At 44.8% G+C, this 71,917-nt stretch overlaps 2 protein-coding genes, 1 long non-coding RNA gene and 1 pseudogene across 5 annotated transcripts; 2 read left to right on the forward strand and 2 right to left on the reverse strand.

Moving 5' to 3' along the window:
• Positions 1-4,811: 4,811 nt before the first annotated feature.
• Positions 4,812-5,452, reverse strand: LOC135389236 (putative nuclease HARBI1). The gene is given in 3 exon segments (XM_064619301.1): positions 4,812-4,950; positions 5,017-5,137; positions 5,140-5,452. Coding segments are annotated over 3 exon segments (573 nt in total).
• Positions 5,453-16,781: 11,329 nt separating this feature from the next.
• On the reverse strand, positions 16,782-26,488 carry LOC135390102 (uncharacterized). 3 transcript variants are annotated; one of them, XM_064620106.1, is made up of 12 exons: positions 26,158-26,487; positions 25,666-25,787; positions 23,523-23,639; positions 23,260-23,449; positions 22,665-22,751; positions 20,896-20,925; positions 20,785-20,835; positions 20,641-20,727; positions 17,628-17,663; positions 17,461-17,528; positions 17,171-17,393; positions 16,782-17,049 (listed from the first exon to the last, which is right to left on the reverse strand). In XM_064620106.1, the coding sequence occupies exons 1-12, from the start codon at positions 26,339-26,341 to the stop codon at positions 16,901-16,903; spliced, it is 1,344 nt and encodes a 447-aa protein (XP_064476176.1). In that variant the 5' UTR covers positions 26,342-26,487; the 3' UTR covers positions 16,782-16,900. The 3 variants fall into 3 exon arrangements, with proteins under 3 accessions (XP_064476176.1, XP_064476177.1, XP_064476178.1); XM_064620107.1 differs by lacking the exon at positions 20,896-20,925 and having other exon boundaries at positions 26,158-26,488; XM_064620108.1 differs by lacking the exons at positions 25,666-25,787; positions 26,158-26,487 and adding an exon at positions 23,764-23,832.
• Positions 26,489-26,659: 171 nt separating this feature from the next.
• Positions 26,660-29,681, forward strand: LOC135390103 (uncharacterized; annotated as a pseudogene).
• A 12,211-nt stretch (positions 29,682-41,892) lies between these two features.
• Positions 41,893-42,627, forward strand: LOC135390104 (uncharacterized). Its single transcript, XR_010421708.1, has 3 exons — positions 41,893-41,946; positions 42,369-42,509; positions 42,594-42,627. It is a non-coding gene; the product is annotated as an uncharacterized LOC135390104 (long non-coding RNA).
• The last annotated feature ends 29,290 nt before the right edge of the window (positions 42,628-71,917 follow it).

The raw sequence follows: 71,917 nt of genomic DNA on the forward strand, positions 1-71,917 counted from the left end.
CGTCCCAAGTTCAGGAACGCCGGGGTGAAGCCTGTGGATCTGTTTACTGTTGTCCGTGTAGCGAACGCCAGTTCAGCAAGGCGAAGATCCCAATCACGGTGGTGCTGACTAGTAAAAGCAACCAACATCATTTTCAGGTTCCGATTAACACGTTCGGTAATGTTAGCCTGAGGGTGATATGGGGAAGTCTTCTTGTGCTGAATGCCTAAGACAGCGCAAGAATCTGAGAACACCTTACTTGTAAAGTAGGTAGCGTTATCTGTGATGAGCTGAGCAGGAAACCCGAACCGGCAAAAGGTGTCGAGTAGTCTTTCCCACACTCTCTGGGAAGTCAGCGTCCTGAGAGGAAACAGCTCAACCCATTTCGTGAAATGATCAGTAACCACAAACAAATACTGGTTACCTCTAGGACTACGTGGAAACGGTCCCATCACATCACAAGCAACTATCTGCCAGGGCCTATTACTCTGAATAGGCTGTAAGCGCCCAGGGGGTAAACCACCACGAGGTTTCGCTCTCTGGCATACGGGACAAGTACGGACATACTTTGTTACATCCTGTCTCATTCCTGGCCATGTCGCAACACGACATAACTTTTCATAAGTTTTCCTGCCACTGCTGTGACCTGCCAAGGCCGAATCATGAAAGTAACGTATGAAAGACTTACGCAACTTCCGTGGCACCACGACTCTGAATGGGGATGAGCCGTCATCGTCATCCGCCTGGGGTATGTATCTGAACAGGATGCCATCCTCGCCCAGCAGATAGGAGTCGTGCCGTCCGTCAGTCGTTCCGGTGCCTGCCGAGTCCTGCTCAGCTAACCATTGAGACACCCGCTGACAAAGGCCGTCCGCTCTCTGAGCGTCTAGGAGCTGCTCTCTGCTCACGACCGTGCCCCAAGACGAAGATACGTCTCGTGCCACTTGTGCTGCTGCCAGGAGCTGGGAAGGCGCCTCGGTGCCTTTCTCTCCCCCCTCCGGTAGAGGCGCACGGGAAAGCGCGTCTGCTACCACGTTCGTCGAGCCCCGCCTGTACTCCACGTTGAAGGAGTAGCCTTGTAGCGTCAGGGCCCACCTGGCAAGACGTCCAGATGGGTTGTGGAGCCGCTGCAGCCAAGAAAGTGCCTGGTGGTCAGTCTGGACAATGAAAGTGGTGCCGTCCAGGTACAGATCAAACTTCCTGAGAGCGAAGATGATCGCCAAGCATTCCTTTCCCGTGACGGAGTAATTCCGTTCTGCCGGATTCAGCGTGCGACTTGCAAAAGCCACTGGACAGAGAATAGCGTCATGCTCCTGCAAGAGAACTGCGCCAACCCCATAATCGCTAGCATCTGTTTGCACTACAAACAGTTTGTTCAGGTCAGGCAAATATAGCCTGGCCGTATTAGCGATCGCGTGAGAAAGAGCTCGAAATGATCGTTCGTGCTCCTCTCCCCACTGCCAGGGTGTATCGTTGCGCAACAACCGGTTAAGCGGCTGCGCTAACTCAGCGCAATTAGGAATGAATTGTCTGTAGAAACCAACCATACCCAAGAAACGCTGCAAGGCTTTTACGTTACCGGGAACCGGATACTCCATGATCGCCTTTAGCTTGTCATCGCTAGGACTGATGGTTCCTCCGTCCACCATGAAGCCGAGGAGGCTGATCCTAGGCGATGCTAGCTGCACCTTGCGGGGGTTTATGGTTAGCCCCGCCTGCTTCATCCTTGCAAGGACGATTGACAGGTGTTCCAAGTGTTCCTGAAAGTTTCTGGAAAACACTACGACATCATCCATGTACGCCATCGCGAAGTTATACTTCGCATCTCCCAATACGGTATCCATTAGCCGTTGGAAACTGGCGGGAGAGTTAGACAGACCGAAAGGCATCCGTACAAACTCAAACAAACCCCTATGACAGGTAAAGGCTGTTTTCGGGACATCCTCCGGGGCAACTTGCATTTGCAAAACCCCTCTACTACAATCAAGCGTTGAGAACACTGTAGCGTTGTCCAGGGAATATATAATAGACTCGATGGACGGAAAGGGGTAAGAGTCCCTCACAGTTACTGCGTTAAGTCGACGGTAGTCGACGCATAACCTAGCTGTACCATCACGTTTCGGAGCCAGGACGACAGGAAACGCCCAAGGGCTCTGGGACCTTCGAACTGCACCGGTTTGGAGCATTTCATCAAGAGCAGCGTCTAACAAAGCACGCTTATGCACACTCAATGGTCTCGGATTACAACGCCAGGGCCTAGCGTTACCCGTGTCTATGCTATGGTGTAACACAGACGACTTACCGGGTTTTTCCGTGAAGACACCGTCAAACTGCCGCAGTACTTGAAGCTGACGGCGCTCCTCCTCGGGACCATGAAATGACCCCAAGACAGTCGGGAGCGGGGACGGTTCAACGGACGTTGCTGCAGCTTGCTTAGCTGAACTGCTGTCCTGTGGCACGGCGAAAGGAAAAAATCCTGACGATCCGTGGTAGACGTATCCTCCATTGGGCAGGTCCAGCACAAATTTCTGCCGGATGATGAAGTCCCTGCCCAGGATAACGGGCACTGCCAGGCCAGGAAGGTGGACGAAGCGCTGCTTTCGTCGTCTCCCATCAAAGCGAAGCCAGAGCACAACTGCAGTTTGTGCTGGAATCACGTCGTTGGAAGCAAGACGTAGAGTGACATCTGTGGATTGCAATTCCACATTCCGTGATGCGCAGTGCTCGTAAACACAATCGCCGATAAGGGAGACTGTAGCTCCCGTGTCGATAAGGGCGATGTAATATCTCCCCAAAATTCGAACAGCGATGTTTGGTTCCTTGTCCTCGATGTTATCTCGGACAGAAAAAGCAAAAGGAGCTAAAGCGTCTCCTTTTATCTTGCTGCTTGCAAAGCCAGCTTCTGAATTATCAGGGTCACGGATTGTAACCGTTCGTTCGCTCTTTCGGCAGATAGCCGACGTCGCTGAGCGATTGTTTACAGGCGTCGGCTGCGACCGTTTCCCGTTGGCACATTACGGGGGTTTGGTCTTTGCTGCGGACAGTCCCGACGAAAGTGGTCCGGGCTGCCGCACGTCCAACAGCCGGCTGGCATTCTGCGTTGCTGCCGCGGAGCATGCCGTTGCTCCTGCGGCCTCCTTGGGGTTTCGCCAGCTAAATAGCCGGGTTGCCCATGATTATGGGACAGGACGGGTCTGCCAAGGCTCGTTCTTGCGGGGATCGCCCTCTGTTCATAACGGAAGGGATCGGGTGCTCGGCGTGATGGCTCCGCATAATAATTGCGGTTCTGCTCATCCAGTCCCACTGCAGGTGGGCGCTCAACCGAGGCTGCTCCCGCTGACCACGCACAGCGCGGCTCTAACCGCGAGGAAAAATGGACACTAGTTGTGTGTGGGAAGGCTGTTTAATGTACGCTTCAGCGCTGTGCATTGTAAGATGAAAAACATGCATTTATACGCACTTTTGTATTGAAACAATGAGCTGGTTAAGAAATGATGTACATTTGTCATAAAGGAAAACTATATATACACACATATGCTTACTAGTACATTATGCAAGCGTCAAAATTAATTTTCTATTAACAAAGGGTTCTTTCACAAACAGTGCTGCTGTGATTAAAGATATAATAGCCAGCTTGCCAGGACTCTCCACATCAGAGGATGACAGGAGCGACGCCCTGGTCCAGGATGTTGTTCCATTCGACGTGTTGGATCAGGGTGGCCAGGTCGTCGTGTCCTGCCAGGTGCAGGGTGCAGGAATCTCCCCTCTCCGGAGTTCACTGGCAGTGTGGAGGGCGACCAGCAACAGCCGGAACAACAACAGCAGCAGCAGGAACAGCGGCGGAGACGGCAAAGGCGGACAACAAGGGGTGGCACTGCAGAAAGTGTTACAGAAATTTACACTGGGCTCCTGCAAGCAGACACGGAAACCGCGAGGTGTGAACAGCAACTAATTGAAATCAAGCGGAAGATTGCTTTAAAGGAACTCGAGTTCCAGGAATGTGTTGCAAAATGAAATTGTACGAAAAAGGGGTCCTCTCTATGGAAGAGGAAATACAGAGGCTGCGACTAGCAAAGTTGCGCCTTGAGGTTGAAACACTCAAGATGCAACTTTAATTAATTGTGTGCCTCCTCTGTATCTCCTTTTCTCTGTTTTTAACTTTCTTTTCTTTTTACACTTGTATATATTGTATGTATTTCACAACATTTATTCAGGGTGTCTACAAAACTGCAGACTTTCAGTCCTTTGATTTTTCCATGTTTTCACTTTCTATTTCAAGCGAAGTCCCTGATTAAAGAAAAGGGAACTTGCCGCTTGCCGTAACGTTTTCATGCAGATCCCTCATAAAACATAAATGACTGAGTAATATTGAGGATGCCCTACTTTTCTACCTCTGAGGTTGTCGTATTGTCGAAGTGCCACTCGGGTTACACTGTGGCGGTGTGGCTGCTCAGCCACGTGGTCTCGAAATTTGCTGCACTTGTGTGCTATTTTCCCTGACTTCAGCTGCTTTGTAGCACATTCGCTCACCATCCCTTGATTTTTTCATCTAGCATCCAATTTCCCTTGTAATCACCAGCTTTTCCAAGTTTTTAGACACCCTGTATATTATACATACTTGTGATAAATCCCATGTAATTACTGGTGAATAATTTGTATATAATGTATATATTTGCATATAAATATTGTTTGGTTCGCATGTGTAGGAGTCAACTTACACTCATGTAAAGTGCTGCCGCACGATTGCATTCCTGTAAAGAAATCCATCTTGCTGCCCCTCGTAACGAGGCACCATTACAGGGTCGTCGTCGTCGGAATCGCTGGGGGACTCCCTAGCTCACTTCGCTGCCGAACTGCTTGGCGATGTTATGCAACATGCAGCACGCCGTGATGATGGGGCAGCAGTGCCGGGTTGCAACACGCAGTTCAGAGTGAAGGCAGTGAAACCGCCGCTTCAGCTGGCCAATCGTCCTGCAGTACATATCAACCATGTTGTACAATGACATGTTACAAAAGATACAGGGTCAGTGAGCTTACCGTTCAACGACAGCCCGCGTTGTCGAATGCGAAGTGTTGTAGTTCGCTTGCGGCCTGTCTCGTGGCTGGAGGAACGGAGTCATGAGCCAGCGTTTGCTTGGGCAGTCCCCCAGGAGAAGTCAGTGTGGACCCCACGTTCAAACTCCCTGCCTATGGTGCTTTCGCGCAGAATCCGGGAGTCATGGGTGCTTCCATGCCAGTTGGCGACCACATCCAAGATCCTACAGTCAGCCGCTACGAGCAGTTGAACATTGATCGAATGGTAGTTCCTGCGGTTGACGTAGGATTCCTCGTGTTCCGACGGTGCCTGGATGCGGATGTGTGTGCCGTCTACAGCTCCCACGACCCCAGGAAATCCAGCCAACGCGTAAAAGTCCTGCTGCGCTGCTCTTACTTCCTCAGCCGTTGGCCATCTGAATAAATTTGGAGATCGCATTGTTGATCGCAACAGAAAGGACCAGCGTAAGGGTCAAGAAGTAAGGGTCAAAGAACAGCATAGACGTATACTCACCGGATGAAGCTGTTCACAAGCCTGCAAAGTGCAGCGACGACCCTGTGCAGAACGCGGCACGCCGTCGACTCGTGCACACTCACTATGTCACCTGCCGTGATTAGATCGAAAGTTCCCGGTTGCGAGATACTGCAGCGTGAGGAGCACCTGTAGCGACGACGGAAGCGACTGACTTCGACGGGTCGAGGGCTCGATGTCGTGAGCGACGAGAGAGCCAGACAACACGAAACCTCACTGGGACGTCCGAAAAAGACCCCCACATCCCACGTCCCGCGTGGGTAATCCCTTAGACGTCCCAGGAACAGCCGCGGAGGGCAACCACCATGAAGTCCATCATGAGTACTTCGGCGGTCGTAATGGGGACTTCCCTCCCGCTCTCCCACTTTCCTTCTTCTACTCTCTCGCAAACACTCGCAAACTGCGAGGCCGAATTATGGCGTCCGTTAGCAACCAGATGGCGCTAATCATTTTTAATTTCTCACTAGCTTTGTAATGTTGCTCACAGCAACTTTTTGAGTAACGCAAAGCTGCTAACGTAGACAATAGAGAGTAACGTACCGCGGATAACTGCATGTCATGGTTTTGAAATTGGTAACAAGCAAGCGGTTATACGGTACTGCGGCTGAGTGAAACTGAACGCTAAAAGTGGCGGGCGGGAGCAGGACGGTTGTCCGTTCGGTCCGTTCTTTGTCTTTATGGCTTCCATGATGGCGGCGTGGGTCCGTGCGTATTGCTGCAGTTTGATGTACAAGTGAGAGACATGGACGGCAGTATAGGTATGTTTGCTCTTTTTTAGATAACGATAGTTTGTCACGGGTTCTGTTTTTCATAATGCAGTGAAGTTTTGCAGCGTACGGACATAATTTTCTGGCAGTTCAGAGCGAACACGTTTGACAACGTAAAGAGCGTTTAGTGTGTTTTTCCACAGTTTCAGGGTTCGTTATGAACATGTTTGACAAGTTGCTAAGTTGAGAAGTTGTTTGAGAAATCGCTACCAATGGCCGAGTCCAGAACAACACTGTAAGTTAGACTGACAGTGAGTTTTATTATCAAATACAAATAGTATGAAAACACTGGCTTGTAACAAACATGTATCGTGCACCGTAACACGTTGAATGTCATTACAGGGGATCAGTCAATGAAGGATTTGCCAAGTTACAGCAGCCTGTTATCCATCACAAGCTTTTGGCCTGAACGCAGACACGGTAAGCTGTAGTACTCTTTCTCTAATTTCAGGTAAACCAGAGCCAGTGCATTCATTGCGTGGGAATCAGCATGTACACATGGATAGCGTAAGCTAGCTTACGACAAAAAGGATGCTATGCCAGGGGTAACTGACTCTCCTCTGTCCTATGCACTTTAAGATTGCTCTCAGCAGAAGATTACTCACTTCCATCTTCTCAGTTCAGAGGAACAAGTCAGCGTCATCTACAAGGTGTCCCGCTTTTTCATTTCTATCCCAAGCAGAGCACCCAGTGAAGCAATTCTTAACATTTTCCTATCTATATAGGTAACCACAACAGTTCTTTCACAGCGGCCTGTCCTGCAGCATCCCAATGAACAACTACTCTACGACCCGTATGGGAATTTTTTTCATGAGCAGATCAACAATGCCAAGGTAATTAAATTTGTGATAGGATTCCAAATGTGTCCCTGCTTGCAGGAGCTCCATTTGGCATGCCACTGACCTGTATTACCACGTGAGGCTTGCAAACTGGGCATGTTTACCTCCTGTACTGTTTCAGAGCAATCTGTATAAGCTAAATAATGAAATATATTTATTTTCTGTGTGTATATGCATACTATGTGGACAGTATAAGTACAGCTTGGGACAAAAGTTTACCGAACACGGCACCTGCGCATATCTTCATCGGAGCGCTTTCCTGCTAGCTATCACGAAGCGGTCGAATAGGGAACAGGTGGCGAGCTATTCTATCCATCTCTCAGTATGTATGTCCACTCCTTTTTGCTGCTAGGTTGTCGCTCCATTGGAGAAACGCGACACCCTGGTGTTCCGTGAACTTTTGTTTTAAGCTGTACATACAGGGTTTCGCCCCAAGCGGTATCTAAGTAGCTCTTCTTTTTTTCTTTTTTTTAATTGTATTCTCAATAACAAAACATTTTGTATATCGCCCTGGAACGAAAAAAAAAAAGAAGTATATGATCTAAATATTTAATGACGTCTCGGTTTTGTTTGTTGTCAGGTTACCTCACGAAGATCCCGGTGCCTCTAGCGTCGCTACCTTCATGGGAGGGAAATGAAATAGACAACTATGTTGTGACTGCACCACGCATCGCGAACTCAGGAAAGTCACAAATCAGGAGCAGCACATGGAAGCAACAAAGATGACGTTTAAACTGTGTGTACTCAGATACATAGCTTTGTTTCGGTTACTTAGTTGAAAACTGCACCACTCGCTTATGAGACAAGCATATGTTGCCTTGCGCGTTAGAAAAATCTATTAAAATTGCCTTTGTAGTAAGCTGTGTATTTTTTATAGGGACACGCTATATCAGACTTCAGCTCTGGATTCATGGTGTAAAAATCTGATACTAACACGGCAAATTTTGAACTGTAATTTTGAAAATTTAATTTCTCAGCATGAAAAAAATATTAAATTGCTTGCAATTTGTGACAAAAGTTATGGATAAAACTTCACATTTCAAGCGAAAATGTGCTGTGGATGTGCAAGCTATCGTTCCTATCTTTTTTTAGTGTGGAAGCTGACAGGACTTGTGCGTACAAAAATTCTCCATGGATCTTTGTGGCAATCTCAGAAACGGCATTATATTAATTTGCTTGTATCTGTATGTCGATATATGCATAGTTTGCTACAAGTGCTCTTATTTGGGCATACCAGTGCCACACCTTACCTTTTTGGCTTCAACTTCTGAATTCAATTCGACTTGCCGTTTAACATAACCGGTGTCCCGTCTCTGTCTAGTGATTCACTGTGCCGTAATGAGGCTGACCGGGGAACGAATCACTGGCTGTGACAAGCCAAACTGTTCTCTTTACGCAGATGTGATGTCATGCTTACGGTGTTGCACATGTCATTTTCGTCTGTGCAATGTTCCAAGTAAATGTGATTTGTAGGATTTTGGATTGCTATAGGAACTGTGCAGTGTGATATTTTGTTCCTTTGAAGCTCAAATATATTTGAAACCAATAAACTGAAGTTTTTCCCTGTATAAAAGCGAATGTGGTTTCCTTATAGCGTTCACACTAACAGTGTGGAGTTCGCAAATACGCGCACCGGATACCGATGACCCTAGAGAACAATCAGCAGATGAGGCTAGCACCTCTGCAGAGCAAATATGCTATGCTGTGAAGCCTCCTACCAGCGTGGGCTTGAGGTACCGGAGAAGTCCCTCAGAAGTCCTTTAGAGATCTCGAGGGACGTCTATGGGACCGTCACTGTTACGTACTTTGGAGTTTCATTCAGATCTCCCAGTGACGTGTATGGAACCAACTGCGGTCCTCTCTGGGATGTCTGCAACATCCGCATGGAGGCATACCTGGGACGTCCCTGGTACGCATCTGTGTTGTCTGGGGTGATAAAGAATATCCCTTCTCGCGTAAATCGAAACCGTCTTTGCAGTTCACCGTCCTCCAGGTAGTCCAGTGGGTTCTCTCGGTCCCGGGACACTCTCTGTCATGACAGGGACAATGCGAGATACAGTTGGTGCCGACGACGAACCCTCGCTGCTCGGTTCATGGCAGCCGACATGTTAGTCCTAAGCTTTAGTGCGGTAGTTTAGGGTGCTCCTAGGACCTTTGGCCAGCGTCGTAAATTGCGCGGAGCGAGCGCCACCACTTTTAGTATTGTAAAAGTTTCGTGCAAGCCACTTACGGCTCCGGCACTACACTAAGTGGGGAACTCGTTAAGTATTACACTAAGTTCGTTTCGTGCAAGCGGGCCCTGGGTCATCGCGTTACGTGTCTGCAGCAAGGAGCCATTCTGTAGTAGTTACTCGTGAATAACAAGTGACGAATTTACTAAAACGAGCATATCGGGTTTTGAGAGGTGAAGCAGCCAACGAAAGGCAATGCCTTCCATGACCAACGGATGGCAGCTCCCTTGTAGTAACGCTTCTCAGTCAGACCCCCTTTGTTAAAGGCATGTGGCGCACTGCAGGAAAATTTATGCGGAGGATCCTGTCCACAGAACAGTGGGAGCATCGTGTTGAACTCTCTCGGGACCTTCATGAGGCAGGTTTTGAACGACCCAACATTCATGTCGAGGGTCATAACTGGGATCGAGATGTGGGTATACAGTTGTGATCCGGAGACCAAACAGCATTCTTCGCAGTGGAAGAGCTCGGCACCCGAAGATCAAAGAAGGCGAGGCAAGTCAGGAGCGCGACCAAGTGCATGCTGATAGTCTTCTTGGATATTTGCGGAGCTGTGTACCGTGAGTTTGTGTCCGGGGGCAGACCGTTAATGCGCAGTTTTACTGTGACTTCCTCAGGTGCGTGTGGGAGGACATTCAGCGCAAGAAGCTTGAACTGCGGCGCAGGGGCAATTGGATGCTTCATCATGACAATGCATCCACTCACAGAGCACTAGAAACTCTTTTTGGGTCACAGCAAAATAATCACTATTCGTCACCCGCCCTACTCACTGGATTTGGCCCCCTGCGACTTCTTTCCCTTCTTAAAGATGAAGCTTAGGCTGAGGGGTCACCGTTTCAAAACCGTGAACCAGGTCCAGCGTGAATCACAGAATGTGCAGGACGTGCTCTGAGAACAGGACTTCCAGGAGCCTTCCGAAAGTTAGAAAAACGCTAGGAGTCGTGTATCAGTGCACAAAGAGACTTCTTTGAGGGTGATAATAGCCAAACTTAAAGTAGATACTTCCCTTCATATGCGCCTGGTCTCGGAACTTTTTTGGTACATGCTCTTTTCGTAGAGATACTGAGAGCCGTGTTATCTGCCTTGCTTTCCTTTATGGAGGAGAAACGATAACGATCCGTGTTATTAGTAATTATGGGCCAGCAAGAAAGGGCGGAGCGAACAGTTTCTTTCGTGATCTAGATGTGTTCATGCTTGATTATTATTACGTATTGCCTATTATTCGGCAGGAGCTTTAATGCTTGACGCTCACAAAGACACACGTGGGACAGGCAGTAAGGTGAAAAAGGCGATTGAATCCACTTGTTGTTATGCTCGTCCACTAGCAAAGTTCTTCAAAGGTTTGGTTCGATGGGGGGGAAGCCCGTAAGTAGTACTATAGATTAACTCTGCAGCCAGGAAATGACGTCAAACAGGAAATGACGTCATCAAGGACGTATGACGTCACTCCAGGCCGCAGCCGCTCCGCCCTCATATCAGTGAGGTCAGTGGATAAGATAGTGTATCCACCGATTAACTATCAGTGACATCACATAGTTAATCTTAGTGATATGATATCAATGATAAGATTAAACAATAATAACGTCATCGTGAAACAAACTAGGAATCGATCATGGGTCCTTTAGGTTGTCAGACGAGCAGCTCAAGCCACTGGACCATGGGCTCTACATGTTTACTTGCGTCGCTAATCAGGATAGAATTGTGTGGGGTGGAGACGTCGTTTGATTTCTTTTACGCCAGGTGGCGTCATGGGGAGTTGAGTTCGTTCATCTAGAGATGGCAGCACTTCCAGCAAATTTACCGCCGTTCAACAGATGGCGCTACCTGCGCCCCCAAATTTTAAATTTCGCGCCCATTTGACTTCGCTCTTGGTTTAAAAGAACTCCTCACGATCATGTTGTTTTCATTTTAGAAAAAGAAAAACAATGGCGAGTCAGTTCTATGTCAACTTACTGTCAAACGCCTCGAGTGATGTATTTCCTAGTAACACAATGAGCAAGTTCAGAGTTAAACTAGCTCAGCCAGTGCAATTAGATGGAAAGTGGGAGGTTGCTCTGGCGGAGGTGAATATCCCATTTGCAATTAATAATGTCACAGATATCGTTAATGGTATATCGGAGACTAGCCTCTTTGGTGGCGTAACCACGACAGAGCAAGTTAAGTTTCTTGCGGGAGAAAACATTATTGTACCTTTTCGTCAACTTCTAACGAGACACTTCAAAAACCAAGCCAAAATAATACGAGTCAGTGGTCATTATGAAATACAACTTCCACTAAATACTGGTCTGGAATTAAGTTCAACTCTCTCTGCTAAGCTTGGCCTTCCTGAAAAGATTATCGGTTCTTCGGAATTGGATGAAGGGCAGCCAGTAAAAGTATTGAAATATCAGGTGGACACCGAAGAGAAAGTCACCCTAATCACGTATCGTTCATGTACAACCAAATACGAAGTTCCAGAAGGGCATTATGAGTCAGGGAAGGACCTCGCCGATGCGATAAATCACGCATATCGAGAAAACTTACACCTACCAGAAGATGCTAGTCTCATATTTTACAATCCCTATAATGGAGTTTGTCAACTGGAACGTCGCAATGAGGGTTACGTTACATTTCACCCATATTTAGCTCTGATGCTTGGATTTGGAAAACGAACAACCTTCTCCAGTTTCACAGTTGCTCAGCGTGATGTCTGCCTCTTCCCCCCAGCGCAAAATTACATTTTCGTTTACAGCGATATCATCGAAAGTGAAGCTGTAGGTGATATAACCGCACCCCTTCTTCGACTTCTCCCATTTAGACTGCAGAGTCGGAATGAGGTTATGTCCTACTCTTTCACAAATCTTTACTATAAATATGTGACTGTCAAGGAGCTGACTAGCATTCAAATCGAACTGGCAAACGAGATAGGTGATTTCATTCCCTTCATTGCTGGTTCTGGTCGTGTGGGAGTAACATTACATTTTCGAAAATGCATATAACTCAGACACCCTGTTGTATATCGCATTTCGGCAGCGGTAAACGAGATCAACCATTGCCACATTACTCAGCTCCTCTTTATCAAGTTGGATCTGGCTTTTTTTCTGAGTTGGTGCAGCAGTTTATACCTATACTGACTAAACAAGTAGCGCCCTATGTAGGTCGGAAACTTCTTGACACAGGACGTCACATAGCGGAGGAAGTGAAACAAGGAACAACGTTTGGAGAGGCACTAAGGAAAGGGGTTGGTCGCACCATCCATTCAACTCGTGACGAGTTGCTGCATAGACTCAGAGGGAAGGGTAGGAAACGTAATAAAAGCAAGGGCAACAGAATTGATCGATCAGTAAAACCAACGAAGAAACGAAGAAAGGTTGACTTTTTCACCTGAGGAAAAAAAAAGATGTCTACCATCGCCTTAGTACATAAAAATTCTTGCTTCTGCACAACGAATCAGTTGGACCTGTTTTCTGTTCCACCGACAAACTTTTCTCTGGAGAAGTCAGAATATGTGGAGTTTTTCCCCATTTCTGCACCTACCTCGAGCGGTGTGATTGAATATAATGTTCCAGGTCTCGGTGGCGGCTTCTTTGATCTCCAGTCGAGTTTCTTACACATTCAATATAGAGTTGTGCGTAAAAATGGAGACGCAGCATTGACTACAACTGGCAGTACAGTGACAACTGACAACGTTATTCCTGTACAAGCATTTGCATCTCCTCTCTTTCATCATGTCCACATTTATCTTAATTCGACTCTGGTATCTAATTTCGAACATTATGCCTATCGTTCTTACTTGGACATTGTTACAAATGCAAACAATGTTACTCAAACTCACACCCTGTCTGCAATGCTTTACGAACCAGATCCAATGGGAGAATCTGAAAATTTTGCTATCCCCAACGAAGCAAGAGGACTTTTCGCACGCTATAAACGCACCAAAGGATCAACTCTCTGTGATCTTTATTCTCCTATCTTTAGCGACATCTGTCAGCAAGAGAAATTTGTCCTTAATAACACCGACATACGAGTGGTGCTAAGACAAGCCACTGACGAATTTAGGCTCCTCTCTGGTCCCAGCGAGACTGAAAAGCATACAATAGAGTTTTCTCGAATTGTGCTCTACCTCCGACGTGTGCAGGTTTCTCCAAGCATACTCGTTGGCATTGAAAGAAGACTTCAAACGACACCCGCCACATACCTTCTTCAAGGTTTAGAGATTAAGTATAGGACAATCGCTCCAAACCAATCTCAGGTGATATTTGATGATCTCTATAGTGAACGAGTTCCTTCTAAGTTGACCGTATTGATGGTCAAGAGTGAAGCATATCAGGGTCATAGAGAACGGAACCCTTTTAAGCTTGAAAATTTTAAACTCAAAAGAGCAGCGCTCGACGTTGGCGGTCAACACTACACCGACGACTTCGACTTTCAACGAGACATCTATGCAAAGGGATACATGAATTTGCTTCACAAACTTAAGAGCAAGGATATACCTCTAGCTCCGGCTGCATATGCAAAAGAGACATTTATGCTTTATTATCACTTCACACCGGATGTGGAACTGCAGTCACTAAGTCCAGTGCTTCAAGCTAATGTTCGTCTCACATTGACATTTGCTGCTAACCTCACAGAAGCTGTCACGGTGCTCTTTGTTTCCGAGACACCTGTGTTCTGGAAATAAACAAAGGCAGACGCGTTAAATTCGTATAAACGAATCAAAATGGAAGCATGGGAATTTTATGCAGCTTTTGCTCGGAACCATTGCACAAGGACATGCTTTCGTGGAACTTTCGCTCGCGATAAAATTGCATTGCAAAAAGCTGGACCGGGTCTTTATGTGGTGAATACAGCTCCAAGATCTTCCCCGGGAGAACACTGGACTCTATTCCATACCTCTAACGATAGGAGCATTTCTTATTTCGATAGCTACGGAATGCGACCACTATACAAGGAGTTCTACAAATTCATACACCCAGCATCTTCATTTCACTACAACAGGAAACGACTTCAGGGATACGGCTCAGCCACATGTGGACTTTATTGTCTCTATGTAGGTAGTCTTCTCTGCTGTGGGTTTCTACTTGAAGAGTGTACTCGGAGGTTCTCACACACCAACTCAATGATAGGTTGATAGCAATACTTGTGCGTAAACAGATACCACGAAAAACAGATAACATGTCATGTTGTAGTGTACTCTAAAAGTGAATAAATTTGTTTTTAAAAAGAAAAGAGCCTTTATTTAGTCATCTTAGCAAGAAAGTAGGATACATTACATCAGACAGCTCACAAAAATGGCGAAAAGTATTATACAGTCACAATTTCATCATCACTTTGAAAACAAGAGAACTGAAACAAGCTGTTTTGCAAAGTACATACTCCACTTTTTTGCAAACACTTTGAAAAAGTTTCATTATTTAAGGAAGTGACAACTCTCTCATTCACATAAAAAAACTTAGGAAGAAAGGTGCACTGAATAAGTCAAATGAAGATATGTACAATCAACACTCCTTTAGTGTTAAACACTTGTTAGAAAAAAAAACACAAGAATAAAGAAAGGGTAACATCTATATTGATGGTAATTGGCTTTTCCATCATTTACCATCCTGATGCTTCCATCTTTGTTTACACTTGTCCGATGCATACATATGATTAGGTGTGAAAACCAAAAGGGGACGTTTCAATTCCATCTGCACAAATGTAACGCTTTGTATCCAAAGGGTTGAGAGCAATCTTTGTCACTGAGACACTTTTGTTTACATTGTCTTTGTGTACGATCAGGTTCTGTTTAATAGAGTGTATTCTGCCATACTCAAGAGCGTCGGTGTACAGGGAATAAAGAAGCTTCTGTGCTTCAGAATGTTTCACACCTTTCGCACGGTTGTACTGCTTTTTGCTACTCAGTTCGAGAGCGTACAGTTTTGGTTTTAGACAACAGAAACCGAGAATGTGATCACGAGGCATCTCGTTTTTAAACATTCCCAGTACCATCTTATTTTTCGCGGAATATAACGGATGATCGGGGTCATAGCTAGAGTTATCCAGATGCTTGCCAGCTAGTTCGAGAAGCGCTTTCTCTTCACTCAACTTTATGATGAAGGAATCTGTGTCCATATACAACAGTCTAGTATCTGGAGCTACACGAAGAAGGTGGTTGTGGTAAAAATCAAACATCTTCAGCTTGGACAGTTCCAGTATCGCGAATCCTAGGTACAGTGGCTGTCTCATGCGGAGCACAGATTGAGAGAATTGGAAGAGGATAACATGAGAGCTCAGCGGTCGGAACTCCTTTAGGTTTGGTTTGCGTAGGGGTCTGAGCACTTGTTCGTCGGTTACTGTGAGACGACAGTTTACAAACTTTCTAACCTGCATACACGAACGTCCGTACACGCTATTAATTGCAATCTTAGCTTGGGAGCTTTCGAAGGCATTCGTAGCTCGTTTTCGAAGATCGTGATTGAAGTCCACATAGGATCGGAGAAAGGGCTTTTGATTGAACTTTAGAACCCTGTGAACTTTGGTGAGACGCAAGCCCAAATGCATACCCAGTTGGAAATCTGTTGCAAGTGGATCCCCTTGGAAACCACTTGCAAGTGGTTTATGAAACAATTCCCACTTGAGAAACCACTTCAGCCAGACCCCTTTGAGATCCACTTTGAAAACCACTTGTAACCATATCCACTTTGAAAACCACTTGTAACCATGTCCACTTTGGAAACCACTTGTAAGTGGTTTATGAAACAATTCCCACTTGAGAAACCACTTGCAGTTGGATCCACCTTGAAATCCACTTGTAACCAGGTCCACTTTGGAATCCACTTGCAAGCAGATCCACACTGGAAACCAAGTGGTTTCCAGACTGGATGTCCTTGCAAGTGGTTTCCAGAGTGGACCGGGCTGAAAGTGGCCTTCTAGGTGGATCCAGCTGCAACTGGTTTCTGAGGCGGCAATCGTTGCATAAACCAAACTACTTGTAGATGGGGAAGGAAAACATTACTTGCTGCATAGTGTGTACATGAAGAAAGAAATGACACTGCACGTGGCAAAGCAGAGAACATTATAACAGCATTTGTTCAGTACATAATCATGCAACATTAGTGTGAACCTGAAGGCGTATGTCTTCAGGTTCATGCCCATGTCCCACGTGTATGTCCCATACTCAAGTTTTCCGGTGTATGAGGTGAGCAGATAGGGATAAGAATGGCCGCGAAGAAGCGACATAGGTTACGTCACACAAGAGCAGCGAGGGAAGACGCGAGTCGCCCAAGCCAAGTAGGGGAGAGCGGTCCTTGAGGTCACACTGTGGGTAGTCATTTTGTGGCAATGCCCATTTTCTGGACTAATCTAGCCAGAGGGAAAACTTTCTTCCATGGTGTTCTCATAATGAGTATGATGTGTATATATTATTCTTCAACACATCAGAGCAAGTGTCGCAACGCCTTTAATAAAGAATTTCACACACACGTGAGCACTATTTGCTCAGTAGACACTACACGGTGCTGTTTTTAGTTCCCCCGGGCACGTTTCAAAGTCACACTTTAGTCACACTTTAAGTTTACGCTTGGCTGTCTTCCTGACATCCTGAATCTTCATTGACAATATTGTCGACATCTGGTTCAAGGTCCCACGGATGTCCATTTCCTTCTCAGTTACCAGGTCTTTGTGGAGGCCTGCCCAGTACCTCACAGTTGCTAAGGGAAAGAGCAAAGTAGGATGGATGTTTACTCCTTCAGTACTTATTGTTCATTGCCTAGCAACACTGAACCTTCATTGTATACACACTTGCATGCCAAGATTATGACAGCCGCATACCAGCAATGGCGTCAACTTTCTGTGGTGTAAGGCCTCTGCGTGCCAACTTGTCGACGTTCTTCCTGTCTTTCGGGGCAAGCCTTCCGCCAACTGTTCTTTCCAGGAGATCTTCGTTTCCCCAGATTGCTTGTGCGGTCTCTCGGATTACCTTCCGTGGTTCTTTTAATTTGTGCAGCCTGTCGAGAAGGTTGGCCGACACCACTACACCATCTTTGAGGTGAAACTGAAACAAGAGGCGACCCATAAGGCGTGTCATAACTGTGTCTACAAATTGTGACAACCACACTTACACGATTACTGTCGAGCAATGAGAAAGGTTTGAGATCAGAGAGAGGTGGTGGTGGCTCCAGCTCTGTCTCTGGGAAACAAGATTAAGAATTACGGTTGAAATCATAAACATCAAAGGTTCAACATCACATGTTGAAATCTGCCCTTAGTGGATGCAGGCATGGCTTACCGGCACTATGCAGCTCATTGACCTCTGGTGTGCTTGCTGTGCAAAACATGAAGGAAGAAGACCAAATGATCAGAATGCAGCAAAAGAAGAAAAAAAAAAAAAGAAGGAGCAGCCAAGCTTCATTATTGTTTTTGGGAAAGCAAGGATTTTGAAGGAAATTAATCGATCACAATGACAGTGTGGTGCTAATCAGAATATTATGTACAGCAAGTCTCACTTACAGCAGCCCCGCTTACAACTGCTTTATGGTTACAATAATGATGCCACAAACAATTCCCAGTATTTGGATGGAGCTACTTATAACATACTTGTGATGTAGTGAACATATTTCAGTGATCGCCAAGTTTGTTATCTGAGATTCACTGCATTATACTAAAAGCTGTACAACGTAAACAAAAATAAATCAATATTTGCGTAAAAATAGCTTATGAAGGATGGAATTCTCCCATTTAGCATAAAACTTGGTGGATACTTTGAATACTGACACCAAGATTACGCATGCCACCTAATGGTGCTAGTGGAGTGAGCTTCTGGGACTCATTTCAGTAAAATTTTAGATCCCCTGCCCGTCTCAGCTATACTATGCAGAGGTGGGCATTAGCACGAAGGCAGATGGGGGGGAGGGGCCCCTCCTTGCGTTCGCCTCAGGGGGTTTGAGGTGAAGCAAGGCGTGGACCCTGGAAATATAATGGAGATGAGGTGAGGCCAGGAAAATTTTTTGAAGGATGTCTTAGGTTGAGGAAATTTGTGTCAGAAAAAAAGAGTAAAGTGAGGGGTAGACCACATGCGAGGATGACATGGGGAAACATCACACAAGAGATGTCACAAATGACGTCAGCACAGAAGTGAAAAGCAAAAGCATGTGACCTTGCAGAGCCACTAACCTTTCTCATAACAAAAGCAAAATTCCTTATTACATAAAACAAGAACCTGAAGTGTTAGAAAATGTAATACAACCCTTGGTCTCCCTTCACAAGATCAGAAATCTTTGCTAGGAGCGCCCTTGTGAACTCCCGCTTTGGGTAGTGGTAGCACACATCCCTTTCGAGCAACCAATATTTCCACTGGATTGTACAGTGAATTCCAGTTATAATAACCCCACTTATGACAAATTTTCCGTTGCAGCGAATGCATCACAAAAATTCATCACAATTTATATCCATTAAATTTAAATACCTATAGCAAACTTGGGATGGGACGAACAGACTGCGCACGAAAGCGTGATCCACTGTAGTATTGATAACATTGTAGTTTTGAATGTTGGATTAGGTTGTGTGGTAAAACAGCTTTTCGTATTTATATGGAAAAGCTTGAGACCAAGTGTCACAACACCTTTAAATAGGATGCACATGACGAGGACAGTGACCTAAAAAGAACAGCCTCAGTGCGAGATACATACTGAGGCTTTCTTTCACTTAGCACCACTTGCGTACATACATGACAGTGCATCCAAATACATCTGGAAATTATGCATCAGCATTATAATTAGAGCCAAACCTTTTTGCGTTATATTTTTTGCCTAAATTGGGTTGAGGGGGTTAATGTGTGTGTGTGGGGGGGATATTTTCAGTTCAAAATTCAGGTCGTATTCGTTGTAATTTAGCGCAGTGCGAGTGAAATTCGGGCATATTTGCGTTACATTCTTTGGAACAAGAAGTGGACCAGATAGAAACCCAGTAATACAACAGGTATTTTTTTAAAAGTTATCTTGGGTATAAAGTATAAACAAGAGCAAGTGAAAGAGAATCTGAGATAGGCATATGTTGCAGATACATTCAGCCTACATTCAAGCAAAATTGCGTTCGAAACGGACAAAATTAAGCTTTGGTCCCTTCAGGTAGGTGTATGCACAAAAGTCTGAGGAGCACATGTTTAATCTTGTCAATTTCAAACGTGATTCTGCTCACTCGCAGCCTGGAGGTGTCTAGAATGTATGCATATCTCAGACTTTCTTTTCACTTGCTCTTGTTTATACTTGGATTTAGGTCAGGTTATCGTGTCTTTTGGAAATCAGAACACACAATCAGGCAATCCTGCTCATGCCCTAAGGTGGGTTAAGGGTTAAATTCAGGCAAGACCCTAATTTTGCCAATTTCGTTCAGAGGCATATGTCGGGTGGATTTCGGATTAAACCACAAAACGTCAGAACTTCGTTATAGACAAGGAAGGGAAACAGACATATTTTTGTTAGTTTCCATTTTCGTTACTACTATATTTTCGTTTCCATTATCTGGTTTCTGATACCAGCCTTTCAATTTCGTTTCCGTTAATGTTTTCGGCAATGGAAAGGTTGTTACTGAGCCCCAGGAAGACAGCCGGACCAGCTCTGTCAGCACTCTGTTTTGCCCAAGTCCTGCTTCAGTATCACATGTACACACTACGCAAGTAATTTTATGTCGTTGGAATGCGCACATCTTGCAAGATTTAAAAAATGTAAGAACATGTCTTCATTCTTCGCTAGCTCTAAGTCTAGCAGCTCAACCTTCACCCAAATTCATTCAATACTACCATAACCATGCTAAAACAAAAAAGAAAAAGGGTAAAAATCGATTGTATAGACATGTGTTGATGTCATGAAGTTATGAAGACTGGGGATGAGGTAAGCAAGGGATGCACCCTTGAGATACAATATTGCGCTTTGTTTCCATGCTCTTGTGTAGTATTTAGAGCACTACAGGGAATGGAGTCAACAAAATATAAAAATAAAATGAAAAGTCACTCAAATGTCATCACATAACAGGAATAGCCATTACCCGAATTCAGCACCGGAAGATAATTTTCGTTTTCGTTTCTGCTTCCAGTACTGGAGGACAGTTGTGTTTCCATTATCGTTACCATCTCAAATTTCAATAATATACGGTTTCTGTTTCTGGTACCATTACCGTTCCTTGGTTATAGCATACTGATATCAGGCAAGTGCTTGTAGTATACTATTATATTTTGAGTAACATTTCCGCCACCTTATCACAATAATGCTCTACAATGATGTGACATATATGCATACTTGAAGTACCTGTGAATGGGACGTGGCTCTCCATGCGATGAGATACTCGTTCTTGTGGTGTTGAGAACAGAGTTGCCTGATCATCAAGAGACAGCCCTAGGGTGTTTAATGAGTGTTAACCTTGGCCAGCAGCTTTTTTTTAAATGTGTATACCTGACGCTGGACTCCAGCTGGGCTCCGGAGCTTTCTTCAGCACTGCCAAGTCTGCATAAAAAAACGCATGCCAGTGCTTACAATTTTTCCATGCACCGTGCCACATATTACCATGATCATCTGCTTTCCTGCCAAGGCATTCTGAAAAATATTAACAATTCCATAACAAACCAAAAAACATAATAGTAACTGGCTGAACAAAACAATTGAGGAATATGTAGTAGGCTACACACAGTGTTTGTTGGGGACACAGAACTAAAGGACAACAAGGAAAAAGAAAAAGAAAAAAATTATGCACTGTAGGAAGCGAACTCTTTAAGACATAATCAGGTTGCTGAAACTTGTGTTTAAATTCAGACATGCCATAATGCAACAGGGATATACAGGGTGTCCACCACAACTGAAACCAGTAGTTCACGACAAATCATATGTCGTGAGAAAAACCGACGCTGTTGCCTGAAGACTTGTAGTGCAAATGGATGATGCTTCGCAATATCCAAAGATTTCTGCCAGGGGGCCTCACACGAGACATGTCAATTTTCCTTGACAGTGTGTTTTACATTCAAACTCCTTTACAATAAAACTCAAGACCCTGCAGAAATATTTTGTTGTAAAGGTAAATTCGCTAAAGAGGATGTGGACCAACTCTGAAATATTTTTCGTTCAGAGTTAGAAGAATTCAAGGTTATTTTCATCGTGCAAGTTAGAACAAGGTGTTGTGCTTAATTTTTTTATCTCTTGCATAGCAAAAAAAAGAGACTGAGAAAACTTTTTACAGTGCACCATGTAGAGGAAGTTTATGAAGGTCTCGTACTTCACCTGTTGCGTAGAACTGTCACTAACGTTGGACCCACAGAAAAGCACTGTGCCCGGAATATTTGAGAGTAAAGTTTCTTACTTTCATTACGAACTGAGCCATACTCCCACTGCTACTACCCTGCAAGCTCAGAATATCGCCGATCTTTTGAATGTCTTGAAAGGATTTCGCGGGCACCATTAGTTTACAATGTCATGTCATGTGAGAACTAGTGGCGGCACAACCATATGCGGTGTAGTTTGTTTGCTTTTGCCACACGGTACTTTTGGAACACTGTAAATTGTAACTACTTTTATGAATAGGTACTTAACAATATTGCCTTTGCAACATGCCAACCGTGGTTCTTTCTGCCAGTCCTTCAAGTTAACACGAAACGAAGTCAAACTCTCATCGTTTTGTGGTAAGTTTGGTGCCATAATCCAACTCGGGGGGAATATTCTGCAGACAAGAAAGCACAATCTGCACACGTGTAAAGCATATTATCAAGTCTCTTATGTATGTAATGTCACGCACATACCCCTGAGGTCAAGTATCCTGCAAATCATAGTCAATGCTCACCGGAAGACTGCAAATGGCATTCACTGATCCGTATTAGTGGAGCACGTGCCTATTATTTCTATTTTGCCTAGGAAACTTTTTGTTATAATTGTCATAATTTCGTGAAACAGTCTCAAAAATCATTTCGCTAATTCGGTATGTCCAATCGAAAGGTAATCATTGTAAATATCCCACAAATGCGGTAGATCCTATGGGGGATCGGCAAGTCTGACAATTTGTTGTAGTGCTCTTTTTCGTTAAAAAGGCATTCGCTGTGAAGGAGTTTGACTGTATCAGAGATCCTGACTTCAGTAGACATGGACACCCTGTATACTTTCACGCTGTTGTTAAGTGCATTGCTGAATTCCAATTACTGCTTTGCTCAAATGAATGCTACTGGATGTCATTGAGAGTTCACTGTACACAACAGTGTTAGCACATAGTATGTTCATGCACTACCAGTGCGGACTATTGTAACCACTGGTAGCTGTGGTCCTCGACATGCACTGACCACCCATACACATACCATTTGTAAGTGCAAGATGTGCTGGAATATGATCAATCCTGCTCCAGCTGTGCAGTTCCTCAAGCACCTTGTCAAGTTTTTCCTCAACTGCATATAACCACATGAATGGGAATGAGTGCTTCATAGTGCTAGTTTATACTGCATTATGTCTGAGAAAACTGACTGGCCAATATTTGGGGCAATTGGGAACAGCAGAGTATGATCATGTTGTCAAATGACAGTCAATGGCACAGCCAGAAAAATATTTCAGGAGGAGTTCTATGGGAGGCTTATATTGTAGAGAAGGGTGTCCATTTCTCTTCGCCCTCTCCCAAATGCAGTATCAACAGGGTTCTTTTTTTTTCTTTGGGGGGAGGGGGTTGAATTCTTATCTACACCAATGAATAGGCTATCTGAGAAAGACCGGGCTGCAAAAGTTAAGTCCAGGCTAGGCTGAGCACGAAATACACAGGAGGACCTCCAAAAAAAGATAGGAGAAGCAATCTGTAGCAGAAGTAAATTACTTGTGGGGCTTCTGATGAGGGCATTAAGTAAATATTGGAAATCCAATTATATCAGTAGCCAACTGTACACAATTGTTCATTGGGTAACACACCTATAGCAAGCTTTCCTTGACAGTCTTCCACAGCCTTTGATATGGTCAGCAGAGAAGCAGCCTCCTCCCCAGTTTGAGCGCAACCCTTTGTGCGTGGTGAGCACTGCAAGACCGCTGTCTCAATGGCATTTGCATTTCCAAATGGTGTCTCATCCACCTCACATTCTGAGAGCTCCTGCTCTGTTGCAGCCTAAAAATGGTGGGAAATGTTACCCAAATTTGCTGTAAAGAGCCTGACGATTCTTGTGCCATTCTTTACATACATCATAGCTATCAGCTGCCTGGTTCTCACTCTTCATTTTTGCAATGTGTTTTTTCAGAATGCTCGAATACATTTTCTTCCTTGATTCACATTCGTTCTTCCTCCTACTTTTCTCCTCCTGCAAACAAAATGATGCAGTGACCAAGGCAATTCGTTTAAGACAATTGAACCTATGTATTTAATAAGGGGATAAGTCGACTAATCCCCTTCTTGCTATATTTGCTGCAATGACATCTACATACCCGTATGTACAGCTTCGTCCAAACTTAACTTGAACACGGCGCCGGCCTGCGGAGCAAGAGGGACAACACCCTAGCAGCTCTAACTGGAAGCGTTGAGGGATGAAGCGCGTTGAAGCGTTGAAGAGCGTTGAGGGCTATTCTACTTGCATCACGGGGGTGCCCGTCTGAGAACTGTTGCTCTGCTTCAAATGGGCAATGATAGGAGACCCAAAGCTTCAGCTTGTTTTGTACTGATTACGTGACCTTGTGCCACCTGATATCGCTGATAGCTGCGAAGCAACATCAGTTGCCTCAAAACTGCCGTTTCCTTGCTATTAAGTGCGTGGGAGAGGCTTTGCGCGTTTAGGCGCTACAAGATAATTTCATTCGCATAACGAACCCGAGTTATTCTTGAAGCAGCATGGAAGAGGTAATAGACAGTGAATATGTGAATAATGCGGGCGAGTAACCACATTGTGACATCGCATGGAAAATTCCATTCTTACGACGTTGTAGAAAGCTTTCTTTACCATAAATTATTTCGACGTATAGCAAGCTTCTCATCCTCGTTGTTGTTGTTTGAAGAAATAAATAAAGCACTTGTTGCAATTGTAGCACTCATAAGAGCACCAACTACTCCACATTTAGTTAGCATGTTTAACTTCTTTGCTAGCACACTGCGACAAAAGGGGAATCACTGGGAGAATGGAACAAGCTTGTCAACTGGCTGGCCATGGCGAACATATGATACAACGTGGCGCTGAATGTGGTGCTTTAATGCATTTACGTGTATTATTATCCCATTGCTTTCATTCTATTGCTTAATTGCAATCAATGTGACACCACTACAACAATATGACGCATACGAATGACATGGTTGCTAACGGCGCAGACTATCACTGATCAGATGGCGAAGATTTCAATTGCCCGCAGCAATCTCCAGAACAGACTGGAATGATGTGTAGATAACAAATATCGACGTAAAAGTCAGCGCTCGTTCGAAGCGGAGCACCAGTTCTCGGACGGGCACTCCTGAGACGCGAGCAGGACAGTCCTCAACGCTCCCTCCCGATAATTCCAGTTAGAGCCACTAGGGTGTCGTCCCTCTTGCTCTGCAGGCCGGCGCCATGTTCAAGTTAAGTTTGGACGAAGCGGTACCTACCAACGAAAATTTGGGACCGTATTGCAATTTATTGGCTCGCTACAGGAGGGTAAGAAATGGGAAATGCATGTGTGTCAATGGGACGGACAATCAGATCAGGCCCCTTCTCTCGGTTTGGGATTTTTCGACTTATCCCCTTATTGCATACAGAGGTTCAATTATAATTGCGCTATACTTGCCAAACCAAGAATTACACTAGAAAGGGAACACAAGACACAAAATAAGAACCAGAGGCCTAGCACAAAAATTGTTGCAGTAAATAGGAAATAAAATACAGGTACTGGTGACAAACCATAGTGATACTTTACAAGGTTGCATACATTTTTTTAGTATAAATTTTATTTTCAAGCAAAGCATATAAGCTGCAGCAAAAATGATAAAAATTCTGAGGCACAGTTGGAATGCAGACACCCAGTGCCACATGGGATCTGCCTGTATTGCACACACCGCTGGAATTTATTGCATTACGGACGATCTATGCTGATAGATGCGTTAGGGCACTGTACAGGCTCGGGACAGACCAAGTGAGACGGGCCCTGGTCGGGCTCAGGCCTGCGCCATGCCATTGTCACCAAGTTGTCATTTTATTCCTTCCCTTAGTCATCAGTCAAGCAAAAGTAAGCGTAGTACTGAGTTACATTGCCCACTGTGCCTCCTTTGTCTGTTTTGGAAAAAGTTGAAAAAAGTCTGTTGGAAAAAGTTTAGGGTAGGGATTAGTCCAGCTGGGATCATTCGTAATCCATCGATGGCAATGTACAAACCTTTCTCTTCAGCTGTTTCTCCGTTAGCACCGCTTCCGGACTTCCGTCACATGCTGACGTGTTTAGCTTCGGCATCAACACTCTCTTGTTTTTCTGCTTGAGGATTAGCTCGGCCTTGTTTGCTGTGCAGATATTGAACATAAATAAGTGCATGGGCGCGACAGCATAGCTCGTTTCTAAAAAATGTAGGAGTGATGGATAGCTATCGTAAAGCTGAAACGCACACAACACGACAGGCAAAAACCAGCCTCAGTGTCCTTTACGAAATAACTAGATCTGCTGCATGTGTTCTGCCATATTTTCAGTTTACTTTCGATAAATCCATTCATTTACGAACATGAGCTTGCGTCCATGCAACGGACATCTTAATTAGGCCCCTTAGTCAACTGTAGTCCAGCCTTCGGCGAGTGCTCGTCTTAATAAAGAAATCTTTCTTGTAATCTCAACTTCACATGACATAAAAACACGGGACATGCGAAAGAATGTACGTACCAGCCATCATGAGAACCTGAACACGATAGACGCCAGATTTGTCACCGCGTTTCCAGGGCACCTTATAAACGGTCTTGTTGTTGAAATCTGCATCATGTCTTGGATGGAAATTTTGTATGTCACGCACAGCAACGGTGTGTAATCCTCCCTTGAACGTGTTCAGGCATCGAACAAGGGCATACATTTTACGTAACGGCTACCACGAACAGTGACGAGCCGAAAGCGTTCAGCGTTCCTCGTACTTTCGAATTTACCCCAGTCATGCGTCTCACAAGCTGTGGCAGGCTGTGTGTGAATGGCCGCAACAACATCCACCATGTGACCATATCACCTCGCGGTTAAAACACGTAAATAATACATAAATACCATCCTACTAATCTAGTATGGATTTTGTATCATTCAATTATTTTTGGTTTTATGTATAGGTATTGTCGTTTTCACTTTTTTATGGGTGTTTCGCGAGCGCACGGCATCGCATCGCCATCGCACTCGTGTATTTCGGTTTTCGGTTGGCTTTGTTGTTCACGGTTCTTCAGTTTTCACACGTACTTTGCATATTGTCCTCAATCAACACATCGACGCCAGTTAGCTAGCTGTTTGTGGAGCGTATACAGACAAGACCGCAGCAGTGTTTACACTGCCGAACGGCGTATTACAAATGGTGCTGACTAGCTGACGTCTTCGCGTCGTAGTCACCATGGCCGAAAGGAAAGTCGTCTCACGAAAGCGTTTTCTGGAGCTGTCTGAAAGTGAGGAACTGGTGCCAAGGACCACAGAATGGCGTTCACGGCGTATGTCTTCCACAAGCGGATCCCCATTGTGTGATAGTTCGCAAAAGGAATCAAGTGTAACAGAGCCGAGCACATCGCGCGTGAACCCACCGGAGCCGTTAAGAGGTTATGCGTTTGATGAACCAGTACATTATGAAGGCGATGACACTTCGGAACATGGAAGTCTACCAGTGTCTCCCACGCATGACAGCCCGTCAAGCTGCTCCGACTCGTCGCAGCCTGAAGGTTTGTCGGAGGCAGAACCTGATGACGACATGCCGCTTGCTGGCCCAGCAGACCTGAGCTTCAATATCCCTTTACCTAATAATGGATCGCTCTCCCAAGGAGACGTACTGGTTCTCGTTATGGACTATGCAGCAAAACACAGTCTTTCTTGGACTGCAGTTGAGGACCTGCTGAAACTGACAAACAAGGTGCTTGGGGAAGACGTCTTGCCAGAAACTAAACACATGTTCAAGAAGTTTTCTGGGATCTCATTCAAAATGATGACTTTCCATTTTTGCTGTCCGCAGTGTTTTGGAGTGCTAGGAAAGTGCTCAGGCACGGCAAAGGCACGCATGAACATAAAGTTGCAGTGCCCAGTTTGTATCAAAATGTACAGTGGGAAACAGTTACAAAACCAGGGCACCTTTTTTATAACTCTGCCTGTACACATACAGTTGAAGACATTACTGTCTAACACCGCCATAAGTGAAGAGCTCGCAAATGCTCTAGAAAGGGTCTCACGAGAACACAGGACAGGGACGTCTAATGTGCTCAAGGATATAACCGATGGCTCCCTTTACAAAAGTCAACGAAGCACGCTGAAGTGCAGCCAGTACGACATCACCGTGACAATGAACCTTGATGGTAGTCCAGTTTTTGAATCGTCCACCTACAGCATGTGGCCACTACAGCTTGTCATCAATGAACTGCCACCAGCTTTACGCTGGAGCAATATTATTGTGCCTGCATTGTGGTGTGGAAGAGGTCACCCTAGAATGGCCTTGCCGTTAGAAGCATTTGTAAAGCAAATGAAACACCTTGCTGAAACTGGTGTCCAGTGGACTGCGAGAAATACTTCTTTCAAGTCTAAGGTAAGCTGCATTTCGATAACTGTTCCACATTTGCAATCTGATGCGTGCCACAGATTACTTCCGATGTTCATTACTGAATGGATATTGAAAAAGGTCGTACCATCTTCAACAGGTTTTCTGCATGTGCTGCGTTGCGGATGCCCCTGCCCGGGCTGCAGTACAAAACATCATGCAATTCAACAGTTACTACGGCTGCGGATGGTGCTTTCATAGTGGAGAAGCAGTGGATGGTAAGAGAACTGGCTTGCACATGCACAAAAATAGGGGCCTTCATATAACATCGTGCATTTCCTAGATTAATATTTATCAGTTTATAGAAATTATAGAAATTAACAAATAAAACCATATGGTTTTGGTAGCGTGGACCTGCAGCATCAGCCCATTCAAGCTTGCATGTGTCATGTAGATAACAAACATGAATGTATTACCATCATTTCATGCTAATAATACATGGCATTTGCTTGATTTTTCTTGCTCTCATGGGCACTGTCAGGCTGCTCTGATTACTATTTTCCACTGATATTATCCCCATACCGTGGTCTCAAGGAGTAGCGTGACACCGATTGGTGACACCATCTGTGGGGCAGGTTATACTTGTGTAGCTGTCGTAAAACAGCCAAAAGAGTGATTTGTGACAGCAAGAGTATACTGCTTGTGGTCCGAGTTCATCGGAGTTTGTCTTGGTGCACCTCTGAACTTTGCAGAATGGCTTAGAAATGCCAGAGGACAAAAGATCATCAGTCAGGATTCTCCGAGAACAGAAGTTGGTTCACTGGTAAAAGTAAAAAAAAAAAAAGAAAGACAAGCATTTTACAAGCATCAATGATTCATACAGTGATGAACTCTGAGCGTTATGCATGCATTGTGGTTTACTTCAATGTAAATTGCAGCAAACAAGCTTACTGGTTCCTACAATATCACTCGTATGGCAGCAGTGGGACAGTCCTTTGCTGCAGCCTGAGTGAGTGATGTGCTTGTCCCTGGGCATTCCCAGTTACATTATTTATATGTTATTCTGATGGTAGCTAAAAAAAGGCGGAGTAATGCCACGAGAATAAATACATGTCGTTGTGGGTGCTGCATTTTCAACCCAATTTATAGTGCATTTAAATCTGCTGCCTGGTCATTACTCTGAAGCATAATGTCTTCCTGCTTCCTCCTGCAGGTGTTGTCAAATACACAACCACTGCTGATCCAGCAGATGACAGGACCGCTGCTGACATGATTGCAGACATGACCGAGGCAGCATCTCAGGGTACGCCTGTACGTGGTGTCAAAGGCCCTTCTCCTGTACTGAACCTCCCAGGGTTTGATATTGTCTGGAGTTTCACTCCGGACTATATGCATTGTGTGCTGCTGGGAGTGGCACGGCAGATGACAGAGTTGTGGCTCACCAGCACTGGAACGAACTACTATATTGGGTCTCCCTGTGACTTAAAGACCGTGGATGACAGACTATGCAGCATCAAGCCCCCACTGCTGTTTTCTAGACTCCCAAGGTCACTAAAGGCAAGGAAGCACTGGAAGGCAGCAGAATGGGAGCATTGGCTCCTCTGCTATAGTCTGCCGTGCCTGCGTGGTGTATTGTCAAACGAACACTTCAAGCATTTTGGGCTTTTAGTACACGGCGTACACCTCCTTCTCAAGAAAGAGGTATCCAAAACAGACATGGATGAAAGCACAGAAAAACTCACGGAGTTTGTTTTACACACCGAGGTGCTGTATGGCAAGGGCCAGATGTCTTCAAACGTACACACGCTATTGCATCTCCCTAAGGCTGCTGTCCTGCTGGGACCCTTGTGGACACATTCCTGCTTTGTGTTTGAAAATAATATGGACAAGCTCCTGAAGCACGTAAAGTCGTATAAGGGTGTCCCTTTACAAATTTTATCAAGAGTGCTATTGCAGAGCAATCTTCAAGTCCTACAGGGGAGAGCTGCTCCAGATACTGGAGGTGTCTTTCGACAAGAGCGTGCCAATGTTTCAAATGCTCCTGTGGCCCTGGGAACTGGCCACCCTCCATCTGATGCTGTAAGGTCGCTTGTTCAAAGGCTCCTACCACATTGCGAGGATGTCGTAGAATATGTTCGAGTGTCCATTGGCAAGGTCACCCTCCATAGTACAAAGTACACTGTTCCCACGAAAACTGACTCAACGGTATTTGAGCAGGATGGAGTGTACGCGAGAATTGAGAATGTAATTTCAGTTACTGCCAGTGAGGGTGGTAGCAAAGTCTATGTCATCATGGAGGAGTATGCTGTTGATAGGTTTCCATGTGTGACCCACATAAAATATTGCAGATGGCTACCTCAACGCAAGCTTCTAGAACTGACCAGTCGTGCAAAGCCTTGTATGTACATGAGTACCAATCAAGGCTCACTGATTGTGGATTTATGTGTTAGATGAACCATCAGTCAAGCAAATGATGTGACGTCGCATGTTGTGCATCAAACACAAGGCTAACACACGATCGGCATAAATTTTCCTGCACACGTTACTACAATGAGTAATAAACATATGAGCAGTCCACCATCTACCCACTTTTCACAACATCCGCTCCTACAGTTGGCCAGTGCGATGTTGCACAAAGGGATAATAAAATGATAATTGGGGGTTAACGTCGCGAGACAACTGAGATCATGAGCGATGCCACAGCGGTCGGTCTGTGGATTCCTTTTGCCCACCTGAGGCTTCTTTAACGTGCGATGAAGGCTCATCACATGACACCCTGTATTTATCGTCCCTTATGGAAGACTACGTGTTTAAGCAACCTGTACCCCGCCCCCAAGTTGCTGGCGCCATCGGCCGGTGCACAAAGGGAATATTATGCCAATTATGTGTTACCTTTTATCATGATCTGAACATCCATATACATTGTGTAGATCTATGTGTTGTCATATGTCAGGAAAGTGTGCTGACCTGAGAAATATATATATATATGTACTTGCCTTTTTTTTATTTTTGCTTCTGGCATGTGGATAGTTACTAATGTGGTTTGAGGAGTGAAAGTAGTTGAGAGTAGACAAGAGTAGAGTAGAAAGTAGTAGACTGTTGAGAGAGAGGATTTCTGATCGTGTGAACCTACTGCTAGCAAGTCTGCCTTGCAGTTAAAAATGCACAACATTATCATGATGAAAAGTATTCTAGAATTCTTAATCACTGTAGCATTTATTTATTAGTTCTCAGATAAAACTGTGATATGATGGTCTGTGTATGCAGCCTATGGTTAGTGTGGCTTCAAGCCCCAAGTGCAGCAAAGAAGCTTTACGGCCCAAGAGTACACTTGCAATAAAATTAGGGTGATAATAATGCACAAATAATAACCATGTTACTGACAAGTGATGCTGTTGTATCCATCACTGATTGTGGAATTTATGATGTGTGTTTTTGTACAATAAAGCAAGTATTGTTGACGAGACCTGAACTGCTCTGTCCAAAGCTAATCGTGTGCACGTTCTGTAACCGTGGAAGTTTATTTTCTTTTGGGCAGCTGATACTTTTTTCCCCTTATTTTTTATAACTTTTGCTGTCACCTAGGTGATCCAGGTTAAGAGATGTATTGACATTCCTGAGGTCATCTCCCCTAGTTTGTTATGGCGCTGGTGAGGTGCCTCCAGGCAATGAAGTTCCTGGTCGGCTGCTTTGAAAATCCACGTATGTCACCTGGTACACCGCTTAGTGGGCCACCATTGGTATCCAATATAAGGACTAAAGGGCAGGCAGTGTGACAATTTCATGGTTTCAATTCCTCCCCCAGTCTGTCCACGTAGAATGGAGCAGGCTGTTCTGTGCTGGAGGTTGTGACTGCTTCTTGCAAAATGTTCAAAAGATAATGTAGCTTCACCAATCTTTTTTGCCTTTCAATTATGTTTTCTTTTTCTTCATTTGTAACAGTTCTATCTAGTAGAAGGTCCTTCAATGTTAAAGCCACTGACATCGCCTTAAGAAATGTGCAAACAAGCTCTGGCCATTTCAGTTGAGCACCCCTTGCAGCATAGTAGCTGATACTGCAGGTTCTTCTGACACAGTTCCCTGATCCAGTTGAGTTCACACTGAATTTGGCTAACCACTTTCACTAAATAGTCACGTTCTTAACTACTTAGTCTCCCGATGATTTGTACTGATCCACCTCCGCCCCTCAGTCTTCCAACGTAAACCATTCTAGCCTCAAAGTTGGTCCATTTCTGACCACTTTGGCCCCTAAGTGAATCCGTTTTTGACCTTCTTGGCCTCTAAGTAGATCAGTGCTTCACCACTTCGGCCTCAAAATGGATATATCCTGAACCATTTTGGCCTTAAGTGGATCCCTCCTTGGCCACTTTGGCCTCAAAGTGGATCTTTGCTTGACCACTTTGGCCTCTAAGCGGATCCCTTCTTGGCCACTTTGGCCCTAAAGTGGATCTTTGCTTGACCACTTTGGTCTCTAAGTGGATCCCTCCTTGGCCACTTTGGCCTCTAAGTGGATCTTTGCTTGACCACTTTAGCCTCTAAGTGGATCCCTCCTTGACCACTTTAGCCTCTAAGTGGATCTGTCCTAGACCACTTTGGCCTCCAAGTAGATCCTGTTTAAACCACTTTAGCCTTTAAGTGGATCCTGTTTAAACCACTTTAGCCTTTAAGTGGATCCTGTTTAAACCACTTCAGATTCCACTTTGTTTTTCCAACTGGGTATACAACTGCAGCTTGCGATAGTGTAGAAAATATCTCTCTTTGTCGAATAATGTCAACAGTAACTTTGCATCGGTAGCTTTCTCAGCAAGGTGAAACTTCTTCATCAATTCCTTTTGATACTCTGACAGCAGATCATAGGGAACTGACATTTTCTCGGGGGCAACTGGCAGATCTCTGTGACGTTGGTGGATTTCTTTGTCATATGCTAGATCTACCTCGAGGAACTAACCCATAGGTGCGTCATCTGGGAGGTGTGTTATATCCAAGTTCGTGATTTCATCCTCTGTGAGCCACTCAAAACCTCCGTAAGGTAGTGGTTCTCTCATTACTGAACCGTAAAGCCCATTAACGTCTATGTAGTGGATCAAGCTACTTGGGCTTTTGGGGTCAAACTGCTCTGTTCCTGGTACATTTGCAGTCGCTTTCCTCAGCGAACACTGTGTAATACCTCCTCGTATGCCATTTTCAATCAGCAGGTACGCGTCAGGGTCGTGAATCAACTCTAGCTCTACCTTACTCATTTTTAGGGTGCAAGACATGCTTAATCCGGGCAGAGACACAAAGTGAAAAGGTTCAATCTTGTGAAAGTCAAGTGTCCACTTACGAAAGCCCTGAAACACGTCTGCTAAAAGCAGTGCGTCTGTGAGTAAATATAGGTCTGAATACTCTCCCAGATTACGGAGTTGAAATTTTTCAAAGACCCTCTGTGCATGACAATAATCTTCTTCACTTACTTCTGTCTCATTCAAAGTGTTGAAGAATTGATCCCGAGGAGGTAGAGAAAGCTCATTGTAGGCTTCGAAAGTGGTGACAAAATTGTAACAAAACACTCCTTTGCGAACAACTAGTTGAAAGTGTTCTTCGTTTGGAAAAAATTGACGAAGACAACGAAAGTTGTCTTCACCTTTCTCACGTAGATTTTTCACTAATGTTTCGAGACTTGCATTCAAGAAGTTTAAACTATCTAGGAATCGATAAGAGCCAACGTCTATAGCCTTGAATTTTTGGGAGCTACTGGCAATCACCTTTATGTCTACTTTCTTAAGCAAATGCAAGTGAGACAAAAGAAAACTCAAGTCATAGTTGGCATTGTGTGCAATGATTGGAATCTTAGGAGGCACTCTCAGTTTTAAGTTACAGGTGTTACACAAAGTTTGTCGAAATTTTCCACTTACATGGTCATGGTCACGAACTTTTTGCTTCTTTGCAAAAGATTCCTGGCAAACGTTGCAGTGACTTGCTGTGGCATGCTGCTGCTCCTTTTCTGCGGTCATTTCTAGAGGGGCAATTGTACGTATCCATTCCAAAATGTCGTCATGGAGTCTGTGCAGTAGCTCCATAAAGACAGTGACACAATTAGGTCCACGATACAGATGCTTTTGGAGGACATATGAGTCGGATGCGCGTATCACTAACAGACAAAACGAAGAGGGGATGTGATCTTCATACACATTTCCTGAATCCAGACACGGTGACAGCACACTTTCAAAGTCATACACACAGTAGAAGGGAACTTCTGACATGAGATGTTCCCCTGCAAATGCTAATGTCTCTCCCTTCTTTGGGTAAATGGTCTTGGCTACTTTCTGTTGCTTACACATACTTAAATGAGACTTCAGACTTCCCTCTGAGCAGAAGCCCATTGTACATCTTTTACAATGAAATTGTCCACGTGGAACAAACAATCCATTGAAATTTGCGATGAGCACAAAATGAGAGTCAACTAGTAACAAGTCCAGATGTTTCTGACGCTCCTCATCAACAACTTTGATGGGGTAAATGTAGTTTTCTTCCTTTTCGTACGCGTACACATTAATGCTAATTTCATTACGTTTCTCAAATATCTCTACATCTTTTGGGAAAGCTACGGGAAATGTATCAGGAAATACATACTGTGTTATGTATGGTCTGTAGGAAGATGCCCTCCGCCTGTGATGCGAGGCAGGATGTAGTCCAGCAATCACGGAGAAGACAAAACACATTTTCTCTTCATCTTCATGTAGTCCGTAATCCACATTCAACAGGGAACGATACTTTCGTTTCAATTGACTCGGTAACTCAAATTGGGAACATCCAATTAGTTGAGGAGCCAAACGTCCAATGTTTAGAATACAAGCAAGAATGCGAAAGAGAAAAAAAACGGAGCCTTGAATTTCTAAGTTTTCTAATGTTTGTGCTATCTCACTACTCGACGGCGCAATCGAAGGCAGTACATCTCCTTCTGACCAAACAGTTCTCACTTTAGAAGGTACAAAATGAATCTCAAGTCGTAGCTCCTCATCGGGCGTATGTCGCCCAAGTTCTACTTTAAGAAATGTGAAGTAGCGCAGTGGGAATCCAAAGTGTCGCAATACATTAGCAAGATAGTGTTCATACTCATGAAAAAACGTTGTCACTTCATGCCCCGCCTCGTCTCTGTCATGTAGATGCAACTCGAAGCGTTTCGTGTAGTTCCGTAGTGTGCAGAGAGTCTCACAAAATGGTATGCAGGGTGTCTGGAGTTCGTGAACGTTTGCCAGATGAATTTGGAGTCCCTCTATTGATGCATAGTACTGACGTTCGTGTTGAAGACATAAGTGACAGGTCACCATGATGTGGAGAGAAGTGTCTCAGGATGGGAGCTGCCGATATGTCGATGTATCATCACTTTTTCTTCCCATGAGTGAATAGAATGTCGGGCGAAGCAACTCTCCTGCCATCTTTGAATCTCTCCTTTTTCTCAATTTTAAGATTTGGCAGTTGTCTCATCTCCTCTAGATCATCCTCTGTCAAACGCTTAAAGCGACTAGGAATAGAACTTTACACGTTTGTCATTCTCCATCAACACTTCTACATAGACCGCTTCGCCGTACACCGTGTCAATCTTTCGCAAATCCAAGACCTCCAGCTTTTCATTCTTCGGTAGGGTACTCATTTTCTGAATATCTCCATCTCCAGGTTTCTTGAGTTTATCGAGCTTATCCAAAATAGATGTCATACCTTCTCTTGTGGTGACTTCTCACTCTGGCTCACTTATTCTTTTCTACACACAGAGTGAAGCTGAAAATAAGAATAAATATAAGCACACTTTCCCACATATCGGAGCGAAAGGAAAAAAGTGTAACGTACCCTTCCTCCTGTGAGGATCTGTGCGAAGAATCGTCATGGAGGGCAGTCTTATATAGCGCTTTGCGAACAGTGCATGCATAGACATGTTTGACTTTGTTGGTTACCTTCTCTGACGTAACCAATCACGTGCTCATCACATGTCTAGACAAGTTTGAACAGGAAAAAAGTAAGAAAAAAAACCGTCTAGAACAGACTTGTTCCGAAAAAAAAAGACACGGTCACAGACTCATATTGCGTGTTTGCACAAGCTGAAAGTGCTAGAACTTGAGAATTCTACACTGACTTGCTGCACAAGATATACAGATATGAGTTTCTCAGCTGCCATACCCAACATTGACAAACTAAAGGAGTGCATAAAGGTTAAGTGTTGTTTGCCATTTATCGTTTTCATAAAAAAACACACATGCTTGAAAAAAAAAAGAGTAAAAGTCTTATGTAATGTGCTATTTATACCAGTCTTCATTTACTTGGAAGAGATGACTGAGGTTAGACCGTATAGGTTTATCACTCCTGTCTCAAAGACTATATCTGGACAAAGTCAAAGTGGAAAGACGACACTCGTTACACGTTTGATCAAGCATAGAGCCACTGTCTTCGATAAACCTTTCGATCGTATACTGTACATATACTTGTACAAGCAACCTATTTTTGACGATTTTCCCGAGGTAACTTTCAGTCAAGATATTCCCACTAACCTGGAGGATGTTAGAAATTCTTTAATCATATTTGACGATTGCTTGGCTGACAAGAAAAGGCTAAAAGAAATCTGTAACTTCTATGTAGCTGGATGCCACCATCTCAACTGTTCGGCCATCTTCATTACTCAATATTTATTTGTTAATGATCCTCTGTATAGATGTATTCAGTTCAATAGCAGTGCTCTAATTCTATGTCGTTCTGCTCGAACTGTGGATCAATTACAAATACTTTCACGACAATTGTTTGGACGGAACAAAAGCCACTTATTGACAAGCATATATAAGGATGCTTGTAAGAAACCGTATTCATACATCGTAATTGACTTGTCTCAAAATTGTTGAGACCACTATCGAGTGTGGACGAACATATTTCCCGACGATCATCGCCAAATAGTATATAAAACATGAAACGTGTAAAGAAGAATATTCATTTTCTTCACTTGCTCGCAGAAACTACGTCACCCGAGCAACGTTATTATCTTTTGGAGCATGCTACAAAGGATCAGTTGAATACGATCAGAGAAATTTGTATGAACCTTTGTGAAGGAAACGTCACAGTAACTCCGAGAGTAAGAAAGCAATTAAAACCTTACGCAGCATCAATTCGCATTTTGGCAAAACGAGACGCAACGGGGGTCAAGAAAGCTAAAAAGGTCTTGCAACAATCAGGTGGTTTTCTGCAGTTTCTATTACCACCTTTGTTGGGTCTCATCTCCTCATTGGGTGGAAGAGCGATTGCAAAAGCAATCGGGGTATAATCGATGCAGAAATACGAACTTGTACCTTACCGAGAAGATCACATCCCAAATATATTGAAGAAAGATGAACCGGATGACATCAAGGCAAAAGAGATAATTCAGTATCTTCACTCTTTGCTACATTCAAGTAGAGCTGCAAAACAACATACAAGCGAAAGACTTCCTGGATCGCGAGAAGAAGGAACACAGACCGAGGAGGGGGAGAAAAGTGACACAATTGTTGGTTTTATGAGTAGTGGTTATAAGGTCAGAGCAAACCAACTTCTGCAACTTCTACAACCAACAATCTCCTGGAATGCGCAAACCTTCGAAGTAATCGTTGACGGTCAAACGTTGGAGAATAGTAATATAATCGATCTCGTTTATTATCTTGTCTCAAGAGCGAGAAATGTTCCAACTCCTCCTTACTTCGATCGCATCTTGCCGCTATTGGTCAAACTGAAGCTACCAACACTTATTGTGCATCCAAATCGTTTAAGGAAACACAGAGTAACGGGAGCATCGAGCAGTCGAGCATCGCCTGTTACAAGTGAAGCAAGCACACCTGAAGGTGTCTCGCCAGCAATCACACGTGCTGCAAAGCGTGCCCGCCGAAACCTAACATGGAGCCCATATTGAAGCCTGTGCAGGAGGAACAGAAAGACTATTTTCAAGATGAAACCATATTGTCGCACTTCCCTCCAAGGCATCATAAAAAGGTATTAGCAATACTCAAACTGATAACAACTGTTCTAGCTTACGACGAGTACAGAAGGGTTATATGTCACGGGAAGGTAGTGCCACACTCGTCCATTGTCGAATTGCTGAAGTATGAACTTCACAACAGACAACCTTCCTGGATGAGAGGAGACGTGTCAGCTACAATAAATGCCTATCTATCCCTTGACGCTCTTCGAGTTCGCAGCAGAAGAAAGCACTAATGGCTGCCTATTACGACCCAGAACATGCCGGCAGTTTTGGTGGAGTGCAGAGACTCGCTCAAGCCATCGGTGAAAAGAAGGGCAAAGTTGCTAAATATCTGGAGACAAGTGATGTTTACAGCTTACATAAGGAGTACAAGCGACCAAGACCTTTCGGAAAATAATTGCACTCGGAAAGCAGGAAATGTTCCAAATCGACCTAAAGGACATGCAGTCTCTAAAAGGGCAAAATGATGGTTTTGGCTATTTGTTCTTCTGTATAGATGCTTTTTCCCGGCTCCTCGCTGTTGTACCCATTCGCAATAAAAAATCTCCTGAGATTCTTCGAGCATTTAAAGTTGCATTTAAGAGGATCGGTACTCCACGGCTGATACATAGTGATCGAGGAACAGAGTTTACGAACAAGGTAGTGCGAGAGTTCTTGAAAAGAAAAGGCATAACGTTATATCGTTCTATGTCTATTTATAAATGTGCGATCGTTGAGAGATGTCAGCAAAGTATTGTGTCTACACTTTACCGTATCTTTACCTATCAGGGTCATAAACGTTATGTGAAGATTCTACCTCAAGTAATCAAAGCGTACAACAATCGAGTGCACAGGACTCTCTCTGCGAGACCTGTGGATGTAACCAAAGAAAACGAGCACATTTTCCGAGAAAGACTTTATCCCACCCCAACTGAAGCCCCAAAGAAACCACGTTACAATCTTGGTAATCTCGTTAGAATTGCCAAATATAGACACCAGTTAACAAAGAGATATTTACAGTCATTTACAAAAGAGATTTTTTCGGTGAGAGCAATCAAAATAGGTTATCCTAATACATACCTACTGCGTGACCTTAACAATGAAGATATCATTGGTAGTTTCTACGAGAGTGAAATGGTAAGAGTGAGAGAAGTACCGAAAGTAGAAAAGATTATAAAAAGACGAGTTAGAAATGGAAAGCTCCAGTATTTAGTTAGATTCAGTGGAAGTGCGGACATGAAGTGGATAGCAGAAAATTACCTCGGTTGAAAAAAAAAAAAGACCAGTACAGCATGGTCCGACGTTGAAACCCAGCCTGCCGATTCATGGTCCACAGACGACGAAACAGAGCAATCGGAAAAAGGAGAAGATGAATGCGGTAAATGGAATAGGAGGTCCCACATATTTCAACTCCATCTGCCATGTAATGAGAAACATACCTCTTGGAAGCAGCTATCAAATTGTGGGTTAACAACGGTCAAGAGAACGCCATTAGCGGAAGCTTTTCAAATTGTGACGAACATTGTGCTGTTTCGAGCTCTACCGAATAATCCTCCAAATCAAGTCATTTGGGAAACTGCAAAGGAAATGTATTCGATGCTTCATACAGACGATTCGTTTTTAACGGCGATGAAACTCCCCACTCTCCAAGGTCGAAAATAAAGTTGTTGTTGTTGTTCGTTTTTAACAAGTTCATCCTTCGTTTTACTAACCGAATGGTCACGGCAAATGAGTGAGCTATTTGACTATTCGACTCGTTTCGATGCCATGCAACTTGCTACAAAGAGTCTGTGTTTTATCGACACTGCCATAAAGCATGGATTCCATTCAACTGCCAAGTACATAACTTTATTTACTCTGGACCTTTTGAAAAATCGACTTGTTTGTGAATAAGAAAAATGTATCGTCAATAAGAAATAAATTCATCCTCAATACTAAGACTTTCTCACTTCATCATAAAAGAGCGAAATGGATAGGGTGTGTTTTCTATTTTGTCTTCTGTGTCACATATTCTTTCTCGTCATAGTAACTTTTGAGTTAACGAAGTCATCATCTTCACTTCAACAAGGTAACTGCAGCAAAGAAGTTGAGCTGGAAGAATACGTTTATGCCCATACGTGTCCTCCTAATGCATCACTGCTGGCGTTACGACTTTGGGACAAGACTGGTCTTCCAACACGCTATGGAGTTACTCTCACACACAATGAAACACAACAGCTACAGATGTGCTTGAGATTGGTGAATGTCAGTCATAGCTTTTACGATCAGGAATGTGTAGAAGTATGTTGTTCGTGTGAGGATCGGGAGCTAAAAGTTCACCACTGCCCACAAAATGTATACACACTCGGTCGAACACATGGCCAACATCATTCTGGATATGGAATTACGCTGTCGAAGAGGGCTGTTATATTGTTGCTAAAGTATCTCAATAAAAAGATTTAATCGGAGAATCACTAGTTTATTTTATTTTGTTTTTAAGTGAGTAGAAATATGTACTTAATAATCAAGCACTCTTTGAAGACATTACTATTTCGTTTCAACTTGTTTTTTTGTTTTAGTTCTTAACATGTGTCGCTATCATTCCATGCTCGCCTCTCTTCGGAAAAGTGATGAAAAGCAGACGACACTGGATCTCTTCCTTTGCGAAAGCAGATTTCGAAAGTGCTACCCACGCTCTACTTTGCAAAGGAAAAAAGAAAAAAAGGTTAACGAAGAGTTTGCGGACCGTGAGTAACGAGGATGTTGACTGCAACGATGTAACACGAAGACATATGCATGGAGCGATCACGTGGAAGGAAAAGATTTAACACGATGTCGAATGCGCAAAAGTTGTCAAGCGGAACGAAGTGAGATTAGGCTAGCGATGAGTTTGCGGAAAGAGGTGATTACCCAGCAAACACATATGATTCCTAGATCATCCCGTTTTCATCTCACGGCCTCATCGTGATTAGTTAATCCATGCGTCGTCCCCCGGATCCCCGGAAGCGAGCAATAGAAAATCGTCCCATATTCATCCCTGTGAGAACTCCCTGCGATAATGCAGACGCCATGGCAGACGCCACGAACACTCCGCGCCTCCAACTGCGCTTGCGCGGTACGCAACTGCGGCTGCATTTCGTAACGTTACTACGTGATCTTTAATATGATCGTTACCGAACACGATGTAAAATTTATCAATTTCATTCGTCATGTTTTTGCATTGCAACATCCAGTATTTTGTGGTTTTAATAAGATACGCGACTTGCGATGCTTCTAGGCGACCAGTGGGAGCGAGGTTCAAACATTCAAACCGTTAGCAAGTTCGTCCGGGTTGCAGGCTGGAGGTGTTGTGGTGTGATGTTACAATTGCGAGCGAGTTTCGGAAGTCCATCATTTGCCACTGTGCGGAGCTAAGGTGGCTACTAGCGGCACATGTTCATTTGTTTGACTGCTTGTGAGTGTAGCTGGGAGAAAAGACACTATTCTGGAACCAGACTGTACGCTCAGGTGCCAAAAAAATGTGGATGCCATCACGCACATTTCGACGAAATGTCACTGTCCCCGTGTGTGAGAGCCTGCAAGCAACACGTTCCGTAAGATAACAGCGGCGAAACTAACAATGTGACGGCACCGAGGGTAGACGGTACCCTCAGTCAGGGCATGATGATATGATTAACAGCGGTCCAATAGAAGTCCAAATGAAGTCTAAATGAAGCTACAGAAGGAGAAATACATGTGTTACACCAGCGAGGTTCAGATACGGCTCATTTGAGCAACGCCTGTACGGAACAAGCGTTACCCATCGCAAAGTGCCGACGACAAAAGTGCATGGACGCTTATACAGATGTTCAGTCAGAGTGCAATTCTGAAGGATGCTGTCCACTGACATACATGGACTTGAGCAACGTTCAAGGTAAATTAATCTTTATTACCACAATTTGGGAAGCGTTGAGTCAGTACACTGTTCTTTGTAGAAAATTCTGTCACGAAAACTTCTGCAGCATGACTGTTTCCCAGCACTGACCTGGCCCTTGTATATCAAGTGAGACACTATTACATAACACGATCACTCTTTGTTGAAAATAGGAGAAATGCTGTCACGCTGTCTCTGCTGCATCATCGAAAAGCGCAGACCAATCCAGGATGTTTCGTACGCCTCCACCTATGTGGCAACCTTATTCTCACCGTATGATTCATTCCACTGTTTCGTGGCCTTACATTGAACGTGTTGTACTTTAACGCTGGTAAAATTGAGGCATTAATCATGCAGTGAATGAAGCTGTGCACCCAGACCCTAAATTTCCCATCGGGATACGCATAATTATGTATTTCCATCCATACAAAACGCTTTTGAACATGCTTTCAGCATGGTCGGCAAACCAATCCAACCTAAATTTCAGAACTGCTGGATGACCTTGACACTTTATGTAGGTACTTCATATCGCTTTCCACATTGTCACACAGAGTCCCACACAGTCCGCCAAGTATACAAGGATGCAGTGGAAGGCGAGGGAAATGGATGAGCGTCTACTTCAGCCAGTCAGGCAGCCCAGCTCTCTTGGTCCCCGACAATAAGGCAACCACATGCACAAACTTCACAGTGTGGTATGCCAATTGAGATGCTCCCAAACGATATTGTGATGCCTTGACTGTTGTATGGTGAACTAACTGCAAAGCAAACCGTTTCAGCTGTGCGTATCCCAAGCAGAAATCAACAAGATGGGCGGCCTCTCCCCCGTACTGCTGCAGTGTATATCCTGCACATGGTAGGAACAGTTTCCTGTGGGTTAGAAGTGCATCGCATATCATAATTTCGTAGTCAGCACCATAAAAAAGAGAAGGAACGCGTACTATATCAAGCATACGATTCCCTCTGTCATTAATTTATTTCCTTTTCTTTCTCCCAGATATTGTGCGTGAGTCGCTGGTGCTCTTAACGAGTGCCTACATCTCCATTTTTCTTCTTTTTCATTCCATTCATGTTACACATATTTCCAAATCTGTAAACACATTTCTAACTGTCTGTACTCATGAAACAATCATGTGCTTTGACGTAAAAAATGTCATCTCCTGTTTAGACACCAACGTCTTGCGCACGTCAGCGGAGCAGATGCTTGGCACATCGGTCACAGGTATGTAGCTTTCAACGTTTTCCTGGAATTTGTGGCAGTTTGCGTCTTTTGTACGCTGTTTCTCCTTCTGGATCTTAGGGTGTTAATATGTGCTTCTCGAGGTCCGTCTCAGGAGATCTCCCCACATCGGAATAAATATACCTCCACTTTGCTTCTTGGCTTCCAGCGAAAGGGCACAAAGCAATTTATATCATTTACTTTAGCCTTTAGAGTTCAAGTGCTCAGAATGGTGCATACCATGAAGCTTATTCAGGAGCACCACACCGCTCGGCTTGACCTCATATTGGCCAGGTTAACAACGGCATCAACGGAAGGGCCTGCAGAAAATGACATCTTGAGGGTGCCATTCTAATATCGTCAAGAGCTCCTGCGGTTCGATGTCTCTCTTTACAACCACAAACGCTATAATTCGTACGTTCTCCACAATCGCAAGCATATACTCCACGCGCATTGTCTACATGTACTTGGGGGTAAAGTTGTGCGTAATGTTCTGTTTTCGTCAGTTGAGTAGCCCATTGAGTGGCTTTTCTTAATGTTGCGGGAGCACGTTCGTCTGAGATGCGGGGGTAGTGACGAAAGGGATACCGCTAGACTGATCCTGTTCAACTGATGTCAGATGATGTGGCACAGAACTTCAGTTACAAGGGTCATAAATGAAAAAAAAAAAGAAGAAATTCAGCGCCCTCAATATGGCGCAAGATTGTCATTCGTATGTGCTTTACTTTGTATACTAAAGTGCTTGTAACACTCAAATCATCCATTTGCAGCCTTGAAACTGTCTTCTCATGTTCTCATGCATGCTCAAACGACTAGAACGTTGCCCGCTCGAATGTTTATCCAGTGTATAAATTTGTGGATAGATTATTTGCCTCCTGTAACCCTGTTTTCTCTCGTGGGGTTTCATATCCGCAGTGGTACGTGATACTTACTTGAGTACTAGAGTAATAATAAATTTGTAATAATAAAGTTGTAATAATGTAATTGAAGGTAATAAACTTCTTGTTCTTGAGTACTACATCGACTGTAGCACGATTTTTGTATTTGCTAGAGATGTATATTGAAAAGAACATTTATGCAGGCGAGTTGCAACGCGATGCTTTTTCGCAGCCGAGTAGATCTGCTTGCCAAAAGTGCAGAGGGGAGTTATACTGTGATATTTTCTGGAGCATAGTTTATCCAACTGAAGTACTGTACACAATATTTCCTTGTGATCGGACTTGAAACGTTGTTCCTTGAAACTCTATTATGCGAGGGAAAAATCGAAAACTTTTGTGATGTACATTATGTCTCAGCTACATATGATGGAACGAGGAATGTGAGAAGAAAAGGCGATAAGTGTTGCATATCAAGAACAGTTGTTGAATGTTTCGAAAAGTAGTATGCTTTGTTCACATGTATCTTTTCCTTGAGACAAATTAAGTGTGAATAATCTGTACTATATCGAATAATTTATTTTTGGGCCGAGCTGTAAGTTCGAAGGTTGTAGCCTGTCTTGAGTAAACACACATTCCATGTGTTTGCTGCAATGCACGCCATGCCTAGACGATGTTCGCAGCAAAAAGGTCGCGAAATTACCACAATACGAAATAATATCAGAAGTGGCAATCTGTTTTACGCGAGCTTTGTGTGATTCAAAATAAAATAGCGTCCACGCGTATGCGAAAAGATGTCCACCTTTTTTGTGGTGAAAAAAGGTGTACTTTGACTGAGACACGGGGGTAGGTGTTTCTCAACGCAGTTTAAACCTTCTGGTTGACACATCGATCCTTTATAATAAGTGAAGAAGTTTGCTTTGTTATCCCTAAGTTATTTATTAGCAGTATTAAGGGAAAACCCGGGTAGGCAGATCACGTTGTTAACAAGGTTCAGCAGCAGCTGTTCGCGTAGAAGCTTCGCCTGTTTTAAAACCGTGGTTCACATTAGCTGGGACACCCTGTGTACAAACATTTCTCAGTTTGCTGTTCAACCCACCCATTTACTATTTTCTCTTCCGAGACAGATGAGAGAAGTTTCTGAATGTATTTGTGTAGCTAGAATAGGTAGAACCTTGCACCTCAACTGTGTTTCAGAGGTTTTTCCAACAGTGTGTTTCTGTACTCCCGTTTGTAGTACGTGTTGTGTACAAGGTCATTTGTGCTTAGGAAATAAATATGTTTTACTGATATTCGAAAGCAGTAGTTTCAGTGCTCTTCGCCATTCTGAGCCCCGGCAGTGGGCGGGAGCAGGGGCTACCGCGATCTCTGGGCTGCATGCATGCTTCACTGCAATACCTCAAAAGACGCACATAGTATCATCCCAGCTTGATCGCTCCGGTGATCCGCGGGAGCTTGCAGGAACGTTACTCGGGTGGCCAAGTTGTGCGTTTTTCGGAGTTTTTTCGGGGATTGGCATTCCTCCAGGGAACGAACGCATCGCCTCAATGCGTGGTTCGGGGTTCATCGCTGGTATGGATTTTGGTTTGCTGGGTAGTGTCTATGACGTCTACAAGGCACGCTGTTGTCACGTGGAAGTTGTCAATAAAAGTATGGGAAAGAAAACCTTGACATAAAGATGGCTGAAACATTCAACAGAACTCCTAGCACAGCGTCGAATCCAGAGAGGGGGGCAGTCATGTGGCCTGCCTGTCAAATCCTAACATTTTCGCCGTCACTGCGAGCCCCTCTCTGGTGAGACTGAGCTTTGCTCAATGTTCATAGCATCCGAGTTCATTGTAGCATTCACGGAAATGCAGTACGAACGGTTCATGATTGTCTCCGTCACTTCCCCATACCGTCTGGCTCACTGTAGAAACTTCAGCGGCTCGTCGGCATCATGTGTAGAGCGACTTTGCTCCTCATCGGAGCAAGACAGCCTTTCTAGGACTCTCTCATGCAACGGGAAAGTTGTCCTACAACTTCATCAGTCAAGACTTGAGTGTGATGACCTCCTTCTGTCGGAAAATCTCCGCAAAGAGACCAGTGATCTGTTGGACTTTCTGTTCGCTTTGGATATCACCAACACAAAATCAACATTGCCTCATCGTCGTCCTCACACGGTATGTGGATCGACTTAATTTAAATGTCGATTCGATGCTGTGTTAGGTTGACTGTGTCATGTAACGTCAATAGAAGGAATATTTATCCCTACAGCGAGACATGTGTGTAATTGTCTTACAATATGTCCGTTACTTACTTTGCATAACACAGTGAATTAGAGTATGAAAATCCAAATGTCAACGAAGCTCAACTGTTTTGTAAACTAGAGTAGCACTATGCTTTGCTCATTCTTTGAAATGACTATAGACTTGAAAGATAACTGTGATCTAACTGTTATAATAAAAATAAGTCATGAAAAACAAATGAATTTGTTCTTTTTTATACTCGTTATTTTTTACTGTTTCGTTAGGGATGGAGAAAAATTTACAATAATGTTTTCTCCCACATTTTGCTTGCTCTCTCATGCTTACAGTATCGAGGAGGGGCTCTCCTCGTGTTATTGTTAATTGCAAATGGAATATTCATCTCAGTCAGAGCAACCTGCCACTTTCGATCTAATTGCACTGAGTGAGCGAGTTTCATTCTAAACTTGCTCCTTGTGTTACTAAGAAATACATCACTCGAGCCGTTTGACAGCAAACTGACGTAGAAGTGCTTCGTAATTTTTTTTTTGAACGAAATCATCGTGAGGAGTCTAATGGACTAATGGTGGGAATTTTTTAAATTCGTCATAGCTTCATCTGTTGAGGCAAAAGTGAATTCGCCATCTGTTTAAAATGTCAGAAAAGGCGGGCAAATTTAAAATATGCTGTAAGCTGTTGAACATGACACAAAACTCTGCGGGCGCGAAGGGGGGCGCAAGTAGCGCCATCTGTTGAACGGTGGTAAATTTGCTGGAAGTGCTGCCATCTCTAGATGAACGAACTCAACTCCCCATGACGCCACCTGGCGTAAAAGAAATCAAACGACCTCTCCACCCCACACAATTCTATTCTGATTAGCGATGCAAGTAAACATGTGGAGTCCGTGGCCCAGTGGCTCGACAACCTAAAGGACCCAAGTTCGATTCCTAGTGTGTTTCACCATGATGTCATTATTGTTACTTAATCTTATCATTGATATCATATCACTAAGATTAACTATGTGACGTCACTGATTAACTATCTTATCCACTGACCTCACTGATATGAGGGCGGAGCGACTGCGGCCTGGAGTGACGTCATACGTCCTTGATGACGCCATTTCCTGTTTGACGTCATTTCCTGGCTGCAGAGTTAATCTATAGTACTACTCCCGTAACCGTCGAAAAACACGGCAGTCCCGTCGTAGTTTTTCAGATGGAGCACCCAGTGCTGGCCGTGCTCTCTTCGCTCTTCCGCATTGATGATTAAATAACCGGGTTTCCGTAAAACGAAGGCTGCGTTGGAAGCACGACTGCCCCTCAGCATGGAAGAAGTGACAGGGTTCAGGGACACGAGTTCCAAGATGTCGCTCTCGTACATTTTTTTTCTTTGGGAAGGTGACCATGCGGCCCTTGTCAATGCATATGAGCTTGGGACACTCGAAAATCCAGAGGACGGTGACCGCGCGTGGCAGGGCTTTATCGAAGCATAATTGGTGACGCACGTTCCCTTTTTGCCACTCGTTCAAATGTGAAGAAGAAGAACACTTGTCCACATCCAAGTTGAAGTAGAGAAGGAATCCGTCTGTTTTAATTGGTCATAGCTGTACTTGAAATGTTTTTTACCCAGTTCTTGCAAGAAGTTAAAGTAGGGAATTTTGACGAAGTCGTTCTTAAAGCCGTACTCAGCTCGCACTTGCTGACCATTCATAGAAAGCATAGAACGAGACAAAACGTAATGACAGAATTTGTAGGGGTTCGACTGGATGTCGCCGAGAAAGTCGGACGTGACAAGCAGGGTGACGCATAATTTGGAAGGCACCCTTTCGGGTAAATGTTTTCAAAGTGAGCGTTCAAGCTCCTGACACTCAAACTTCACACTTTGGGTCCCAATCGGCACAAGACGTAGACGGCGGGTGTGGTCTGAAGCCGCTGCTCGTATTCCAAAAACAGGGAAAGTGCCAGCATCACCTTTTTCACACTATTTCTTTGATGTCCACCTCGTAATTGTACGTTTACTTGTCGTTAGGGCCGATTTGAGATTAAATTCGTTGTTGTTTAACAGGAAAATAACACGAATTTCGACGGCAGGTACCATTAGGCGGGCTGTTGGAACAGTTCGGTATTGATCTCTCTGACCGGGTTAAACCGGAGGCTTCTTACTGGACGTTAAGGTATTTTTCACCCTTCGTCGCTTCGAAGCGTTGTTTCAGACCGCGAGACGAGATGTCGTAATCGTTTTTTAAATGTTCGTCGTCCTCGACAAGAAGTCCAGCCGCGGCACAGTCTCTTGAGCCAGGGGCATGGAATGAAGCACAACGTCCAAAATACTCCTGTAGGCGTACAACTCGTTGGTGCTGACGAGCTTGTTGTTTGCATAAGTGGTAACCATCTTATGCATACCGCTCAACAGATGGTTTATTGGGAAAACGACATCTTTCTCGTCCATTTCTCCTCTGTTGTCGAGAATGATGCGCATGGTCAAAGACACGAAGCTGCTGTAGAGATCTAAGAGTGCCTTCTGTAAATTTTGAATAGAAAAGTTGATCACAGTGTTATTTACCCTGTTGACTGGATAAAAGAGTTGGTACGAAGTAGCTTTCATTTTGTATTGAACAGATGAAGGGGGTTAGAAGATCATCACGTCACTCGTCTGAGAGAGCGGTAACCGTGGCGTCTGTTTTTGTCTTTTGTTGACATCATGGCTGGAGCAGAGTGGATGTGTGACCCTCACGGTGAACCAAAGATATCTGCAGGTGCGTCATGTGTTGGTGCCTTCTGATGTCTTTTGCGACATTTCTTTCCATTGTTCTTTCCAGAGCTCTACAAAGAATCGAGCAGGTCTCTTCCCATTGCTATGGCTCTCTTTTTTACTGCTCCCGATATTCCTACGCTGTCGGTCAAATTCCGTGTTAAGCGCTTCAACGTTTTCTTGGCGACCGGTTTTATTTGTTGCTATGGGTACGATAAACCTGGATATGCTGATCAACACACCGCCTCCTCATTTGGAAAAGGATCCCGTATACACTGGTATTATTTTTGTGGAATTACGGTACATATTTAAAGTGCAACGTCAAATTGGTTCCACCTTTGGATCGCAACGGTAAACGTCTTCCTGTTTCGTCCACGAGAACATTCGTCACTGCGGGAATTTCAGATTGAGACAAGTTACAATACTGGATGCTATCTAACGTGTAGGTGACGACCTGCTTCTCTTTCTAATGTAGCAGGCCGTGGACAACGACGAAGATGGCCACGCGCCTGGAGCACCGGCTTCAGTTCCACCGGCGCGGCCATGGAGATAGGCCACCGTCATCGCCGGTCGGGACTCATGTAGAGGAACTCCACCTCCTCTACATTTGGTGCCCCGAACGATGAACATCAGGTTCGGCGCAATTCGGCCCTTCACCATCCCAAATTTCTGACGACGTCATCCACCAGCACTACCACGGTACGCTATCCCTGGAAGCCTCCGCCATTACTCGACTCATCACGACCGCACGACCAATTCACGACGATCAATTCGCGACCGCTCTTCGCCTCTCGACCGACTCGCCGACCGCTCACGCTGCCGTCCACGCTACCTATCCAACAGACCCGCAACGACCCGTCCGCACAGTCGCACACCGACCATCGCTTCACGGCGTCCAGGGACCGGCCTGCGCTATCCACAGTCTCCGGCACACTCATGACCCCCAGATTCATTTTATGCATCTCGACGCTCATCCGCTGCCGGCCGTGACACCAGAGCAACGTGCTTGCCTACCGGTTTCCGCAGTCGCGGCAGTCGACGCCACGGCAAGTTTTCAGCCGGCGTCTCGTCAGCCAACACGGCTAACGCAGCCTCACTATTCCTGGGATCGACCCTACAAGCTCTCGCTCCCGTGCCGGTTGCGCCACCCCAGGCTACGACTCCGACACACGACTTTGACGCCCGACGACTTCACCGATCATCTCTGGCAAGCCTCATGTCTGCAGCTTCCTCCCCGCTCATCGCCCGTTTCACGCAACAAAGTGTGATGTGCCGGGCCGTGGACATGTCCAGCAGTGCGCGTCATCCACGGTCGCTCTAGCTCTCTCCTTCGCTGTAGACGTAGTTCTTCTTTGTCGCCGCTCCGCGTCTGAAGGGGGAGCACTGTAGTGGGCCGTGGACAACGACAAAGATGGCCACGCGCCACCGTCATTGCCTCTCCGTGGCATACCATCATCGCCGATCGGGACTCATGTAGAGGAAGACCATCGTTCTCTACACTTATAATAAAAGGGTAGTGTTTTTGATGTAGACGATTATGTTGTGAAACGTGGTTCGAGGAATACATCGACTGGCTTGTGGCATCCTCCTTCCCCGCGAATACAGTATGTCATTCAAATCCCAAGAGCACGGCCAGGTACTCGGAAAGTCTTAAGGTTGTGGTGCCCTCGGAAAACTGAATTTACATTTACTGTTTACATTTACATTACACTGTTTGGTACAGTCGGAGCTGAAGCGCGCGCGTTCGCCAACGCGCACGTTTATCTCACCCAGGAGTGCTTGGGATGTAGCATAATAGCCGGGAGGCAGATGCATTTGCAAAGATCGTGGGATTTTCATCTTGATCGCGAAAGAAAATTGATGACTTACGGGGAGAGGGATGCGTCAAGTTTCTTCGTGTCCCTCGACGGGCGTGAGCCATAGCTTTAAAGAGGGTTCTGGAACATGCAACCCTTTCGGCATTTTCAGAGAGTAGACCTTATCCGCGAAATCTAGCGAAGTGTACACCTTGTGTGACTGGAAGTACTTGTTGAGTGTGTTACATAGGGACATTGTTTTCTAATTCAAATTGACGGCGCTGAAAGCAATGTGTGTGGCATGCTCCAATAAGAGCGAGGTGGCTTCCTATTCGCAAGTTTTCGGGAGGCTTCACTGCACGACCTAATTCGCACGATGCGAGCGTCGCCTCGTGCGCCTGAGCGAGAGGACAGTCCAATTCCGCGGCTTTTACGTCTTCGAGTATGACAAAGTCGTATCACGATTTATTGTATGCAAAAGAAATGTTAAATTCCGAAAGGGCTTTTCCCAAATCCCTCTCTAGATCCCAGGTGATGCGGAAAGTTCTCTGGGTTTCGACCGTGTCCTCGAAAGAAACCTCGATTTCCTCATCTTGCTTTTCATATCCGGCATTTAAAGAATCGTTGCTTATGCTGAGATCCATTGGGACAACTTTATAGCGATCCGAGAGCTGAACGGGACTATTGAGAGCTACCGTAAAGGCATTGAGTTTATTCGATGGAAACTTATCCATACTGGCGCTCGAGAGGAGGTGGACATAGATGTCTGACATCATTCAACAATCTTGACCACTTCGCTGCTGGGGAACCCAACTGTCGTGTTCTTTGTCGTAACTGAACAGCAAACCAAGGGAAAGCTCTGACCATTCACTTTCTTCTTTCTCAGCACTTTCGTTACTGGCCAAGGCTGATTGGCGTTGTGGGTTTCGGCGAGTACCTCCTCTGGGTAGAAACATGTGTCCACTTCCTTACCCTGATAATCTTCCAGATGCACGACTGGAGGGAAGGTGTCTCTCAGGCGGTAGATGGTGAAAATCTGAGGCGACCAGCTCCTTTCCGAGCCCTTTTGCAGTGCAGTAGGACCCTCACTTTATCCCCGACTTTGAGCTACTTTTTCACGGAGGGTACAATGGGCTTCCAGTTTATTTTATTAAACTGTTCCAATTCGTTTTCGTGAGTGACTTCAGATGGGCTGATGCCCAACGTTTTGTGTTTGGTGGTGTTGTAGTCGCACACGATTTTGGGAAGCGTGAAAACGAAGTACAGTTAAACCTCCGTATAGCGACCTCTCCATGCAGCGAATTTCTCTATTTGGCGAACTTTTCTGATTCTTTTACATCTGTCCCATTGACGCCCATGTATTTGGGTTTTCCGTACAGCGAAGTGATTTTGTCCACGTTCTCTATGTTACGAAGTTCCATGCGTGCAGAACACTGCCTCGATTCTCGGAAATAGTGTGACTGCCGTTTTTCAAGACTGTGCAAAATCAAGTAACAGACTATTTCCATGCCAAATAAATAGCTTTTTTCTCTCCCGTAATCTTGGTTTTCGTGCATTATATGCCCGCGGCTTTCAGGCAACTAAATTCCAGTGATGACCACCAAAATTTTGCTAATGTTCTCTATAACGAAGTTCTCCATATAGCGAAGTTTTGCGATATGTTTACCGACTTCGTTACATCGAGGTTTAACTGTAATATTTTCCGGTTACCCTAAAATAACGGAATATTCGGTCGCGTAACGCCCTTATGACTCGTTTGGCTTGTGAAGCTTTGATTAAAGGAGAGAAGGTGGAATACATGAAGACCTTCTTTCGTGCAACGTACTCCTTGACCGTCTTGTTGTAGAATTTCCCTCCTCTGTCACAAAAGAGACGTGTAGGAACGTTACCTCCCTGAACAGTCACATCATGGCCTTTTTCATTTTGGCAAGACGTTTCGTCTTCAGCGGGAGGGTGCACAGAAAATGGGAGAGGGAATCTATCACCACGAGAATGCAGCAGTAGCCACTGTTGAACCTCTTGTACTTTGAAAAGCCGGCGAGATCCATTTGCCACACGACGTTTATCTTGAGTGGGGTGAAGCTTCCCCTATTAAACTTTTTTCTCATTGGATGGTGAAGAGTGTAGGCATCCTGCTTTCTGAGAATGGCGAGAGCCTTCTTATTATTCTATAACAGTGCTGTAATGTACCGGAGCTTTTCTACAATGGTCTACTCCTCCACACCCTTCTCTGGTTTCTCATATCCCTCCATAAGGCGTCCACGCAATTGAGGGTTGCTGCTGCTGCTGCTGAGGTTTGCGAGATTTGAGCAGGGAAATCAGGCGCAATAGTTTCGAGATTTTGGAAAACCAGGTGGGTTTCTTCCCCGTCTTACGTTGCAACAAATAATTGATGAGTTTGTAAACGGAGAAGTGCCTGATGGGCTTGCCCAAGACGGAGACACAACCGTCGTCATCCCAGGAAATAACCTTTTTTAATTCCGAGAGGACCCTTTCCGCTTCCTCTTCGTCAACCTCTGGAGAGATGAGCGAATAGTCAAAGTCATTTGTAGTGTCGGACGCCTTGTTTTTATTGTCGTAGGGGTCAAATCCGTACTGCTTGAGTATACGATACAGTGCTTGCAGTATGAGTTTCACTTTGACGTCGTCACTCTCCTTCAAGGAAAGAATGTTTCCGATGGAGGAGGTGGTCACTTCAATTCTCTTGGCCATTGATGAAAAGGTTCAACATGGCGGAAAGTAGGAGAGGAACCACTGATGAAAGAACGCCCTGTCCTCGCTGCTGAGACAGATAGCGCTTCAAACGTTGCAGATTCTTGTGAATCTGTTTGTAGGCGAGCCGACGTAAAAAGTGTTTGTGCTTCCTCAAACGCATAAAGGTATCTGGAGCCAACGTCAGCTTTCCATTCAATGGATTGAGGCGAATTTACGAGAGGTGCTTCATGTCGGACGAGGCAAAACGTCTCAGGACATCGCAACGGTGCAGAGAAACTAGAGTGGAGAGCATTTTAAGTAAAGAGAGGTGAGGACGGAGATGCATTTCGGAGCGTAGATATATCGACATTCTCCCAGAAAGATATTGCTACCAGGGACCGGAACTGGAACTGAACCCGAACCGAAAACCGGAAAAAAAACGTGATTTTCTGACGATCCCGAACCGAACTGAACCCGAACAATTTTTTTGCTTGTCCTGAACCGAACCGGAACTGAACTGAAAAAAAAAAAATCATACGATTACCGGTTCGGGAATCGGTTCAGAGGTGAAATAATTGTACTAATTACCGACCGAATTGTAATAATTGACCGACCTTTTTTTGTTTGTGTATTTATTGTTTGTACGATGCCAGATATGAGTAAAAGTTTGTGACTGTAGCGCCAGTTTTTACGGCATTAAAATAGGGCGCCGACCGGGTTCTGCCAAAAAGATTCCAGCACTTTGCTTTTCGTTTTCAGCAGACAACCACGAGAGTACAATACAGTAAAATATCAGGTAAATAATAAATGTGTTTATTACTTGTCTTGTGTTTTCACCTGCTTTCCTGAAAAGTTTTTCACCTGAAATGGTTATTTCACACCTTTCTCTTACAACCATGTACGGTGAGCGTAAGCTCGCTTTCATGTTGCAAAATTACTGCACATGAACCGGTTAAACCGGGACCAAAAAAGTAACTGTTCCAATCCCTGTAAATGTCCGGACCGCTGACCGATATTTTAATCTCTGTGTGTGCGGTGGGGGGGGGGGGGATGTTCTGCCTGAGCCGAACCCGAACCAACCCGATATACCTGAACCGGTTCAAGCTAATAATTTTGGTTCAGCAGAGCTAAACCCAAACCGAACCAATATGCCTGAACCAGAACCGGACCGAAAAAATTAACGGTTCCGATCCCTGATTGCTACGCAACCTGTGATCCTCGTGTGTATAGTTCTGAATATCCATGAGTAAATAAGCATGAGGCGACGACATCATTTGTTTATATGCGTGTAGAGAATACTCCAATCTTTTTCTACCAAATAGCTGTTTCCCAAAATGTTCCATCTGGTGGACGCTGCGGACGGTGCGCCATAGGACGACGTAACTGGTGTTGTAGGATATAGTTGTGAAATGGCTACTGTTCAAAACGATGTTTTGAACGAGTAAGAAGATCAATGTGTTGGCGTGGTGAAAGCCATGAATGAAAAGATTGGTAACCTCCTTTAAGGAATTGGCGTCAGTCATGCGATCATCGACGCCAATGAGCATAGCGCGCGACGTGTCCCACTCTCGTGGTAGCTCCTTGATAAATTTTACACAGTGCCCTTATTCGTCCTGCATGCTCGGCGAAGCATATTTCTGCACGTAGAATATTTGTGACGGTGGCTTGTCTACGACATCAGTTGGGTTCCTCAACACGTTAGCTACGAACGTGGATAGACCACACATAAAGGGATCACTTAAAATACAACGAAAAGGATGATGGAAACGAAAAGGTTCAGGAAAAGACATGGCACGTGTGTACACGTTGCACAAAGAAAAAAAAAAGAGGCTGAGTCTTGTAGAGAAAAGCATCTCTTTTATTTACAAATCGTCCTCTAGATCCGAACTGCGTTCCCAGTACAGATTATCCAGGATAAATTTTGACTTCTTTTCTGTCAGTCTGTCTTCAGCTAAGATGCGGTTAGAGCGTCTCCGCATTCTCCTCACACATTTCTTCACGAGCTTGCAACCATTCCAGGTGGTGAACCTGAAAGGCTTTCTCCACGATACCGCAAATAAATTCGTGAAGTTCTCCGCTTTTTGTACTTTCCTGGGGATGGTAAGAAACGCAGGAGAATAAACCACACTGACGTTTTCCACGTATAGGTCAGAATGGTGGCACAAGCGCCGTGCATGCTCCCTTTATTGAGCATTTTCAAATAAACACGTGCAAAGAAATGAGAACGAAACCGAAATAGAGAAGCAACCCTTGCCGCTACGAGCGCGCACATAGAAAGGAGAGAGCAAAATCGAAACACAGCGCTGCAGGGAGTGCACGATGGGATGACCACTGGCTGCCAGACACGTCAGCACAGAGGGCGTTAGGAGCACGCGCATGCGTAGCACCTGCAAAAAGGCACTTTTGTCAGTCGAGCGCTGGCTCTCGTGGAGAGAGGACACGCGATCGGTCACACTGCTGTTGCCGCGCCGCGGGGGTGAGGTGAGTGATTTGCCGTTGCAGTGAGACCTTTTTGCCGATGTTGGCGCATTTTTACCAGGCTCGTGTTAAACCTTTTCCCCATATGACTGGACTTGTTTAGTAGCGACTTCAACACCGTTGAGTTTCGTAGCGTTATGCATTTTAAGCCTTTTCTCTCTACTGTCGTATGATTAGAGGTGTCAATTTTTTACCCTACGCCTAGCATTTTGTGGTTGTCATATGGTTTTAGCTGTTGAATTTTGTAGCGCTGTGCAGTGGCCTGCGGTCAGGCCTAATTGCTCGTCTTAAGCCTTTCCCCCAATGTGTCGTGTGTTCTCCGTGCTGTCGCATGTCTAGACTTGTTTAGCAGTGTCTTTCTTGTTGCAATTTTATCCGGCACTAGTATTTTGTTCCTTTTTTCCATCTTTTGCGCATATTGCCATGAGAACGGTGGCGCCATCTGGTGTGATGCCTTGCAACTAGGTAGCCACCTGTCGTCGATCTCTCCAGCTACCGGCCATCAACAAGCAAGATGGCGGTCGCTGGTGACTCGGCCATTCCGCAGCAATTTCTTCATCATGGATTTTCGAATAAATTGTTTCTATCCACTCTATTTCTCTGTATTTTTTTATGACCTCTGGTTGCCAGCAACACGCAGGGTGGTCTGGACACAAGCTAGATGCTCCCTGATTAGTGTGGTGACTCACTGCATCGTCTCAATTACTGTGGGGGTCCTAATTGATAATTTAATGGTGTCCAAACCACCTGTGTGATGCCGGCAGCCACCCAGTAAACTCTATATATCCCAGGTACATCCTGGCGATATCGCAAATTGGATGTTAGGATATCCATGGGAGCTTCACAGAGAGCCCGTTTACGTAGAAAGTACATCCATGCGACTGCCAGATTCCTACTGTTTTCACATCCCAGAACCATCGCATAGACATCTATTTTGGATATTTGGATGTTCAGGGGATACTTTAAAATTTATGCTATTTTTGCATTGAATCAATTTGAAATTGATAGTAGATTGAAGTTGATTGATTGATTGCTGTAGCAAATAAATGCTGCACACAGTAATTAAACAAAAAGGCTTCTACTTTTGGCAGCACACCCCGCTTGTGGAGGGGTGCACAGCGACCTTTCGGCCATAATCCAAGACCAATGCAGACCACAGGTTAATAACTGTGTTCCCGCCACGCAGGTACAGGTACGCCGACGTACAGGTAGCATCGCATAGACGTGGCGGATATGTGCGACGTGTGCGACCTGTGTGGGACGTACCTAGGATATTTCTGGTTTACTGGGTGGACACTCCCTACTACTAACTCCTCATTATCCTCCAAAAAGAAAGTGTTTCAGAAAACCCCGTCTAGGCAACAGTATAGTTAACAACAACAGTATAGGCAAGAGCAGTTACAGTTGCAGTCAACAGAGTGGCAGTAGTAATTCGTGCAACATGTGCTGCAGTGAACTTCAGAAAGTATTCTTCAAAGCCCCGTCTCGGCAACAGTAGTTACAGCTGCAGTCAACAGAGTGGCAGAAGTAGTTGATACAACATTTCCTTCGGTGAAGTCGCACATATCGTCCGTAAAGAAGCACCGTTCTTCAAAGCACCGTACCAGCAACAGCCGTTACGGTTGCAGTCAACAGAGTGGCTGAAGTACTTTCGTACAACATTTCCTGCAGTGAACTCCTCAATATCGTCCATAGAGAAAGTATTCTTGAAAGTGCCGTCTTGGCAACAGTATAGTTACAACTACAGTCAACAGAGTGACAGAAGAAGTTTGTATATCATGTCCCGCAGTGAACTCGCCCATATCGACCGTAAAGGAAGAATTATTGAAAGCTCTATATCGCCAACAGCTGTTACAATTGTGGTCAACAGAGTAGCAGAAGTAGTTCGTACATTTCCTGTAGTGAACTCCCGCATATATCGTCCGTAAAGAAAGTATTCTTGAAAGCCCCGTCTCGCCAACAGCTGTTGCAATTGTGGTCAACAGAGTAGCAGAAGTAGTTCGTACATTTCCTGTAGTGAACTCCCGCATATCGTCCGTAAAGAAAGTATTCTTGAAAGCCCCGTCTCGCCAACAGCTGTTACAATTGTGGTCAACAGAGTAGCAGAAGTAGTTCGTACATTTCCTGTAGTGAACTCCCGCATATCGTCCGTAAAGAAAGTATTCTTGAAAGCCCCGTCTCGCCAACAGCTGTTACAATTGTGGTCAACAGAGTAGCAGAAGTAGTTCGTACATTTCCTGTAGTGAACTCCCGCATATATCGTCCGTAAAGAAAGTATTCTTGAAAGCCCCGTCTCGCCAACAGCTGTTGCAATTGTGGTCAACAGAGTAGCAGAAGTAGTTCGTACATTTCCTGCAGTGAACTCCCGCATATCGTCCGTAAAGAAAGTATTCTTGAAAGCCCCGTCTCGCCAACAGCTGTTACAATTGTGGTCAACAGAGTAGCAGAAGTAGTTCGTACATTTCCTGTAGTGAACTCCCGCATATATCGTCCGTAAAGAAAGTATTCTTGAAAGCCCCGTCTCGCCAACAGCTGTTGCAATTGTGGTCAACAGAGTAGCAGAAGTAGTTCGTACATTTCCTGTAGTGAACTCCCGCATATCGTCCGTAAAGAAAGTATTCTTGAAAGCCCCGTCTCGCCAACAGCTGTTACAATTGTGGTCAACAGAGTAGCAGAAGTAGTTCGTACATTTCCTGTAGTGAACTCCCGCATATCGTCCGTAAAGAAAGTATTCTTGAAAGCCCCGTCTCGCCAACAGCTGTCACAATTGTGGTCAACAGAGTAGCAGAAGTAGTTCGTACATTTCCTGTAGTGAACTCCCGCATATCGTCCGTAAAGAAAGTATTCTTGAAAGCCCCGTCTCGCCAACAGCTGTCACAATTGTGGTCAACAGAGTAGCAGAAGTAGTTCGTACATTTCCTGTAGTGAACTCCCGCATATATCGTCCGTAAAGAAAGTATTCTTGAAAGCCCCGTCTCGCCAACAGCTGTTGCAATTGTGGTCAACAGAGTAGCAGAAGTAGTTCGTACATTTCCTGTAGTGAACTCCCGCATATCGTCCGTAAAGAAAGTATTCTTGAAAGCCCCGTCTCGCCAACAGCTGTTACAATTGTGGTCAACAGAGTAGCAGAAGTAGTTCGTACATTTCCTGTAGTGAACTCCCGCATATCGTCCGTAAAGAAAGTATTCTTGAAAGCCCCGTCTCGCCAACAGCTGTCACAATTGTGGTCAACAGAGTAGCAGAAGTAGTTCGTACATTTCCTGTAGTGAACTCCCGCATATCGTCCGTAAAGAAAGTATCCTTGAAAGCCCCGTCTCGCCAACAGCTGTCACAATTGTGGTCAACAGAGTAGCAGAAGTAGTTCGTACATTTCCTGTAGTGAACTCCCGCATATCGTCCGTAAAGAAAGTATTCTTGAAAGCCCCGTCTCGCCAACAGCTGTTGCAATTGTGGTCAACAGAGTAGCAGAAGTAGTTCGTACATTTCCTGTAGTGAACTCCCGCATATCGTCCGTAAAGAAAGTATTCTTGAAAGCCCCGTCTCGCCAACAGCTGTCACAATTGTGGTCAACAGAGTAGCAGAAGTAGTTCGTACATTTCCTGTAGTGAACTCCCGCATATCGTCCGTAAAGAAAGTATTCTTGAAAGCCCCGTCTCGCCAACAGCTGTTGCAATTGTGGTCAACAGAGTAGCAGAAGTAGTTCGTACATTTCCTGTAGTGAACTCCCGCATATCGTCCGTAAAGAAAGTATTCTTGAAAGCCCCGTCTCGCCAACAGCTGTTACAATTGTGGTCAACAGAGTAGCAGAAGTAGTTCGTACATTTCCTGTAGTGAACTCCCGCATATATCGTCCGTAAAGAAAGTATTCTTGAAAGCCCCGTCTCGCCAACAGCTGTTGCAATTGTGGTCAACAGAGTAGCAGAAGTAGTTCGTACATTTCCTGTAGTGAACTCCCGCATATCGTCCGTAAAGAAAGTATTCTTGAAAGCCCCGTCTCGCCAACAGCTGTTACAATTGTGGTCAACAGAGTAGCAGAAGTAGTTCGTACATTTCCTGTAGTGAACTCCCGCATATCGTCCGTAAAGAAAGTATTCTTGAAAGCCCCGTCTCGCCAACAGCTGTTACAATTGTGGTCAACAGAGTAGCAGAAGTAGTTCGTACATTTCCTGTAGTGAACTCCCGCATATCGTCCGTAAAGAAAGTATTCTTGAAAGCCCCGTCTCGCCAACAGCTGTCACAATTGTGGTCAACAGAGTAGCAGAAGTAGTTCGTACATTTCCTGTAGTGAACTCCCGCATATCGTCCGTAAAGAAAGTATTCTTGAAAGCCCCGTCTCGCCAACAGCTGTTACAATTGTGGTCAACAGAGTAGCAGAAGTAGTTCGTACATTTCCTGTAGTGAACTCCCGCATATCGTCCGTAAAGAAAGTATTCTTGAAAGCCCCGTCTCGCCAACAGCTGTTACAATTGTGGTCAACAGAGTAGCAGAAGTAGTTCGTACATTTCCTGTAGTGAACTCCCGCATATCGTCCGTAAAGAAAGTATTCTTGAAAGCCCCGTCTCGCCAACAGCTGTTACAATTGTGGTCAACAGAGTAGCAGAAGTAGTTCGTACATTTCCTGTAGTGAACTCCCGCATATCGTCCGTAAAGAAAGTATTCTTGAAAGCCCCGTCTCGCCAACAGCTGTTGCAATTGTGGTCAACAGAGTAGCAGAAGTAGTTCGTACATTTCCTGTAGTGAACTCCCGCATATCGTCCGTAAAGAAAGTATTCTTGAAAGCCCCGTCTCGCCAACAGCTGTTACAATTGTGGTCAACAGAGTAGCAGAAGTAGTTCGTACATTTCCTGTAGTGAACTCCCGCATATCGTCCGTAAAGAAAGTATTCTTGAAAGCCCCGTCTCGCCAACAGCTGTTACAATTGTGGTCAACAGAGTAGCAGAAGTAGTTCGTACATTTCCTGTAGTGAACTCCCGCATATCGTCCGTAAAGAAAGTATTCTTGAAAGCCCCGTCTCGCCAACAGCTGTCACAACTGTGGTCAACAGAGTAGCAGAAGTAGTTCGTACATTTCCTGTAGTGAACTCCCGCATATCGTCCGTAAAGAAAGTATTCTTGAAAGCCCCGTCTCGCCAACAGCTGTTGCAATTGTGGTCAACAGAGTAGCAGAAGTAGTTCGTACATTTCCTGTAGTGAACTCCCGCATATCGTCCGTAAAGAAAGTATTCTTGAAAGCCCCGTCTCGCCAACAGCTGTCACAATTGTGGTCAACAGAGTAGCAGAAGTAGTTCGTACATTTCCTGTAGTGAACTCCCGCATATCGTCCGTAAAGAAAGTATTCTTGAAAGCCCCGTCTCGCCAACAGCTGTTACAATTGTGGTCAACAGAGTAGCAGAAGTAGTTCGTACATTTCCTGTAGTGAACTCCCGCATATCGTCCGTAAAGAAAGTATTCTTGAAAGCCCCGTCTCGCCAACAGCTGTTACAATTGTGGTCAACAGAGTAGCAGAAGTAGTTCGTACATTTCCTGTAGTGAACTCCCGCATATCGTCCGTAAAGAAAGTATTCTTGAAAGCCCCGTCTCGCCAACAGCTGTCACAATTGTGGTCAACAGAGTAGCAGAAGTAGTTCGTACATTTCCTGTAGTGAACTCCCGCATATCGTCCGTAAAGAAAGTATTCTTGAAAGCCCCGTCTCGCCAACAGCTGTTGCAATTGTGGTCAACAGAGTAGCAGAAGTAGTTCGTACATTTCCTGTAGTGAACTCCCGCATATCGTCCGTAAAGAAAGTATTCTTGAAAGCCCCGTCTCGCCAACAGCTGTCACAATTGTGGTCAACAGAGTAGCAGAAGTAGTTCGTACATTTCCTGTAGTGAACTCCCGCATATCGTCCGTAAAGAAAGTATTCTTGAAAGCCCCGTCTCGCCAACAGCTGTTGCAATTGTGGTCAACAGAGTAGCAGAAGTATAGTTCGTACATTTCCTGTAGTGAACTCCCGCATATCGTCCGTAAAGAAAGTATTCTTGAAAGCCCCGTCTCGCCAACAGCTGTTGCAATTGTGGTCAACAGAGTAGCAGAAGTAGTTCGTACATTTCCTGTAGTGAACTCCCGCATATCGTCCGTAAAGAAAGTATTCTTGAAAGCCCCGTCTCGCCAACAGCTGTTGCAATTGTGGTCAACAGAGTAGCAGAAGTAGTTCGTACATTTCCTGTAGTGAACTCCCGCATATCGTCCGTAAAGAAAGTATTCTTGAAAGCCCCGTCTCGCCAACAGCTGTTACAATTGTGGTCAACAGAGTAGCAGAAGTAGTTCGTACATTTCCTGTAGTGAACTCCCGCATATCGTCCGTAAAGAAAGTATTCTTGAAAGCCCCGTCTCGCCAACAGCTGTTACAATTGTGGTCAACAGAGTAGCAGAAGTAGTTCGTACATTTCCTGTAGTGAACTCCCGCATATCGTCCGTAAAGAAAGTATTCTTGAAAGCCCCGTCTCGCCAACAGCTGTTGCAATTGTGGTCAACAGAGTAGCAGAAGTAGTTCGTACATTTCCTGTAGTGAACTCCCGCATATCGTCCGTAAAGAAAGTATTCTTGAAAGCCCCGTCTCGCCAACAGCTGTTGCAATTGTGGTCAACAGAGTAGCAGAAGTAGTTCGTACATTTCCTGTAGTGAACTCCCGCATATCGTCCGTAAAGAAAGTATTCTTGAAAGCCCCGTCTCGCCAACAGCTGTTACAATTGTGGTCAACAGAGTAGCAGAAGTAGTTCGTACATTTCCTGTAGTGAACTCCCGCATATCGTCCGTAAAGAAAGTATTCTTGAAAGCCCCGTCTCGCCAACAGCTGTTACAATTGTGGTCAACAGAGTAGCAGAAGTAGTTCGTACATTTCCTGTAGTGAACTCCCGCATATCGTCCGTAAAGAAAGTATTCTTGAAAGCCCCGTCTCGCCAACAGCTGTTACAATTGTGGTCAACAGAGTAGCAGAAGTAGTTCGTACATTTCCTGTAGTGAACTCCCGCATATCGTCCGTAAAGAAAGTATTCTTGAAAGCCCCGTCTCGCCAACAGCTGTTGCAATTGTGGTCAACAGAGTAGCAGAAGTAGTTCGTACATTTCCTGTAGTGAACTCCCGCATATCGTCCGTAAAGAAAGTATTCTTGAAAGCCCCGTCTCGCCAACAGCTGTTACAATTGTGGTCAACAGAGTAGCAGAAGTAGTTCGTACATTTCCTGTAGTGAACTCCCGCATATCGTCCGTAAAGAAAGTATTCTTGAAAGCCCCGTCTCGCCAACAGCTGTTGCAATTGTGGTCAACAGAGTAGCAGAAGTAGTTCGTACATTTCCTGTAGTGAACTCCCGCATATCGTCCGTAAAGAAAGTATTCTTGAAAGCCCGGTCTCGCCAACAGCTGTTACAATTGTGGTCAACAGAGTAGCAGAAGTAGTTCGTACATTTCCTGTAGTGAACTCCCGCATATCGTCCGTAAAGAAAGTATTCTTGAAAGCCCCGTCTCGCCAACAGCTGTTACAATTGTGGTCAACAGAGTAGCAGAAGTAGTTCGTACATTTCCTGTAGTGAACTCCCGCATATCGTCCGTAAAGAAAGTATTCTTGAAAGCCCCGTCTCGGCAACAGCAGTTACAGTTACAGTCAACAGAGTGGCAGAAGTTTGTACATTGTTTCCTGCAGTGAACTCTCCCATATGATCTGTAAAGAAAGTATCCGCGAAAGAAGAGTCTCGGAAACGGCAGTTGCAGTCAAGAGAGTAGCAGTAGTAGTTGGTACAACATTTCCTGCAGTGAACTCCACTATATCATCAATGCAGAAAGTATTCTTGAAATCCCCGTCTAGTCAACGCAGTTACAGTCACAGCTAACAGAGTGACAGAAGTTTGTATTTCATTTCTTGCAGTGAACTCCTCCATAACGTCCGTAAAGGAAGTCTGCAAAGCCCCGTCTCGGGAACAGCAGTTACAGTTACAGTCAACAGAGTGGCAGAAGAAATTTGTAAATCATTTCCTGCAGTGAACTCTCCCATATCATCCGTAAGGAAAGTATTCTTGAAAGAACCGTCTCGGAAGAGCAGTTGCAGTTGGAGTGAAGAGAGTAGCAGTAGTAGTTGGTACAATATTTCCTGCAGTGAACTCCACTATATCATCAATGCAGAAAGTTTTCTTGAACCCCCCGTCTCGGCAACAGCAGTTACAGCGACAGCCAACAGAATGGCAGAAGAAGTTTGTACATCATTTCCTGCAGTGAACTCTCCCATATCATCCGTAAGGAAAGTATTCTTGAAAGAACCGTCTCGGAAGAGCAGTTGCAGTTGGAGTGAAGAGAGTAGCAGTAGTAGTTGGTACAATATTTCCTGCAGTGAACTCCACTATATCATCAATGCAGAAAGTTTTCTTGAACCCCCCGTCTCGGCAACAGCAGTTACAGCGACAGCCAACAGAGTGGCAGAAGAAGTTTGTACATCATTTCCTGCAGTGAACTCTCCCATATCATCCGTAAGGAAAGTATTCTTGAAAGAACCGTCTCGGAAGAGCAGTTGCAGTTGGAGTGAAGAGAGTAGCAGTAGTAGTTGGTACAATATTTCCTGCAGTGAACTCCACTATATCATCAATGCAGAAAGTTTTCTTGAACCCCCCGTCTCGGCAACAGCAGTTACATCGACAGCCAACAGAGTGGCAGAAGAAGTTTGTACATCATTTCCTGCAGTGAACTCTCCCATATCATCCGTAAGGAAAGTATTCTTGAAAGAACCGTCTCGGAAGAGCAGTTGCAGTTGGAGTGAAGAGAGTAGCAGTAGTAGTTGGTACAATATTTCCTGCAGTGAACTCCACTATATCATCAATGCAGAAAGTTTTCTTGAACCCCCCGTCTCGGCAACAGCAGTTACAGCGACAGCCAACAGAGTGGCAGAAGAAGTTTGTACATCATTTCCTGCAGTGAACTCTCCCATATCATCCGTAAGGAAAGTATTCTTGAAAGAACCGTCTCGGAAGAGCAGTTGCAGTTGGAGTGAAGAGAGTAGCAGTAGTAGTTGGTACAATATTTCCTGCAGTGAACTCCACTATATCATCAATGCAGAAAGTTTTCTTGAACCCCCCGTCTCGGCAACAGCAGTTACAGCGACAGCCAACAGAATGGCAGAAGAAGTTTGTACATCATTTCCTGCAGTGAACTCTCCCATATCATCCGTAAGGAAAGTATTCTTGAAAGAACCGTCTCGGAAGAGCAGTTGCAGTTGGAGTGAAGAGAGTAGCAGTAGTAGTTGGTACAATATTTCCTGCAGTGAACTCCACTATATCATCAATGCAGAGAGTTTTCTTGAACCCCCCGTCTCGGCAACAGCAGTTACAGCGACAGCCAACAGAGTGGCAGAAGAAGTTTGTACATCATTTCCTGCAGTGAACTCTCCCATATCATCCGTAAGGAAAGTATTCTTGAAAGAACCGTCTCGGAAGAGCAGTTGCAGTTGGAGTGAAGAGAGTAGCAGTAGTAGTTGGTACAATATTTCCTGCAGTGAACTCCACTATATCATCAATGCAGAAAGTTTTCTTGAACCCCCCGTCTCGGCAACAGCAGTTACAGCGACAGCCAACAGAGTGGCAGAAGAAGTTTGTACATCATTTCCTGCAGTGAACTCTCCTATATCATCCGTAAGGAAGGTATTCTTGAAAGAACCGTCTCGGAAGAGCAGTTGCAGTTGGAGTGAAGAGAGTAGCAGTAGTAGTTGGTACAATATTTCCTGCAGTGAACTCCACTATATCATCAATGCAGAAAGTTTTCTTGAACCCCCCGTCTCGGCAACAGCAGTTACATCGACAGCCAACAGAGTGGCAGAAGAAGTTTGTACATCATTTCCTGCAGTGAACTCTCCCATATCATCCGTAAGGAAAGTATTCTTGAAAGAACCGTCTCTGAAGAGCAGTTGCAGTTGGAGTGAAGAGAGTAGCAGTAGTAGTTGGTACAATATTTCCTGCAGTGAACTCCACTATATCATCAATGCAGAAAGTTTTCTTGAACCCCCCGTCTCGGCAACAGCAGTTACAGCGACAGCCAACAGAGTGGCAGAAGAAGTTTGTACATCATTTCCTGCAGTGAACTCTCCCATATCATCCGTAAGGAAAGTATTCTTGAAAGAACCGTCTCGGAAGAGCAGTTGCAGTTGGAGTGAAGAGAGTAGCAGTAGTAGTTGGTACAATATTTCCTGCAGTGAACTCCACTATATCATCAATGCAGAAAGTTTTCTTGAACCCCCCGTCTCGGCAACAGCAGTTACAGCGACAGCCAACAGAGTGGCAGAAGAAGTTTGTACATCATTTCCTGCAGTGAACTCTCCCATATCATCCGTAAGGAAAGTATTCTTGAAAGAACCGTCTCGGAAGAGCAGTTGCAGTTGGAGTGAAGAGAGTAGCAGTAGTACACTCTTAAAAATGAACTTCACCACATAGCACGCTCCTAGCCAACCATCACCCCGAATGACAACGTTCTCGCCCTAGATTTGTTGAAAACGGGAGGAGGAGCCTATTTTGTGGCCATTATGCACGGCACAAAATAGGCTCCTCCTCCCGTTTTCAACAAATCAGGGGCGAGAACGTTGTCATTCGGGATGGTGGTTGGCTAGGAGCGTGCTATGCGGTGAAGTTCATTTTTAAGAGTGTAGTTGGTACAATATTTCCTGCAGTGAACTCCACTATATCATCAATGCAGAAAGTTTTCTTGAACCCCCCGTCTCGGCAACAGCAGTTACAGCGACAGCCAACAGAGTGGCAGAAGAAGTTTGTACATCATTTCCTGCAGTGAACTCTCCCATATCATCCGTAAGGAAAGTATTCTTGAAAGAACCGTCTCGGAAGAGCAGTTGCAGTTGGAGTGAAGAGAGTAGCAGTAGTAGTTGGTACAATATTTCCTGCAGTGAACTCCACTATATCATCAATGCAGAAAGTATTCTTGAAATCCCCGTCTAGTCAACGCAGTTGCATTCAACAGAGTGACAGAAGACGTTTGTGCTTCATTTCCTGCAGGAACTCCCGCATATCGTGCGCAAAGAAAGTATTCCTGAAAGAACCGTCTCGGAAAGAGAGAGAGACAGAGATTATGGGTTTAATGGCACAAAGACAGCAAAGGCCATAGAGCGCCAAAACTATGGTGAGTGTGTGGTGGTGTGTGGCGATGTGTGTGTCTCGGAAAGAGCAGTTACACTTGGAGTGAAGAGAGTAGCAGTAGTATAGTTGGTACAATATTTCCTGCAGTGAACTTAGTGGAGTTCACTGCAGGAAATATTGTACCATATCATCAATGCAGAAAGTATGCTTGAAATCCCCTTGAAAGATTTGGGGTGACGGCCATGTCGTAGAAGTAGGAATGCAAAACTGGGAGGCGCGTAGAGAGGACATGGGTAATTGGCATGGTTGACATCCATACTAATGACCTACGATTGGAAGTTTGTCGGGACAACAAGCGCGATGTGGTAACATTACTATCGCAAATCAAAAACAATGCAGAAGAGAAGACTGTAATAATCTCTGATTGCTGGAAAGGCTACATCGTGCTTTATGAGAATGGACCTGAATACTTGGCAGCAAACCATAGCTTAAACTACATTGATCCGGACACAGGCGCCAACACAAACCAAATTGAGTCGCTGTGGAGGCCTCTTAGACAAGAATTGGCAAGGCGGGGCGTCAAAAATGACAGCATGGGGTAGCATTTGTTGGAGTTTTTATGGCGCAGTGATTGCAGACGCAACAATCAGGACACATTTGACAAATTTTGCATGACATTAGCGTAGCATACCCAGGTTTGGACTAAAAAACAACACCTCAAGAACATGCCAGATTCGTTTTCTGATAGATCATAGAGGACAAATGCCATCTTCCAGCAGGTTGCAGTGAGTGCTGAGTGTTCCATATTTCTTGCATTATGCAATATGCCAACCATAACAACTCACATTTTCCTTTTTCAGAGCTTTACTTATTGACATGCCTTCTAGGTGCACATCTCTGACATAACATAAATTTTCAACACGTCAAACACAAAACCTCACCTGTCGAAACCTTGGTGACGGTTTCACAGTCTACGCAAACACAGTCTCCAACGGGTGAAATACGCAAAAACCTGGCTAACCTAACCTTGGTGATGGTCGCACAGTCTACGCAAACACAGCCGCCAACGGGTGAAATACGTAAAAACCTGGCCTGACCTAACCTCGGTCACGGTTGCACAGTCTGTGTGAACAGTGTCCAACAAGTGAAATATGTAAAATATGGACTAAACCTCACGCTACAGTCATGGACGCTCTACATGAACACAGTCTGCAATAGCACACTTTCTTTGTCTTTTCAGCACTTTTTCTTTTTTCAACACTTCCTCCACTCTCTCAGCATTACAGCCTGTATTTTGTGAAATAAAATGTTTTCAAAGTGCTTTTAGATCTATATTTGTTAATCTGCATTTTTTCTCAACGGTACAAAACAAAACAACCTTTCCTCTCCTTTCAAATCGTAAAGTACCGCGAAAATCGTTAGCAGTCGGCCTCTGCTTCACCTATTTCACTCCCCCAGGTGGCCGTCAGTGTCACAACACTTCTCCGCCTTACTAAGATGGCGGCCTCCACCTCTGTTAGGCTAAAGGGTCAGTTCTCATTTGGAGACGCCCGACGAGACGTCGCGGGCGGCGGAAGTAGAGGCGATTTCTGCCGCCCCGCCAGAGCGCACGATTTTCATGTTCCCACCACAGTGGCATTCCGTCGTCCAAAGCAGACGAAAAACCAGGAGGCGCGGCTTTTCTGTATCACCTTATTGGTCGCCAGTATATCGTTCTCGGCAGCTCTCGCCGACGTCGTGAAAGAAGTTTGGCATGGCAGTTTTTTTGCCTCGACGTCTCTCCTCTCCCAACATGGGAAATGTGCGTCTATTTCCGACGTCCGCTCACGATGTCGTGAGCGCGCGGCGGAAGTAGGGGCGCATTTCCGCCGCCCTGCCAGCGCGCACAATTTTTATGTTCCCACCACAGTGGCATTCCATCCTCCAAAGCAGACGAAAAATCAGGAGGCGTGGCCTTTCTGTGGCACCTTATTGGTCGCCAACTATCGTTCTCGGCAGCTCTCGTCGACGTCCTGAAAGAAGTTCGACATGGCAATTTTTGTGTCTCGACGTCTCTCCCCTCGCAACGCCGGAAATGCGCGTCCATTTCCGCCGCCCCGTCAAGGCGCATGATTTTCATATTCCCACCACAGTGCATGGAGGAAGGAAACACAAGGAGCGACCCCTCCGACAGTTTTCTATCGGGACGAGTGTAGCCGGCCTCGTATTGCATTCTGGGATGCTCCTGTCTACCACGTGACCGCTCACGTGACCCTCCAGACAGCATGGCTCCAGCAAAGCAGACGACGCGAGCTGTAGTTGTGTCGCAGTTCAGATGGCAGTATTACGTTGAACGCCTGCTTGCACTTCATTTCTGTGTGTTCGAATGTTTACCGTTCTATTAGAAGACAAGTCAGTGCGCAGAACGCAAAAGGAGTACGCGGGACCGGAAACATCACGTGTGGCGACGGTTACTTCCAACGTATGTACTTTTCTTGACTAAGTGGTAAAGAATGCCGTCCCATTAATCAGATTTGTACAACAACAGAAGATATGAAATGAATCTGCGGCAGAGTTTGAGGTCCGAAATGAAAAATTCAAGATGATTCGAAGACACACGGGCGACTAAAGCAAGTTACCGTGTACTTACGAACAAAACGCGTTCCCGTGACAGAGCTGCTTTCAGTTCAACGATAGCCGCAGCCGGGACAGGAACACATTACCATACGTCGTTTCTACGACGGTGCTCACATTTTCACAATAAATTACTTTCAAAAGGCAAAATCATACGGAGAGCAGCGCGAGAAACAAAGCCTTACAAAACCGAAACTTTAGAGGGGATCACGTGGTGGACAGGAAGCAATGGCGATTTTGACTCGAGCGACCGCTAGAGGGTGGCTACACTACTCTGGAGGGAAGAGTCGCTCTTTGTGTTTCCTTCCTCCATGCCACAGTGGCATTCCTTCGCCCAAAGCAGACGAAAACTCAAGAGGCGTGGCCTTTCTCTGTCACCTTATTGGTCGCCAGTGTATCTTTCTCGCCAACGTCGTGAAAGAGACCGGCATGGCAATTTTTTTGGTTCGACGTCTCTCCTCTCCCAACGCCGGAAATACGAGTCTATTTCCGCCGCCCGCTCGCGACGTCGCGTCGGGCGTCGCCAAGAGAGAACTGACCCTAACAAGGCCGTTGCTGTGAATGAACGGCTTCAAATGGTATTTTACAAACGCACATAAGCAACTTTCTACACAACACTTTTTTCATAATTCATGTATTTTCCGATTCGCTATATCACCCTCGTTCTCTTCGAAGTATTATTTATTACTGAACTTTCAAACGCGCTGGCTAATTTTTAAAATCCATAAGCCCGTCTACGGAACTACACCCATCATTTCCTGTAGTGAACTCGCCCATATCGTCCGTAAAAAAAGTATTCTTGAAAGCCCCGTCTAGGCAGCAGCAGTTACAGTTGCAGTAACAGAGTGGCAGTCAGTAGTTCGTACAACATTACCTGCGGTGAACTCCCCCATATCATCCCTTTCTTTTCTTTTTTCTATTCATATCATCTATTTCATTCTTCTTTCATTTATTTTTTTCTTTGCGGAATAGCGAGCCGACGTCCCGTTTGGCTGACCTTTCCCCCCGTTTTTTTCTTTGGACTAATAAATATATCCCCCGTAAAGAAAGTATTCTTGAAAGCCCATCTCGGCAACAGCACTGCTGTTGCGTAATTTGAGCTAAGCTATTAGGAATATATGAAGACACATGTGTTATTTTCAACTGTATTTAATAATTAGTGAGCGCGACATGCCAATGTGGAGCACTTTTGTAGCGCACCACACTCATGGTAAGTCACTGGGAAACAACGAAAACAAGAAGAAAGAAAGGAAGAAGGAAACAGAAAATCTTACGAGAGAATGTAGAGGACGCAGTAGCAAGCAGTATGTGCTACAATGTAAATTAAGAAGCTGCCTACACTGCAACACGAGCTTGTAACGTCCTTTCTGTCTCAAATTTTCAATCAGTAAATTGAGCTCTTTAGTTCTTCTCGTACTGTTATTACTGGACAGTCTCAAATTACGAGTAACTTCCCTCGCCATTATTTTCTTAGCGAAAATGTATCGAAGTACGTACTCTTTTGGAGACGTTTCGTAATATAGCAAGTATAGAAACAAATGCGACAAATGAAGCATAGAAATAACGACGGGGATTGGACCAGAACTGTTCTGAAACATCATCAATGTATTCTTAGTTGAGTAGTTGTAATAGGACTGAAATTGAGAAAATGTGTAGAAGCGGAAACGATTGTGACGCAAATGAGAAACAGCACCGCACACACAGTTTTCTGGTCGACACTGATGAAATGCTACTTCACGATGAACAGTTAATTTAAGTACTACATATTATGACACATGGAGTGTAGTACCTGCAGTATGAGGCTGTCGGTTACGAGATCGCAAAAACGGCGAGTGCCTTAGAGACTCGAAGATATCGTCACGTTTGCGTTCTCCACGGATGATTATTTTCTTTCTGGCCATATACCGGTGTCACAAGGCAGACGACCTCCATTATGGCGATATGGTCAGTATCTGGAAACAAATAACATTGCTCATGCATTCTGGTGAACGCTATAACACAGGTACCTCATGTGTGCTTTGCCGCGACCGGTATCAACACGAACGCTGTCAACCCCAAATGCTGCCAAACAAACTTTCCTTCACTCAAACACGCATGACCTGCCACAGTTGTGAAAGCATAGTACGCGATTGATCACGCAATGTGAAAATAAACTTTCAAACTTACCTGGCGTTCACAAGGATCGTGAAGATTCAACGCTAGACAATCTGAAGCCGTTAGCCATTCGCACACAAATGTCACACGCGTCCCAAACTGGATGATTGCCTTATGAGCGTGCCCACGTACTCCGCATGTTCTGCGCATGCCCACGTACTGCGCGCTCACGGGTGTACTTGGCAGGATATACAGGCGTA

The sequence above is a fragment of the Ornithodoros turicata genome, chromosome 3 (assembly GCF_037126465.1).
Source record: "Ornithodoros turicata isolate Travis chromosome 3, ASM3712646v1, whole genome shotgun sequence".
NCBI lineage: Eukaryota > Metazoa > Arthropoda > Arachnida > Ixodida > Argasidae > Ornithodoros > Ornithodoros turicata.

What these genes read in the sequence shown, in the direction of transcription:
- LOC135390102 (XM_064620106.1), bottom strand. Translation starts at nt 26,341, where the DNA reads ATGTATGCCCTTGTTCGATGCCTGAACACGTTCAAGGGAGGATTACAC. An exon ending in AGAAACAGCTGAAGAGAAAG is followed by an intron (nt 23,640 to 25,665) that starts GTTTGTACATTG and finishes TTTTGTTTGCAG; the next exon opens with GAGGAGAAAAGTAGGAGGAA. An exon ending in AGGCAGCTGATAGCTATGAT is followed by an intron (nt 23,450 to 23,522) that starts GTATGTAAAGAA and finishes CACCATTTTTAG; the next exon opens with GCTGCAACAGAGCAGGAGCT.